Here is a 60,948-nt window from a genome sequence, read left to right on the forward strand (position 1 = left end):
ATCTCCGTGCAGAAAGGGGGCAACATGAAGGCGGTGTTCACTCGGTTCTGCAACAGCCTCACCCAGATTGAAACACTCTTCAAGTCAAATAATTACGAATTCATGTGGAACCCTCACCTGGGCTACTTCCTCACCTGTCCATCCAACCTGGGCACAGGCCTGCGGGCAGGTGTGCACATCAAGCTGCCCCACCTGGGCAAGCATGAGAAGTTCCCAGAGGTGCTCAAGCAGCTGCGGCTCCAGAAACAAGGCACTGGTGGTGTGGACACAGCTGCTGTGGGTGGCATCTTTGATTTCTCCAAGGCAGACCACCTGGGCTTCTCAGAGGTGGAGCTGGTACAGATGGTGGTGGATGGTATGAAGCTGCTCATTGAGATGGAGCAGCGGCTGGAGCAGGGCCAGGCCTTTGATAACCTTGTGCCTGCCCAGAAGTGAGGCCCCAGCCTGCATCTGCCACCACCACCAACCCCGCTGCTTCCTAACTTATTGCCCGGGCAGTGCCCGCCATGCACCCCTCTGATGTTCGCCACATGGCAGCTGAGCCCTTAGCCTCGCTGTAGAGACTTCTGTTGCCCTTGGTAGAGTTTATTTTTGTGATGGCTAAGATGTTGCTGATGCTGAAATAAACTAGGGTTTCGACCTGAAATAAATTAAATAAAAAATAAAATAATAAAATAATAAATAAATAAAATAAAATAAAATAAAATAAAATAAAGGCAGATTGATAGGAATGTAGAGTGAGAAAGACCTTGGGGATCTTCTTCAATTTCCAGATGTGGAAAAAAGCCCAGAGAGAAGCAAAGACTTACCCAAGGTTACACAGCCTGTCAGTATAAGAAAGCACTACAGTGCAGGTCCCTGCTCCTGACAAAACCCTTGGGTGTCAACCTCTCTAGCCCCACAAACACTGAATTTTAGAGGAGATGGTCTTCCAGGTGATGTCCAGGTGACAGACCGGGAGGAACCTGTCTCGAGGCATAACTGATAGCCAGTCAATTGGCTCTTGGACCTTGTAATCATAGTCATGGCAACAGTGTCCTTGGTCACTATCTCCACAGCGATAGTTGTCACAGCAACCACCACCTGGGGCCCCAACTTCCTGACACCAAGAGCCTTAAGATAAACCAGAAGTAAGTCTGTTCCACAGCACTGACCCAGATCAGAGCTCTGAGTAGGAAAGAGACTTAGCCAACATCACACAGCAAGTCGATGAGGAAGCCAAGCATCCTGAGTCCCCAGGCCAAGGCTCTCACAGACGCCCCGCCCTTTGACTGACACCCCCACCCCTGACCCATTTTTCTGCCTGCCTCGGTGCTTCCCACATTCCTGCAGCCCTCGAGGACTCAGGATCTCCTTCCCACGGCATCTCACCCTTGGCTGCCTGTCAGCCAGATCATCCTCCTGGGAACAGGCTGACGTGAGCTTAGTGTAGGACTCATCGCAGGGGTTTTCATCATTAGTTGGGGCTCCCTAGAGACCAAAACGCCTTCAACACCCTTTGCCCACCCCCTCAAAAGAAGTGATCTCCAATGACAGAATTTCAGGCACGATTAAAATTGAGGGGCTCTTTTTGGGCATTCAGGCCCTGTTCCCTGTATAACGCCAGAGTTGCTGCCCCACTGTGGAAAGGGCTCTGGCCTGGGAGGCCCAGCTGGGATTCTAGCACAGCTCTGAATCTGATTCCCCGCTGTGCTTTTACCAAGTCCCTTCCTCTCTCTGGGACTCTATATTCCCCCCCAGAGAGATGGGCACAAGGATACTATTCTTCTGGCCTCCTTCAGCACACCACCATCATAACGCAGCTGGAGACCAGGTGCAATCCAGTGTTTTAGTATTACCAGAGAATGATGTGGCTTAAAAACCTGGCCTTCCTTCCTCATTTCTCCCTTTCTGAAGAATGTAATCTTAGGATTGGAAAGATGGTTTCAGTACAGGGAAGAGTTTGAGCCAAAGCATGAAGGCTGAGAGAATCTAGGGACCTAAGAGTCACTAGTATGTTGAAGTGTAGGTATAATGCTGGGGGCGAAGAGAGAATAGGCTAGAAGAAAAGCCAAATGTGGTTAAACACCACCAATGACCAGTTCTAGGATGAGGACATTGCCTCAAGGACTTCCTAAGACAGTCTCCAGCCTGGGTCCAACCCATGCACTTCTGCTATTGTGGGACATAGCTGTGTTGGATGAGGGACAGCCTGGAGGCCAATGAGAACACACCAGGAATCAGTCCCTCATCTATTAATTCATGAGTACTTATTAGGTGCACCAGGCTGTGTGACCCTGGGCAAATCATTTAGCCTTTCTGTACCTCAGATTCCTCACATGTAAATGAGGACAATGAAGATGCTGACCCATAGGGTGGCATGAGGATCAAATGGGTTAGTTACTAAATATAAAGGTCAAGCACACTGCATGGGAAGTAAGTACCCCATGAATGCAGATTATAATTACCAAGACAATGATTGAGCATCTACCACATGCCTGGTCCTCTCTAGACAGTAGATGTGCAGGGTAAAAAGTTGTGAACACTGTAGACAATTCTGCCATCCAGGGGCTCACAGTCTAACACAAGGGATAAACCAAAAAAGAAAACTGCATAAAAGCAAAAATAATTTTTTTTAAATTACAGATGTTGCATCAGATCTCAATCTTAACCCCCAAATTTAGGCATGCAAGAAGTACTCATTTTTTTTATTTTCTCAGAAAGCAAATTAATTTCAGGAAGTCTGGCTGGCTCAGTCGAAGAGTATGTGACTCTTGATCTTGAGGTCTTGAGTTTGAGCCCCACATCTCGGGTAGAGATTACCTTTAAAAAAAAAAGGAAAAAGGGGCAGATGGATGACTCAGTGGTTGAGCATCTCCCTTGAGCTCAGGTGGTGATCCCGGGATCCTGGGATCGAGTTCTGCATCAGGCTCCCTACAGGAAGCCTGCTTCTCCCTCTGCCTATGTCTCTGCCTCTCTCTGTGTGTGTCTCTCATGAATAAATAATTAAAACCTTAAAAAATAAATAAATAAATAAATAAATAAACAAAAAAACAAATTAATTCCTATCTTTATTGCCCTTGTCCTTCTATACTAGAGAGAAATTCAGTCTCTGCCCTTACTGAAAACTATTCCCTACCAAGAGAAAAGAAGGGAAGCCCGGGGCCTCTCCCTGGCACTGGACCACTCTGGCTGCTGTGCCCAAGCCCTGTACAAGCCCCAAAGTCCAGCAGCCCCTGCTTCTAAGCCTGGGGCCTCGAAGTCTTGCTGGAGGCTGGGATCACCAGGCCTGGATCCATCCCCCATAGAGTCTGACTGCCTCTTTTGGGGGCAGTGTCAAGAAGGGGACAAGAGGATCCCCTGATCCCAGACTCCATTGGCCTTCCTTCCCTCCTAGTGTTCCTAGGGTTCCTTTGCATCTCCCATTGCTCTTTCCCTCAGAAGAACTGAGCTCTCTCTACAACAAGAATTTGCAAACTCAACAACAAAATAAGTGTGAAGCTTGCTAACCAGAGAACTCATGCCCTACCTAGAGGGGGCAACATAGCTTAGCCCACAAACTGCCATCAGGCAGTGTGATCTAATGGTTAGGAGCCCACATTCTAGAGCTTTGCTGCCTAGGTTCAATACTGGTGCTGCTGCTCACTATCTGTGAGCTCCTAGGCAAGCTACTTAGCCACTCTATGCCAGCTCCTTTAGCCACAGAAAGAAATACCACTTGTACCTACCTGTACAACAGCCTCACGGGAGGAAGCACTTGGAACCATGCCTGACATCAGTAGGTAGTCAATAAATATTAGTGCCCATGACATGAAAACACAAACCTGAGATTGCTGGAGCCTCTAACGGTTCAAGAGAGTCCAAATATCCAAAGTTTTGTTTTGAAATCACTCTGCTTTTTAGCTTTGGCAACAGAGTGAAAACAGTTGTTGAATGTGTGAACGTAAAGGGTATACAAAACACATCTGTGAGCAGGACTGGACCTAGGAAGCTGGCACCTTCCACATCTGTTCTGCCAAGTTTAAATGTATAGAAAATGGGGGACGCCTGGGTGGCTCGGTGGCTGAGTGCCTTTGGCTCAAGTGGTGATCTCGGGGTCCTGGGATCAAGTCCTACATCAGGCTCCCCACAGGGAGCCTGCTTCTCCCTCTGCCTATGTCTCTGACTTTCTCTCTGTGTCTCTCATGAATAAATAAATAAAACCTTTAAAAAAAAAAAAAAAAAGTAGAGAAAATGGAAGCCAAAAAGGAAAGAGTCTTGGAGACAGCTTCAGCTTTGAACTCTATGACCAAACCTTCCCTAGGCAAGAAATACAAAAAGGAGAGGAGAAAATAGAGACAAAAACCACAAATTGATTTCTCAAATTATCCTAGTACATAGCACATTGCCCACTGAGAGTTATGTGCTATGAGGATTATTTTTTCTTTTAAGACGCTGAGATAAAAAATTTAAGGTAATATTAAAGCTAAGACTCATGCAAAAGAGCTAAAAAATCCAGGCGAGACGTGTGCCTGGGTGGCTCAGTCAGTTGAGCCTCTGCCTTGGGCTGAGGTCATGATTCCAGAGTCCTGAGATTGAGCCCCGCATTGGGCTCCCTGCTCGTCAGGGAGCCTGCTTCTCCCTCTCCCTCTGCCTGCAGCTCTGCCTGTTTGTGCTCTCTCTGTCAAATAAATAAATATTTTTTTTAATTTAAAAAAGAAGAAAAAAGGTATTGAAATATCCTGGAAGAGATGATGTGGCCTGGATTGTCCAGCAGCCTTGGATATGGACAGCCCCCAGATTTCTGTGTCTGGTTTGGCCTCAAAGTCAAAGGCTGTATTTAAGCCTCAGAGCAGACCTACTGCTTTTCTAGAAGCCAGGTAACAGCTTTTCCATAGCCAGTGTCCTGAGGACCATCTTGGATATACTGGTGCCACCCAAGCTTTGTCTGTTAATTGGCCTAGGCTGCCCTCTGCTGACAGAAGGGGACATTAGCACAAGGGAGTAGCTGCCTCCCAAAGAAACACCACCAGATTGAAAGAGAAAGATAGAGGACATCTGTCCCCCCAAAATCTTCTCTGTCTTGGTTAATGTCATCTTTGTCATCCAGTAGCTCAGTTCAGAGATGCAGGACTCAGTTTCTCCTCCTTCTTTACACCCCATCACGGAGTGTTGTTGATTCTATTTTTTTTTAATATTTTATTTATTCATGAGAGACACAGAGAGAGGCAGAGACACAGGCAGAGGGAGAAGCAGGCTCCATGCAGGGAGCCCGATGTGGGACTCGATCCTGGGACTCCGGGACCATGCCCTGGGCCGAAGGCAGCCACTCAACCGCAGAGCCACCGAGGGATCCCTGATTCTATTTTCTAAATAAAATCCCAATTCAGAAATTTCCTGAGTATATCTTTTATTTTAAGATTTTATTTATTTGAGAGAGAGAGAGTGAGTGAGCGAGAGAGAGAAGAGGCAGAGGGAGAAGCAGACTCTCCGCTGAGACCCAGGGCTTGATCCTAGGACCCTGAGATCATGACCTGAGCCAAAAGCAGATGCTTAACCCACTGAGCCACCTAGGAGCCCTTCCTGAGTATGTCTTAATCATACCCACTTGTTTCTATCTCCACCAGCCCAGCCTAGCCAAAGCCACTAGCATCTCTTCTTTTACCATCACTACTTTTAATTTGTTCTGGCCAATCCCTTTCCCACTCAGCAGCCAGAGCTCTCATGATATCCTCGATTCTAAATTTACTTCTCCTCAATTTGTAGTCCCTCACTCCATGCAGTGTTGAGCCAAACAGGGTAATCCCTGAAAGACATAATGCGCCACCTCTGGGAACAGTCCCCTCTTTCCACATGGTGTCTCAGACTCTTGCCATTCTGCTGGTTCCTCTCCTTCCTCCATCCTCCCCTTCATTTTTGCTTATCTCTTTCTCTCCCTCCTGTTCATTTCTAACGCAAAGCAGATTTGCCATTTCTGTTTCTTCAGCACTTGCCAGCCAGAGCTCTTAAGGTCTCACATTCAGCTCATGCAGATTGTCAAATTATCTTCCCATATTAAACATATACACCTTTCTCTCCCTAGGAAAAACACCCATGCCAAGACAATGACACTTCCACCATGAGTGCATTGTGCATCCTGTGGCTCTTAACATTTCATCATTCCAACACCCTCTGGCTTGGTCTGTGATTACAGAAATCCTCACTGACCCCTGACTCAGACCGTGTAATGGAACTCTCACCCACCCCAGAGGCCTTTTGGACATCATGACCACACTGAACCAAGAGGGTTTTTGAACCCAGGAGCCTCCGGGTTTCAGAGGCAAATCATTACATGTTAAGTCAGTTCATGGGGTACCATTTGTAGCACAGAGGTTTGCTGTGAAAGAGAATAAATACAGCATGCAGAGATAAGCAGAGAGAGAATCTGGCAGCATAGATGACCCAGTTGCTGGGGGTAACTGAGGCCCAGCTCTGTCCCTGCCTATCCTGTCCAGTTGTCCAGTGGTTCAGTTATTTACACCTTCCTTGGAATTCAAGAGCCAAACATTCCCACCTTTCCCTAAAAGTGCTTCCGGCTGAGTTTCAGTCCTCGCAAACCAAAGAATCCGAATCTGACTCACTGTCAGAAGGGCACTTGTCACTCCTTTTGCAGATCCAGCCTCCATCCGCAGCCCCACAAAGAACAAACGGAACTCTGAAAGGACCGTTTTTTCTTCAAGTCTTCAAAGATCTTGTATTTTTTTTTCTTTTGTAAGTAGGCTCCATGCCTAACGTGGGGCTTGAACTCATGATCCAGAGACCAAGAGTCATAGACTCCAGTGACTGAGGCAGCCAGGTGCCCAATGTATTTTCTTTTTTTTTTTTTTTAAGATTTTATTTATTTATTCATGAGAGACAGAGAGAGAGAGAGAGAGAGAGAGAGAGAGAGAGGCAGAGACACAAGCAGGCTCCATGCAGGGAGTCCAATGTAGGACTCGATCCTGGGACTCCAGGATCACGCCCTGGGCCGAAGGCAGCGCTAAACTGCTGAGCCACTCAGGCATCCCATATTTTCTGAATCTCAGAAGCAGAGGGATGAGTTCATCATATTCATTCCTTCATGGCAGACTATCTTCACCATTTTCTGGCAAAGCTCCTGTTTTGTTTTATTTATGTAAATTTTGTTGTTGTTGTTGTTGTTGTAGTTTAAAGTTTATGAATTTTTAGTAATCTCTGCACCCCATGTGGGGCTCCAGCTCATGCCCCCCTGAGATCAAGGGTCGCATTCTCTTCCAACTGAGCCAGCCAGGTGCCCCTGTTGTTATTGTTTTATTTTTATGTTTTAAAATTTTATTTATTTATTCATGAGAGAGACAGAGAGGCAGAGACATAGGCAGAGGGGGGAGCAGGCTCCATGCAGGGAGCCCAATGTGGGACTTGATCCCAGGATTCCAGGATCACTCTCTGGGCCGAAGGCTTATCGCTTAACCGCTGAACCACCCAGGAGTCCCTTGTTGTTATTGTTTTAATCCCCAATTCCCACTCTCATTGGAATCCCTCTATTGGGAACCATTCAAATGTGCTTGATGTATACTCTTTAATAATAATATTCTAAAATATTCTTGTTAGATTTTCAATGTTCTTATGTGATATGTACTTTTAATTTATGCAAATCATATCATACATTTCTTAATGCTCATCTCCACATTTTTAAAAAAGATTTTATTTACTTATTTGAGAGAGAGGGAGAGGGAGAGAGCACAAGTAGTGGGAGGGGCAGAGGGAGAAGCAGACTCCCCCTTGAGCAGGAAATGGAAGTGGGGCTCGATCCCAGACCCTGAGATCATGACCTGAGCCAAAGTAACTTAACCACTGAGCCATCCAGGTGCTCCTCAGCTCCACATTTTAAAGATCTATACATGAAAAAAAAAAAAAAAAAAAAAAAAGATCTATACATGTTGTTAAAGATTAGGGAGATTATAAGGAAGGCATTTGGTACCCTACCCAGATCCCCTTCAGGAGACATAGTGGCCGAACCCCTAGCTGTTGGGGGTGTTGACTGAGAGCCATTCACCATGACCACCTTCTCTGGAGAATTGCCCTTGGTCAAACAGGAGCCAACTAGCCAGGGTATCTCTCCCCTGACTCCTAGCTGTGGCCAATGACTAACAGGTACACGGTACAAGAGGCCTGGGCTCAAAGCAAGAACAATACTGTGGTGAAGTCTGTGCCCCAGAGCTCTCTTTTCAGGTCACAGTGAAAGGAGTCTCTGGCCAAGACCTCCTTTTCACTTAGCCTTTTATCTCCTGCATTCCCTCATACCCTTCCTCCTCCTAAGAACATTCCTCCTTGGAATCACTTAAACAAGAATCCTCACCTCAGGCTCTGCTTCTACTTGACCCATGAAAGTGACCATACATTATCCTCCCAACTGGTACCCTTTTGAGAGTGCAAGGGATTCTATCACTAATGAGGCCAGTGCAGGGCACTTGGGTGGCTCAGTCGATTAAGCATCTGCCTTCATGATCCCAGGGTCGTAGGATTGAGCCCCACATAGAGCCCCACAACAGGCTCCCTGCTCAGTGGGGAGCCTGCTTCTCCTTCTCCCTCTGCTGCTCCCCCTGCTTGTGCTCTCTCACTCTCTCTCTCTCTGTCAAATAAATAAATAAAATCCTTTAAATAATAATAATAATAAAAGGGCATATAGCATGATTGTTCTCCCCAAACCAGGAGGCAACATCACCCTTGCTTAGTGTGCTCTCAGATTGTGCTTCTTGTTGCTGCCCAGCATCTCATGTATATACATCCAGCATATTTTGTCAATCCTTTCCCCAGTGACACATGCCTAGGTTTGCTTTAACCTCCTGCTACCAAGAAAAATAACAAACACTGCTGGAAATCCTTCGATCTGTCCCCTAATAGACCTGAGCAAGAATTACTCTAGGATTGTGGAGCTGAAAATAATTCACATGAGCACTTTGGGCCTCCAGAAAGATTTTTCCAAATGAGGATTTCAGCCTTAAGGCAAGAAGGTGCAGAGGCACCAAAGTGTTTCTCTCTGTTTCTTTTATCTTAGTAAGCCCCCTGGGATACTTATGCCAGCTCCATCCTGCTAGAAATACAGGGGTTCCTTGGGATTCCCTGACTTTGGAACCCAACACAGAGCTGATGTTCAACTCAAGCTCTGAGGGATTATAGGGTGAGAAAGTAAAGGCTAGGTTGAGAGAACAATATATTCACTCATCCATATATAAACATTTATTGAGCACATATATGTGAAGACCCTGTGGTCTTGGCAGATAATAGGAATGACAAACATTTATACAGTTTTACTGCTTTCTGGCCCATTCTCTCAGAAGATCAAGAATATGGGACTACCTGGGCCCTGGGTTGGGCCCACGAATAAAGAGCTTCTCCTACACCAGCGTTTCTCAGACTACCTGTGCATGTGGATCGGCTGGAGATCCAGTAAGATCTGGGGTGGAGCTGAGATTCTGCATTTCTTCTAGGTTCCCAGGTGACGCTGATGGGGCTAACCTGGGCACCACACCTTCATTAGGAAGGTCCTACAACCACAATACAATCACACCCAAACAATCTATATTCAAATTTCCTCATTCATCTGAAAATTTTCTTTACAGCCTACTTAAAAATGTTGTGACCCAGGATCCAATCACGGATGGTATTTTATACTTCTCTCCTTTCATCTGCAACAATCCCCATGGAGTTTTTTTTACATGGTACTGACATTTTCAAAGAGGCCAGGCTAGTTCACTTGTAGAATATTCCACAGTCTGTATTTTTCTGACTTTTTCTGATGTTCCTTCATGAGTAGATGTGGGTCAAGCATGTTTGACAAGAAGGCCACACAGATGATGTATCATGTGCATCATAGCACATCTGGTCATTTTATCCCATCGCATCCCATTTTGTCACTCCATCATAAAGGAAACTTTTTCCTTTTGTAATTAATAGGTAAGCTGTAGGGTAATGCTCTAAGACTGTATGGATAGCCTGTTCCTCAAACCTTACAATAGTTTCGGCATCCATTCATGATCTTTGCTTGTTATTTTTAGAAATAATTAAACATTTAATATTATGCGTAAATGCATAATATTATGCTAGTATGTGTGTAAGTATATATGAGAAAAAGTTGGAAAATCTAAATCCGGGGGCACCTGGGTGACTCAGTGGTTGGGTGTCTGCCTTCAGCTCAGGTCGTGATCCTGAGGTCCTGGGATTGAGTCCCACATCGGGCTCCCCACAGGGAGCCTGCTTCTCCCTCTGCCAATGTCTCTGTCTCTTTCTGTGTCTCTCATAAATAAATAAATAATCTGAAAAAAATCTAAAATCCATCCACAGTGACTGAGTATGAGTGAACAGGAGAGTGGGGCTACATCCTTCTCTAAAACAAATATTTGGTAATTTATCCCAGACACTAAACAAGCTACATTCTTGACCTCAGTTCAGATATCCTCTGGGAAAGTAACCCCGTAAAGGAGGCTTCGGCAGATAAAGCCTCAGGGCACCCACCTACAGACTGCTTCATCCCTGTTTTCAGACAAAATCCAGACAGGTCTGCTCCAAACCAGAAATCCAACCCTCCAGAAGCCTTGACAGGATCTTTCTGAGCTTGGTCACCCCCTTAGTTCCCTGGGTCATATTCACAATCTCCGACTCTGGAGTGTAAAGAGAGATGGCCAGATCTGCCCTAGACAAACTAAATCAAATGCTCAGCCCAGGGCAGCCCCGGTGGCGCAGCGGCTTGGCGCCGCCTGCAGCCCGGGGTGTGATCCTGGAGACCCGGGATCGAGTCCCGCGTCAGGCTCCCTGCGTACAGCCTGCTTCTCTCTCTGCCTGTGTCTCTGCCTCTCTTTCGCTCTCTCTGAATAAATAAATAAATAAATCTTTAAAAAAAAAAAAAATGCTCAGCCCAGTGGGAAGCAGGAGTGTCTCCAATTTCCAATCACGAACTCTCAGATGAGGAGGCACAGAGCTGTGAGGCCTGGTTGCTGGGCAAATCCGGTGACCTGAATTATTGATGGATGAATTCATCAGGCACACTGCCTTCCATCCATTCAAGTCATGTCCAGCTTATTGAAAAACACAGCCTGAAACTGTACTCCATCTGCCCAGAACTAAGTTATTCTGGTCCAAACTCCTTAGCTTCCTTGTAGCTGAAATGTTGCAAAGAGCAAAGGCTTTGGAGTCCTACAGACCTGAGTTCAAGAGTCTCCTCTTCTATTCTGGCTGTGTAACCTTGGTCTGGCTAGTTTAGCTTACCTCTGTGAGGCTCAGTTTCCTCATCTGTAAAATGGGAGTAATCATCTCTTACTAATGTTATGGAGATAAAACACACACAGACACACAGACACCTACACATACATGAAGTTACTAGTTCAGTGCCTGGCACACACTAGACTAACAACTCTTTTTTTTTTTTTTTTTTTAATGTAGGCTCCATGCCCACTGTGGAGCCCAACTTGAGGCTTGAACTTACATCCTGAGATCAAGACCTGAGCTGAGATCAAGAGTCAGACACTTAACGAACTAAGCCACCCAGGTGCCCCAAAACAACTCTATTATTCAAACTGTTATAGTCTGGGATATCTGGGTGACTCAGTCAGTTAAGCATCTCAACTCTTGATTTCAGCTCAGATCGTGATCTCAGGGTTATGAATTGAGCCCTGCAAGGAGCCCCACCTTGGGCTCTGTGCTGGGTATGGAGCCTGCTTAAGATTCTCTCTTTCCTTCTCCCTCTGTCCCTGCCCTCTAAAAAACACCCAAAACAAAACAAAAAACTTCTTGTAGTCTGACTTCTTACCTCTGTCTGCCCTCCCCGTGAAACCCATGTTCCAACCCCACCTCACCACCTGTTAAGCTTGGACCAGGCCATGTGATTTTATATTGTGTCATTTATCAACTTATACCTTCTCAGCTTTAAATCTACTTGTTTTGTCCGCTCTGTACTAATGGAGCTGGGCCTCGTTCTCTCCTTTCCCAGCTGACATGGTTAAGCTTTTTCAGTACAGTGTACCAAAGGGACATCGGAGAGGAATGGATCTTCTCTTCCTCGCTTCAGGTTGGCTTACCTTCTGGGTTCCTGGAGAGCATGCTTTTTTTCTCCACTACTTACTGGCCCAAAGTTTCTCTAGTGGTAGGTGTCTGCATGGTGCAAACTTCTCAGTTTGCCTGCCACATACTTTCTCCAGCTTTTAACCAGGACAGCAATTGCATAGGCAAGAGCCCCAGACAGCACGGGGCTGCACCCAAGTTCAGGTTACTCCTACCCATACCTCCTCAGCCCTAGACACACATACTTTGAAAGCTCCACAGGACTGTCCACCTGCAGAGCCAGCCACCTGGTATCTGTCCTCTGAAACTGACGGGAACCACCCTGGCCCAAGCCACGTGCAGAAGTGAACTAGATTCCTAGAGAGGGAAGTCCCTTTGAATTATTTAAGTCCATTAGCATACTATGTAAAACATAAGTACACACGGACATCCTCCAGATATCAATTTTTATTTATTTTATTCATTTTATGGTCTATCCAACATCTTCCCCAACCACCGCACTAAAAATGCAAGCTTTCAGTCTCAGAGTATTGAGACGGACTCTTGCCTGTATTGTTCTTCTCTGTGTCCCCAGAGCCCAGGACAGCGTCTGGGCATCAAATATTTAAGGGGTTAAGGAACAGCTGAATATTGCATGAATCAGTCATGAATGAACAAATTCTTAGTTATTAGGATGAGGACTTGAGGGGAGCGGAACAGCCTGGGTGGAGGAAGTCGGCGAGGCCCGGGGCACAGGACCCTCAGCTCTCGCTAGGGACGGCCGATGCCCACCGCGGTGGTTGCGAGTTCCCTCCCCCACCGCTCGGGAGTTGCTTAGCAACGGGTCGCCCAGCCCTCCGCCACCGGTAGAGGGCGCGCGGGCGGGGAGACGTGAACGCGCACGCGTGCGCGGCGCGGACCGGCGAGGGCTGCACGTCACTTCCTGTTTCTTTAAGGGAACGTGGCTTTTCCCCGCAGCGCCCGTCTTCCCGTCTGTGTCTCTGCTGCGGCGGCCGGAGCGGACCCCGAGCGCAGCGTCGCCATGGACTCGGCCCTCAGCGACCCGCACAACGGCAGCGCCGAGGCAGGCGGCACAGCCAACGGCACGACGCGGCCGCCTTCCACGCCCGAGGGCATCGCGCTGGCCTACGGCAGCCTCCTGCTCATGGCGCTGCTGCCCATCTTCTTCGGCGCCCTGCGCTCCGTGCGCTGCGCCCGCGGCAAGGTAGGGTCCGAGGCAAAACCGCGCGCGCTTTCCATCTCCTACCCGGGACATGACTGACACAGACCTTCCGCACGCCCGCCCTAGCAGGACAGACACCTCCTCTCCCCGGACGCTGACGCTTGCCGGCACGGATCACCACCGCTTCCCCACCCCGAGCCCACATCCGGGAGCTGGCCTTAGCTGCCCCGGGATCTGACACCTTTTCAGATAGGGACCGGCTTCTACCCCCACTCGGACCCTGACACATCCCTTCCTCTGTGCATCATGCTGCAAACACTGTCAGCCTCACATTGAGATTCGGGCATGTATTCTGAGCCTGCTGGACCCAGCCAGCCTGGCCCCACTCTCTGCTCCGGCTGCTCATCCCATATGGGACACACCTCATCCTGCGCTCTGAGTCAACCCCCATCTGTACCTGATGCGCTCTGGTCCTGACAACTGAATGGTATAATCCCCTGTCATTCCTCCGTTGGAAACCTTGCCACATCCACCCTAGGGCAAATTCTAGAATCCAGACCCATCCTGAAACGGTGACACCTGTCTAACTGGAATCTGTGGCCTGTAGTGTGCTCTTCTAGAACCACCAGATCAGGCCCTTGCACCGCCTCAGAAAATTAACTCAAGGATATAGGCACAGCTCAGGCCCCAGTTTTTGCATTACTTCTCAGACCAGTTCCACTCAGCCAGCCTCTCAGAACCTAGCATCCTAGCACCTCTTTTTTTTTTTTTTTTTTTTTAAAGCAAGCATAGACACCTTCTTTTGCTGATTTGCTCTTCCTAACTGGTAGACACTCAGTCTTGGACCTGTTCTAGACCGAGCCCAGACCCTGTTCCCAAATCCTCACCCTGTTCTCACCCCAGAACCTGACCCTCCCTCAAAGTAGCTTTTCTCCCGGTGCGCCCTGAGACAGTCCCTCCACCACACTGGGCTCACCTGCTGAGCAACTTGAACTGCTGTTGGCCTCTCTTACCAGACCAGGCCAGACCCATTCCTGACCTTCCTCAACAAATGTCCCATTGGGTACCTAGGAGGATTCCATCATCTCTCCCCACCCTCCATCTTCTTCTCTATATTAAGTCCTCTCCAGCCCCTAGCACCAGTGGCTTCCATTTCCTGTCATCCTTTCCCTTCCTGATCTGTAGCTCCTCCCCTACCTAAACCTGAAGTTGAACCTAAACGGAAGCTGTCTTACCCAAAGAGGGCAGGTCCACAAAGCAGTTGCCACTTTGGAAACTGCTCAAGTGCAGGTTCTCAAAACATTACCCAACTTGAGGTCTGCCACCTTCCTTCCCCAAGATCAGAGAACTCTCTGTTGGCTCCTTCTGTGGGCAGACACAAAGGGGAGTAGTCAGCAGGGCAGACACAAAGGGGAGTAGTCAGCAGGGCTCTTCTAAGCAGAGTTCAGGTGGCCTTCAGCTTCCCTGCTGCCATGCCTTTTTGCAAACCCTTGGTGCAGGAGGAGGTTTTGAAATAGACCAGGACAAAGGAGGTAAAGGCAGCATGGCATGAACTGGGCAGCTTGATCTAAGGGGCTCCCAAAACTGAGTAATTCTCCTTGGTGTCTTCTACACAAGGATCATTAATCTCTTGAAGTATTTTACCAACAACAGAATTTCCTGAACTTTCACTGTTGTCGTAGGGGGTGGAGGGTCAAAAATGAGTAAGTCAGCCCTGTTACCAAGGACTTTAGGTGCCTGGATAGAGGAAGAATAATTAGCAATGTGATTGCAGTACAGTAGCACTGTGGGGTTTAAGTAGAAATTTTGAGCATACTTGAGGCAGAGCAGAGAGGCTTTACGCTGGAGGTGGGCTTAAGTCTTGGTGCAGAGGCAGAATTTCAGCCAGAAGGCATTCCAAGCAGTAAATCAAGTAAGCAGCAGTACAAGACAGTTTAGGAGAGGGGCGCCTGGGTAGTGCAGTCAGTTAAGTGTCCAACTCTTGGTTTCATCTTGGGTCATGATCTCAGGGTGGTGAGATGGAGCCCTGTATCCAGCCGAGTTGAGCATAGAGTCCACTTGAGATTCCCTCTCCCTCTCAGCCCCTCCCACTCATGCTCATGCTCTCTTTCCTCTCTCAAATAAATAAATCTAAAAAAAAAAAAAAGTTAGTTTAGGAGTTGGTGGAAGGTCTGATGTGGGAACAGAGGGCATGCATAGAAAAGAGCTTTCGATCCACCATAGCCTCTAAATACCTCCCCCACCATCCCCTGAAGGCTGCATGAAATCGCAGACAGCCAGACCCACCACTAGTAACCAGGATATTCTGAAGGTTTGCAAAGCCTTCACCTTCTTTGATTCTCCCACCAACTAAATGTTACAGATGAAACCAGTTTTATTTTCCCTGTCGTATGGAGAAAAAAACTGAGGGTCAAAGAAATGACTACTCGTGATCCCGCTGCCAGTTAGGGGCAGAACTGGGTGTTGCTAGACCTAGTCCAGGGCTGCTCTTGGTACAGGTGCTTCTAAAGACCCACACAAGTGGCATTTGGGCCCAGGGGAAAAAACAAGCCAAACACTTCCCTTTTCCTGCCCTGAGTCATGTTTCCCTGGTCATGTGGAAAGGAGAGAGAAAAGTTAGTGTGGGGGCCCAGGAGTTTTGACTTCCCACCAGTGTTAGACCTTAAAGCCAGCTGAGAGAGGGCATGTGAGGACAGAATTCTCCATGGAGCCAAGTTGTCCATAACAGGCAAGGCAAATTGTGAAATCATGGAGAGAAGAAGGTGGAGCATCCAGGAGTATGTTGGGAAGAAGCAGCTGTGGGAGGAGCGGTCTTAGAGGGGTGCCCATCCCTGTCAGAGACTTATGTTCCCAGAAGGGAGCAAATCCCAGCCCAAGCAATAGCTGGAGATCAGATTACTTCAAAGGCCCTTCTTGGCCTGTAACTCAGAGGAGCCCCTCAGCCAACTGGATTGGGCTTCTGCTCTGTGCCAGCACCCCTGGTACCCTGCCCAGGGGCTGGGTATCAGGGGTGCTGGAACAACGAAGGCCAGGCCCTTCTCAGTCCCCACAGAGAAGCAGATGTGTGAGCAGCTGACTAAACTGAATCCTGATATGCCTTCCAGAGGAGGCCACAGCTGCCTTTGCATGGATGGGCGAAAGTTCAGCAAGCAGAACAGGAGAGAGGGAGGCATGGCATTGCAGGGCACATTCAGGGAGGCAATGAGGAGTGTGATGTGAGCCAGGGGCAGGGCCTTGGAGGACTTAACAGGAAGATGCTCAGGCAGCCTGCAGCCATTCTGTACAACAGAATCCTGAAGGCAACACAACAATTGATTTTCATAGTTACAAAATGACCACATACTTGCACTTGTGTAAAAAAAAAAAAAAAAAAAAAAAAAAATTCCAAGCCATGGAAAAGTATAAAGGAAAAGCCTCCTTAGTACCACTCCTTGAAGGAACCTGGTTAGCTCTTTGGTGTGTAACCTTCTGGAACTTTTTCCATGTAAATACAAATGTGTGTGCCTATGTGTGTATACAAATGTAAATTTATTTTTACAACAATGGGATTTTACAGCACAGACCGCTCTGCAGTTTAATTTTTTTTGTTTTTAATACTATGTCTTGGTCGTTTTTCTATGTCAGTACCTGCAAATCTGCATCATTATTTTATGCAGGGAGGGTAAGTAATGCATGCCCATGGTACAGAATTCCAAAGGTGCAGAGGGTATCATGAAAACCTCTGTCCTACCCAGCTACCTAATCTCCCTCCCTAGAGGCAGCCCCTGTTACCTGTTTCTTAGATATCCATCCAATAAATTTGTGCCTTTACAAATAAGCATATGCTTTCCCCTCATTTTTGCATTATAACTTAAATTTTGTTATAAATACACTTTTTTGCACCTTGCTTTTTTCACCAAATAGATGTTGGAGGTCAAATATATCAGTACATATGGAGTGGTCATGTTCTTTACAAGATTTTATTTGAGATTAAAAAAAGAAGAAGATTTTATTTGAGAGATAGCATGCTCCAGAGAGAGCACTAGCAAGGGAGAGGGGCAGAGGGAGAAGCAGACTCCCTGCTGAGCTGGGAGCCCCATGCAGGGCTCGATTTCCAGGACCCTGGGATCATGACCTGAGCCGAAGACAGGCACTTAACCGACTGAGCCACTCAGGCATCCCTCTGTTCTTTAATAGCTATATGATGTCCTACTTGTATCCCACAATCTGTTTAGAGCACTGGTTCTCAAAATGTGATCACTGGACCACCAGCAGCAGCAACATCACCTGGGAACTTATTAAAAATGCAGATTCTGAATCAGAAATTCAAGGTGGGCCTGATAGTCTTTTTTTCTCCAGCCCTCCTGACAATTCTGATATGTGCTCGTGTGAGAACCTCCAACTTAGAGTCCTCTGCTAGTTGTTTATACAAGTGTCCGTCTTTTCCTATTACAATCCATGCTGAAATTAATCTCCTTATATGTTTGTTATGTCACACTCGTCTATATTCGTAGAACGATTTTTTTTCTTTTGAAATTGATTTGCTGGGTCAAAGGCTACGTGCATGTTTGATTCAGATTATGCATCATAGAGATGTGTAAATTTATACCCCCACCAGCAGTGACCTCAATTCCTGTGTAATGGCTGCGCAGTAGTCCAGTCTCCAGGGCTTTGTGAGCCAGGTATGTGATACAATCAGGTCTAGGCTTCAGAAAGAACTCAGTGATGGGAGGGAGGAAGAACAGGAAGGAGGCTGGTGAGGTGGTTGCAGTGAAGACTGTAGTGGGGCACAGGATTGGAGTTTGGGGGTTAGTTCTAGAAATGCTTAGGAAGCAGTCATGGTGAGGTGAGTGAGTGAGTGAATATGGGAAGAAGAGGAGACCCTGGGGTCTCCAGCTGGGGTTACAGAGTAACAGAATGGTCCATAAATTCCAGATCATTTCTAGGGCATGGCCTGGAAGCAGTACTCCCAGAGGTCAGGCCGAGCCAATGACTTGAGGCCGGGTATCTGTCTTCCCTTGCTGCTTTTGCTTCTGTCCTGATAACATCCAGAATGTTACTGGAAGCTAAATTTATTTCTGCTATTTGTGTCAGCTTCACACACACACACACACACACAAATTATGTTTTATGTTTGGGGAGCTATTGCATTTGCCTAAGAGCATCTGGCTTGACAATCTACATGGAATTAGAAAATCCTAACAACTTTTTTTAACTTTTTGTATTTTTGTAACAACAAAAGTTAACTCTTGGGGGAGGGTTGTTTTGTTTTGGGGTGGGGAACTGAGGGAGAAAGAATCTTGGCAGGCTCTGCACCCAGTGCCAAGCCCGATCCAGGGCTCCATCACAACCTTGATATCATGACCTAAGCTTGAAATTAAGCGAGTCAGATGCCTAACTGACTGAGCTACCCAAGTTCCTCAAAGGATAACTGTTCCATTGTCACAGGCTCCCTGAGCATCATATCACATCTTGCCAGCAGAAATTTCCTGGTAGGAAAGAGAGGTTATCTAGGAAGTAGTGGCTAAGAGTTTGGACACTGGAATCCTGTGTTTGAATCCTGGCTCCACCACTCACAAGTGTAACTTTAAGCAAGGTACCTCACCTCCCTGAGCCTTAGTTTTCTTATCTGTAAAGTGGAGCTCTTTTTTTTTTTTTTTTTTTTTTTTTTTAAGGATTTTATTTTTTTTTATGATAGTCACAGAGAGAGAGAGAGAGAGGCAGAGACACAGGCAGAGGGAGAAGCAGGCTCCATGCACCTGGATACCGATGTGGGATTCGATCCTGGGTCTCCAGGATCGCGCCCTGGGCCAAAGGCAGGCGCCAAACCGCTGTGCCACCCAGGGATCCCCCTCAAGTTCTGTTTACATTTTTTTGTTTGTTTGTTTGTTTGTTTTTTTTAAGATTTTATTTATTTATTCTTGAGAGAGAGAAGGAGAGACAGAGCCAGAGACACAGGCAGAGGGAGAAGCAGGCTCCATGCACCGGGAGCCAGACGTGGGATTCGATCCCGGGTCTCCAGGATCGCGCCCTGGGCCAAAGGCAGGCGCCAAACCGCTGCGCCACCCAGGGATCCCTAAAGTGGAGCTCTTAAAAATACCTGCTTCAAAGAGTTTTTGTGAGGATGAAATCATGTAAAGCACCTAGAACAGGGCTTGGCACATGGAATGTGCTCCATAAGTGTTATCCTTAGTACCTTTACTGTCAGATTTCCAGTCTTCCGTCTGACTCAACATTGCAGCTTGGATATTTATACAGTCACCTTCAGAGGCGCCCAGAGTCCTCTGTATAGTGAAACATGTACTTGGCTTGTTCACAAGTAATTTTAAGCCTCTTCCCACCCAGGATGCAGGGAATATGTGGACATGAGCCATGGCCCTGATTTATAAGTGAGGCCAGAGTCCCACCTTCTCTGCACCTGCAGGTCTGTCTGCCTTGTGTTTCCTTTCTTTGTACACAGAGCAAATTCCTCAACTCAGTCAGTGTGTATATGGCTCCTACCCCCTACCAGAACCTGTGCTTGACCTTCAGGGCTTTACCAAAGTGCCGACTGCTTTCTTGTGATTGCCTTATACATACTAGTAATAATACAGATAATCTAGACAGCTCGTGTGACAGCTCAAGGCACAACACTAAGTATTTCCAGTGCAAAGGTCATAGAATCCTGGGGCACCTGAATGGTTCAGTTGGTTAAGCATCTGCCTTTAGTTCAGGTCATGATCTCAACATCCTGAGATCGAGCCCTGTGTCGTCCTGGGATCCAGCCCTGAGTAGGGCTCCCTGTTCAGCAGTGAGTCTGCTTTTCTCTCTGCCCCCACCCCGATTTGTGCTTGCACATACATGCTCTCTTAAATAAATAAATAATAAATCTTAAAAAAAAAAAAAAAAAAAAAGGGTTGTAGAATCCTAAAACTCATCATATAGCTGAGGAGACCAAGGCTCTGAGAGAGTAACATTCCCAGGCCTCAGAGCTGGGAGGAGGCAGAGCTGGAAGTTGGGCTGGGCTTTCTAACATCAGAGCCCTCTCCCAACCATTTGGCACTTGTACCAGGTATCACAGCAGCATACATCTTATTTTGTCATGTGTCACACCGTATTGTGATATTCTGTTTAAGTGTCAGTGTTTAAGTGACCTGCCTGCCTGCCTGTGGACTCTTTGAGATTAACAGCTGTCTAATATACATTTGTACCTACGCCCCTGCTACACAGGACATATATGTGGAAGCGCATGGAGAGGTGGGGGAACTTTCCCAAGCCCCATGGCACACTGCTGCCAAAAGCAGAAAGAAACCTAAGGCTGGGGGCAGCCTGGGTGGCTCAGTGGTTTGGCACCTGCCTTCAACCCAGGATGTGATCCTGGAGACCCGGGTTCGAGTCCCACATCGGGCTCCCTGCATGGAGCCCGCTTCTCTCTCTGCTTGTGTCTCTGCCTCTGTCTCTCATCAATAAATAAAATCTTAAAAAAAAAAAAAAAAAAAAAAGGAAAGAAAGAAACCCAGGGCTGGGGAAGTAGGAAGAGGGAGAGAACCCTGCCTCTTTGTGTCAGTACTGCTTACCTGTCCCACCCCCTCCTTCCAGCAGAGCTGCCCCTGGGTGCTCCAGAAAGGAGGGTCTCCCAGGCACCTCAGTCATACATATGTTGGGTTTTGATGAAGTGCCTCCCCACTCACCTCTCCCTGACAATATCAGCTCCTCATACAGTCACGGTATTTTATAGTTTGCCAGGCTATTTCACATCCCATATCTCATTTGGTGGAAGTCCCTTGGCCCTTTTAGAGGTAAATAAAGCTAGAGATTGTGATCCTGTTTGACAGAGGAGTTTAAACTGAGACTCAGTGAAGGATTTGCCTCAGTCACCCAGCAAGCCATTAATAGAGCACTGAATACCTTGATTTTACTTTACATGTATTATTTGCATATGTGTCAATTTTATCTGTAGGAAAAATTCCCTGAAGTGGAATTGCTTGGTCAAGGGTATATGCACTTGTGATTTTGACAAATATGTAAGTGTGCTCTTTGCAGGGAGACCAGTTTACCCTCCTGAAGGCACCAAGGGTGTACCTGTTTCCCCATAACCTTACCAGCTCAGTCTGTTATCTAGCATGGGGATGTTTGCTATTCTGATAGATGAAAAATGGAATCTTAGTGAACTTCAACTAGAGTTTCTCTTATTAAAAATGAGAATGAAAAAAAAGGTGAGGATGAACATTTTTTCCTGTGATTAAGAGCCTTGTGTGCTTCTTGCTCTCTGACCCTTCTCTGTATCCTTGGGCCCATGCAAACTACAACTTGAAGCACCTGCTGAGTTATACTCCCCAAAAGACTGGACCAGAACCAATAGTGTATGCACATCCTAGCTCCCCGCCTCCCGGTTCTATTTCATGACCATTTCATGGGTTTACTGCTCTCTGACTTCATCTCCTTCCCCTTCTGCATTTTTCCTTCCATCCTTGAGCAGAAGGTCTACCTGACCCAAAAACTGCCAGGCAGCTTCTCCTTTAGCATGTTTTGTTGGTTTTTTTAAGAGGCAGCCATGAGCCAAAAAATTAATGAGATACTGAGGCTGAACATGATCCCTTGTCCCAGGGATGCTTTTGCCTTATTCACAGGATGGACACTGTGGCAGTGGAATCTCAGGCATTGTGATGAGCCTGTGGAGAGAACCTCTCTTTGACTTGAACAGAAGTCTCATCTGGCATTGCTAGGACTTTTGGTAGCTAGGATATAAAATAGAATAGACATAGAAAAGTGGGAATTGCAGTGGGGGAGTCAGCTTAGCCTAGTGGGAAGTCTGGGAAAGCTTCACCGCAGTAACATTGGGCAGGATCTTGACGACTGAGGATTCTGCGTAGCCGAGAGAGCATGGAGAGCATGATCTTGAAAGCTTTCAACTCTGTTTTTTCAATATAAATTTAAACCAGAATTATACTACCATTGATACAGATTTTCATTAGAAAGGTTTCTAGGGGCAGCCCGGGTGGCTCAGCAGTTTAGCGCTGCCTTCAGCTCAGGCCCTGATCCTGGAGACCGGGGATCGAGTCCCGCATCAGGCTCCCTGTGTGGAGCCTGCTTCTCCCTCTGCCTGTGTCTCTGCCTCTCTCTGTAGCTGTGTGTCTCTCATGAATAAATAAATAAAATCTTAAAAAAAAAAAGAAAAAGAAAGAAAGGTTTCTGGTAGGAATTCTGTGAAGTTGATAAAATCTCTATGCTGTGCTATTGCTCTACTCCCAGTTTTTTCCTTTTTTTAAAGTGCTGAAATTATTTTGACCACATTGAGGTTTTTTCATGTACGTATTTATCCTCTGTCATGTCTTTACCCAAATCACATTGTTGCCAACTATAGCATCTGCCATTATGGATTTAATCATGGCTTTTACTCTTACCAGATTCAATTTTCCCAAATTCCTCAAGTTTAAGTTTGATCAAGATTTGCTCCTCCTCACGTTTGGCATCTGCCCAATTGCAGCTTCCGTTGCTGTCAGTTTTATTTGTTGTTGATTTGTTTCTACTCCGAACTATTGGATAACAAATTCATCACATCTACCTGGTAGCTAATCCATAAGGAAACTGGGAGTAGTTCTCAGGAGGTGTAGAACTGCTCTACTGTCCTGAGCGTTCAGAATTCTCTTGCAGGTATTGCATACCATACCTGCCTCTGCCATCACTCTTCTCCCTAGATCTGCCACACATGCAGTGCCAGAGTCCAGATTGCCCCAATGGCAGAATGGCAGGGTGGAGCATCTTGCCCCTGGGTGAGCAGAGGGAACCACATTGCCACGGCCTAGGGTCAGGAAGATGGGGTGAGCTCTAGCCCTCAGAAGCCAGAACCACACCCTTTGCTAACAGGCACCTTTCTTGTCTGCTCTAGAACGCCTCAGACATGCCGGAGACCATCACCAGCCGGGACGCTGCCCGGTTTCCCATCATCGCCAGCTGCACGCTCTTGGGGCTCTATCTCTTTTTCAAAGTAAGTCTTCTGTCACTTGTTGCGTCATTTGGTTAAATAACTTCACTTTGTCTTGTTTTATTTTTCCCATCACAGGAGACATGCATGTTCATTTGTAGAAAATAATGAGCAAGAGGGGGGAAAAGTCATCATAATTCACCTCAAGACCAACTACACAGAGATAACCACCGATGGTGTTTGGGACTCCTCCCTATAGTCTTTTATTTCTTTTCTCCGCGTGGCTTTTTTTGTTTTGTTTTCATGATACCGTTTTTTGGTTGCATTGTACTGTTTATGCTGGGACGGGATATAGCTTGTGTCTCTGATGCACCTCTACCATACTAATTGCCTTTTTTTTTAATTTACCGAGGTTTATTTTCCCAATAAAAGTTACACAGGCTCAGTGTTGAAAACGTGGAAAACACAGAAAAGTAAAAAGGGGAAAACAGCAGTCATCCAAAACCCCACTACCAGAGACAATCACAGATTCCCTTTGGAGGTGTGTCCTTGCGCTGTTTTCCTGGTGCATGGTTTCTCCGTAGCTGTGGCCACGTGGCGTACTCAGTTTTGTAGCTGCTGCTTTCACTCCCCATTAATAACATCATAAGCATTCTCTCATGTTACTGCAAACTCTTCTTAAGCTTTTTTTTTTTAATAAAACATGCACTATGATGAAAATAAGATGCAGAAAACATAAAGGGAGGGAAAAATACACAGAGGTAACAATTGCTATTAACATTTGGGCATGTTTCCTTTCAGGCTTTTAATAAGCATGCTTTTAACATAATTAGAATCCTACCCTAGCTGTAGTATTGTGTCTTTTGTTTTTGTAGGAGTGCCTCACAAGTGCTTTTTTTCTGGTCACTGAAAAGCTCTCAAGAACAACTTTTAATTCACATGTAAAAAATACATGTAGATGGTGAAAGAAATGTTTTCAATCTAAGGGACAATGTAAATGAACCATATCTTCCTAATTTGGTTTCTTGTGACTCTTACACATAGATCTACATTTATATTAAAATTTTAAAACAAATGTATCAGATGTAGGACTTTTACCATGGAGATATTTTTGTATCAACACAGTCAAATCTACCTCACTCTCTTGCACACCAGTTTGTGGCTCTGTTTTATGGCTGTGCCCTTGAGGGATGTCTAGTGCTGGGATATCACAGCAGTGCTGCCGCAAGCACCAGGCACAGTATCTTGGCCTGGGCACATATTTTCAAGTATGTCTGCAGTAGGAGGACCAAGTCATATAACATCTCAATTTGCAGTTTGAACAAATAGTACCAACTCCCCCCAAAAGATTGCATCCATTTACATTTCCTCTAACAGTTAGGAGTGTGCTGGCTCCCCTATACTCTCACCAGCATTGAGTAGCATCAAAATTCCTTATCTTTCCCAGTTTGTGAGTGAGTCAGCAACATAATTTTTAACTCCTGTTTCCTGTCCCATTGCTCCCTCATTGTTGGATCAGAGTTACACTTCTTAACTGGTTTCAGAATACCCCCACAGGCAGATTCACCACAGTTCACCTCCAGCATCTCCCTCACTTTTTATTCTTACAAATAAGAGTCCATCAAATAACAGGAGGGATTCACAGGTTTTTTTCCCCTTGGACCTTGGGTGAAGAGTTGAATTTATTCCATGCTTTGGTTCATAGCACACCATCATCAGTCCATGCCAGGCCCCTTCTTCACCCCTAGTGCCCACCTGCATCTCCCACCTTCATTTCCCTCTCCACAAGAAGTATCTGCTCTAATGCGTTTGCTTTGTCTTCAGATGTGTGTCTCCTTATAAAACGTACAGTGTCAGTGTATCTGTGTGTATTGAGAGTCCAGCTTCCATAAATAGAGCTGTGCGGTACATCTCTCTCTCTGCTTTTTCTCTCCTCTATACTTTTGAAATCTCTCTGTGGCCATCTGTATATCTAGCCCATTGCCCCCAACTTGGCTTTTGGCAGATATTTCTCAGGTCTCTGCCATGCTGAGTGCCAGGAATACGTACCCAGCCCCTTGCCTCAAGACCTTCTAACATTTTTAGAACTTAGATTCTTTCCTTCAGCTATGTTCCCTCGGAAAAGAATTTCTGGCAGTGGAAGGTATGAGCATTTTTCTTTAAGGCATTGGATGCTCAGCCTGTCCCCCAATCCAGGTGGGTAAGTTCCAGCCTGCTGGTGCCAGAGCACACAGCATACCTCTTGCCCATGTCTCTAGAGGGTCCACACTAAGATTTCTGAAAAGTGGCTGCCTGGACAACACAGCCAACAGATTCCTCCCAAACTCCAGGCTGGTGGCTGGTTTCCTCCTCTCCCCTGAGTGGGACATTTCTCAACATCGTAAAATTTACCTTGTCCCACCTCCTTTAAAACTGATTGTTTTAAGTTAACTTATAAAAATTATACCCCCCCAAAAAAAATTATGCCCAGCAACATAAGTAAAGGAAGAAATTGGGGTGAAGGAGAAAATTAAAATATGATAAAACAAAGCCTAGGGTGAAGACCATACCCTGAACCCAGGCTCTAAACTTGAAAGACAGGTACTCTTGTCAGAGTGACTGATACTGGTGTGGCTCTGAGTTTCTAGCAGCTAAAGCACAAAGAAAGCCAGACTTGGTGCAACCTGGTGCACAATTTATAGGCCACACAGTCAAGCCAACTGGTAGCTATAAGTTGCAGCCAGAGAGATTTCCCCAAGGCCCCCGTGGAAGGAACACTACTGAAAGGCATACCACATCTTCATAAAACATGGCCCACATGCCTAGGAAACATGTTCATAGGGCTTTTTCTTATAGTAGTTGTATTATCGGCCACTGCGTTGCTTATCCATTGATTCTGCAAATATTTATTGAGTGCCTGCTGTGTACAAGGCCCAGAGTGAGAAGAACAGCTGATGATCCCTGCCCTCAAGGAGTTTCCTATTAATTGGTGGAGATGGACACCAGTCAGTCACACTGATAAATATGAAGTTACAGTCTGGGAAGTGCTATGGAGGCAAGGTATAGCACCAGGAAAGGATGAAAGAGCCAGCCAAGCTAGCATGAACCTCTACTCCTGCCCATCTCTAAAAGCAGCACCTCCATCTACCTCACTGTTCTACTCGACCCTCCAGGCACAAGCCCCTGGAGTTGTCCTCCCTGCTCTTTCTCCCAGACAGCCCCTCAGCACCTCCCACATCTGCCATTCCAGAGCAGATCTGGAATCTCACTGCTGCTCTTCACTTCCCTCCATCTCCCAGCCGAGAGCACCATCCTCTATCCACCAGACTGTGCAGTGCCCTCCTCACCAAACTGTTTGCTTCCACCCTCGCCTTGTCTTCCACGCAGCAGCACAGGGATCCTCTCAGACCATCTGATCATGTCACAGCCCTGCCCTCAGCCTCCAGTACTAGCCTGTCTCACCCAGAGGAATCTAGTTTTTCTAATGGCACTGCAGAGTCTCTTTCCCTCTTACCTTCCCAGCCTCCTCTCCTGACATTGCCCCTTTACTCCCTCAGCTCCAGACTCACAGGCTCTGACTGTTCCCCACACACATGAGCAACATTCCTACCTCAGGAGCTTTGCACCCACCCTTCCCTCTGCCCCAAATGCTCTTCCCCCCTCGAGTACCCTCACAGTAGCTCCCTTACTTCGTTAAGGTTCTACTCCTGAATGAGGTATCTTCCCATTGAGAGGCTGTCACCAGCCACCTCTCTAAAAGAGCAGCTCTCCTCTCTTCTGTCTCCTGGCCCTACTTTGCTTTTCTTCTAAGTACCCATCACCACTTGACAACATATTGCATTTTTGTTTCTTTTGAGATTCTTTCTCCCTTACTGGAACATGAACTCCATGAGGGCAGGGACTTTAGGCCTTTTTCCTTGACATATGTATGCCCAGCTGTTTATACAATGCCATGCACATAGTAAGCAGTCAGTAAATGTGAGCTGAATTACTGAGATGTGGTTGTATCAAGGAAAGCTGCTCTGAACTGAGAGCTGAAGAAAGAAGGGTGGCCTAGATGAGGAGGGGAGAATGTTCTGGGTGGCAGGAGAGTATGTGCAAGGCCTGCTGCCAGTGGTGGGGCTGTGGCACAGACAGGGCCCTGCAGGAAGGCCAGTGTGGCCACAGCATGGAGAAGGACAGCCAGCGTGTTGTGAGCTGCAACTGAGAAGGTCCACAGTGGCCATTGCAGGTGCTGAGGGCCGAAGTGAGGGTAAAGGCCTTGAGCCTCTTGAGTGTGGCTTTAAGCAGGGGAGCAATGTGGGCAGACAGGCATCTAGACAGATTCTGTAACCATCTCCTTGAGAGTGCCTGGTGCCTCTGTGCCCCATACCACAGCACATGATTCCCTCCCAGCTGGTAACGCTCAGGAAAACAAATTCAGGAAAGGACGAATGTGAAGGGATATGGCAAAGCATTCCCAGAGTCCAGAATTCACAGTAGTGACAGGTGGCTTTGGAGCATAAGAGAGAACGTTTCTTAGTTTCACTTGACAGACCAAGAAGCAGAAGGCAGGTCCTGCTGTCACCGCTTCCAGCCATCACCACAGGAATACTTATCCAGAAGAGCATCATGTAAAGGATGGAGCTGGGCACAAGCAATTTGTAACTAGTGTGCTTGGAGCCTTGGTGGCTGCTGTGAAAAAAATCCCTAGATTTTTGATAATATTTCCAAACTTGGAAGAGTGCATTCTGAGATTCAGGTGGCTCCCTTGGGACATTGCACTCCAGACTGTCCTCCCCCATGATTCTCTGCCAGGGCCCTGAGCACAAACATCCTGCTTGTCTCCAGATAATGGAGCCACCAGACACCAACATACAGACTCTTTTGGGAGTGCATCTGGGGGGCCTGAGGTTCCTCCCTTTTTCTCTATAGCCACAGAAGGTAGAAGGCCCCTAGCATTGTCTAAGATTCCTGACACTGTTCCCTAGCTCCAAAGGGGTGAGACCAACCTCCAGAAGGGAAGCAGGGACTCTGGTTTCCTCATAGCCACTGGCAACCCTGACTTCCTGTTTCTTTTTTTATTTCTGCCTCAGATATTCTCCCAGGAGTACATCAACCTCTTGCTGTCCATGTATTTCTTCGTGCTGGGGATCCTGGCCCTGTCCCACACCATCAGGTCAGAAGGCATCTCTGCAACATTTGAAGCAGCTTTCTCAGGAGCCAGTACAGGGTCCTGGATGAGAACATGACCTTTGGCGTCATTCAGAGCCAGGTTTGAATCCTGGCTGTAAAACCCAAGAGCATCTTTCCCCTGTGTTACACCGTGGATGACCTAGAACAGGAACTGTAACCCCTGCAGGACCCAGTTTCCTTACAAGGAGTAAGAGTATCCAGTGGGTGTTTCCCCAACCACGGTTGTTAGGAAAGTTACTTGTGAACAGTAACCTGACATCACTTGTCACCGTGCTGAGATGGGTAATACCAGTGCCACCTGCCAGATGTTGTAGGCTGTTGTGCACCAAGCACTAAGCCTATCTTCTCATATGTGATCTTATTTCATAATGAGAGAGAGGCAGTGTAGTGAGAAGTTAGCAGTACAAGCTCTGGAATTTGATTACCTGAATTTGAATCCAGACTCTGCTACTTAATAGCCCTGTGACTTTGGGCAAGTTACTTAATCTCTCTGGCCTCAATTTCCTCACCTGAATGTGGAGGAAGATAATAGAACCTTCCTCATGAGTCATGGGAAATCTTTCAGCGCAGTATCTGGCACCTAATATGTCCAGTAACTGTTAACTGTCATTGTTACTATTATTTCCTGTGCTAACCTGTCAGGTAATTTATTGAGGTTAGCTTTTGCTTTTAATTCTGTGTTATCTTCTGAAACTGAAGCTCGAAGAGATTAAGAAATTTGCTAGGATCACACAATGGATAAGCAGCAGAGCGAAGATTCAAACTCAGATCTGAGTGGCCCTAGGGCCATGTTTCTTCCCACTGCCACCCTGCTCAGACTGCCACATGCTTGTGTGTATTCAGTGGGGATGAAGGACCTAGGTGAAGGACCCTCAAGGAACTCTGCTATGAGCATGATGAACAGGCCAGGTCTCCATGCGTTGTAAACATTTGGCATCCCTAGCCCTGCTTTTCTAAATAGGAGTTGTGTCCCCAGTCCACCCCCAAGTTTGTGACTATGAGAGCTCCCCACCTGTTTCCATTTGGCTCCTGAGGTGGTATAGCGTCAGGTTGAGAACCACTGACTGAGAGATGGCCGACAGACCAGGGAAGTTCCAGAAGGAATGTAGGAATGTAGCTTGAAGTCAGCTTTGAGGCGTGGGAAACCTGAAAGAGACATGAAGGAGAGGAGAAAGCCAGGAACTAGAAGGTCTGTGTGCAGTGAGGGCACAGTTGGGATGGGATCTTTCTGCTGTCGTCAGAAAGCTGGAGAGGAAGCACCAGGCCTGCTCACAGAAGGCACTGAAAGCCAGTTGAGTTTGGCCTCTTCTTCGAGGCACACTGGCAGGACAGTGTGGTTAATCAAGAGCATGGGTTCAAGAGACGTTGACTTTATGACCAAGTCCTGGCCCTGCCAGCTGTATAGTTTGTGTAAGCTTCTCAAGCTCTCTGAGCATCAGCTTCTTCATCTATAAAATGGACACACTCTGAGCACCTCCTCTCTATGGTGTGGGAAGGATCAGGGGAGCCACGGCTATAACACAGCTGGAGCACAGTGTCAGGCACACTGTGAGTTGTGCTTCTGGCCCAAGGTCACACAGCTGGGACTTGAATTCTGGTCCTTTGACTGAGTTCAGTGTTGTCTTCAACTCTACCTGCCCTTTACCCACAGAATCTTGTTCTGGCCATCTTAAAAGAATTTTAGTCCAGCCCCCAATCCTAAAAAGTGAAGGCTCAGAGAACCTACCTGAGTGACAGACCTGCAAAATGGTTAGCAGACCCAGCCTCAAAGGATCTCAAATGCTGATTAGGATTCCCCTCGACCATCCTGCCCCTGCATCTGCACAAGGCTTGAGATTCCCAGGCCTCCTCATGGCCCAATCCCCACCTCAAAGAACCTGGTATATTTTATCTGTCTTTTAACTGATTCATAAATTTGACTGGTAAAAATTGTTGACAGAAATAGAACCAAGAGCAACTGAAACTACACATAGTAAAATATATTAGTGACTAAAACTTAACAGATGAATCATTTTCTTGATAAAATTAGAGCACAGTGTTTGTCCTGGGAAAACCAGACCTCATGAACACAATGGATGACCATGAGCAGGAGAGACGCTCCCCACTGTCCTATGAAAAATTTCATATGAACCAAAAATGGTAGGATGACAGAAGTTGGTTTGAAAAATTTACATGGAATCAGATGTGCGTAATTTTAGCAAAATGGGAAGAGGGCATAATTTGATCATGTTATTTAGAAAGTTGAGCCAAAAATTAAATTTATTTTTCTCCTTCAGTCAAATCCAGTTTTCTTAAATACTTTCTCAAAGAAAGTCTACAGTGTAGTTAGAATTTCCATGAGCTGTTTATATGCACAGACTTGGAGTCAGACCTCCATCAGGATCCAAAGGGTCTGAAGGTGGGATTCAGGGAAGGTGAGGCTCTGAGGGCTTGTGTGACCACCGGGATGCCCAGCTGGTAGGGGCAGCGGATATTTTGAGTCCAGGTCTGTCTGACTTCGCAGCCCATGCTCTTCCTGGTTTGGCGAGAGAGAAAAGGAAACAGTTTGTAGAGGGTGGGCTGGCCGCCCCCTCCCAGCAGTCCTCTGGTCCCCAGAGGACTGGGTGGGGACAGACCCGCTGATGGGCTGGAAGAGCCCAGCCCCAAGCCGAGTCAGCCCCACATGGGGATTCTTGTGGATCCTTCCACCCCCGCCAACCCCCAGCCTGCCGCCTACTTTCCCCTCATGCAGCCACCAAAACTGGAGCCCATGCCAGAACCCTTCCTGCCAAGGGAGCCTCAGCTTATTTTTATCATCTCTGAGCTCACACCCCATTCAGCTGACCTTTAGAGGGAAAAGGGCCTGTGAGGCCAAAATCTGCCACCCCAGGAAGAAAAGGTCAGTTTCACTGACCCTTGCTTTCCACTCCCAGGGGAGAAGGGCACCAGGATGTGGTTTCCCAGCAGGAAGCGGTGACCTTTAGGTTTGATGTGAGCCATTGAGGGCTAGAAAGAATCTCTGCCTGCTACAGAGCCACCATTTACCAACTGCCTCCTAGACACCAGGCCTGCCCTGGGTGGGGTGAAGGTGAAAAGACCAGATCCCTACCCAAGTTCAGGGTCACCAGCCAGGTTGCTTGACTCTTGCTCTGTGTTTTCCAGCAACCCTTCCTTTCTCGGGATAACCAAGTCATCAGTCTGGAGACTTCTTGCTTGAAGTAGAAGCTGCAGTTAAGTTTACAGGCTGCCAAGCATTCATTTAATCCTCTTAATAACTAAGAGAAAGATATTATTGCAGTGTTCCAAATGAGGAAACAGTTGCACAGAATAGTTAAGTAACTTTCCCACCGTCACACAGCTAAATCAGTGGCAGAGTCAGGATTTGAATCCAGGAAGTCTGGCTCCAGAACCCATGCTCTTAGCCACGGCACTGGTTCAGAAGCTAGGCGTCAAGCTCCTGAGGGAGAAGCCAACCTGCAGTGAAGTGTTTATCTCTCAGGCCTTTTCTCTGCCTCTGCCCACACACTCTAGCTTTAGGCTTGTCCAAAAGTGATTCAGCAGACTGAGCAGAAGTAGCTTCCAGCCTCCTCTGTTCCAGCTTCTGCCCCCCACCTCTTCAGAGCCCTCCTGTGGAAGCCCACTCCCGGCTCTATCCTTGTGCCCAGCACACTTGTGTTCACAGAGCTCTCTCGTTCATGCCACAGCCCTGCAGACGGGGAGGCTGTTTGACAAGTGGAGAGACAGGCCCTGAAATAGTTCTGAACTCCACATCTTTCGCCAGCCCCCAGGGTCTTAGCAAGGAAGCTCCCTTCCTCTCCCTCTACTGCTATGCCTGGGAACCTCTTGGCCTTCTATGTTTACCTGCCAGTTGGGAACACCATTCTGGATGTGCCCACATCCTCAGTCATTGTCAGTCTGATTCGGTGTTGCCAGCTGCTTTTGAGCTGAGGCTCTGGACAGGCACCAACACTGATGGACACTTAGAATTTTTATGTCCCTGCTGTGGGTCCAGAGTTGGGCTCAGCCTCTCCCCTGCCTTCTCTCATACCTTCACATCAAGCATTTGAGACAGGTGGTACCATTATCCCCACATACAGCTGAGGAGATGGGCCACTGAAGTGACTTGCCCAAGGCCACACAGCTGGCATACAGCAGAATAGTCTCCAGGGCTGAGCCTCCTGCAGAGCCAGGCTGGGCCAGTAGGTCCTGATTTGATCATCTTTTTCAAAGGTGATCCAGAAAAGAAAGTTTCTCTTCCCTCCCTGGCCAGGGCATAGAGTATACTGGGTAATCGGAGACTGTTTTTCTAGAGATGAGGCTAAGCCCATCCTGAGCAGCAGAGGCCTCATGGAGGGAGTGAATGTCCATGATTCATCATCTAGCTGATTGAATCCAGCTGAGCTTATCAAAAACCCAGGCCTGACAAATCATGGAGTGGAGGGCAGGCAGTAACCATCAGGTCATCTGACTTGATAGGTCTGGAAGAGAGTCCAGGAATATGCATTCTTGACAAGGGACTCTCATAGATCATAGAGACAGTGCACGGACCAGGCTTTGGCACCCATTACTGTTTTAAAACTGCATTTTACATGAAGTCTGGCCCTGCCTTTTTTTTTTTTTTTTTTAAGATTTTATTTATTTATTCACGAGAGAGAGAGAGAGAGAGAGGCAGAGACACAGGCAGAGGGAGAAGCAGGCTCCATGCGGGGAGCCGACGCAGGACTCGATCCTGGGTCTCCAGGATCAGGTCCTCGGCCAAAGGCGGCGCTAAACCACTGAGCCACCCGGGCTGCCCCCTGCTTTGTGTTTCTTGAACAATAACCAGGAGGCAGTGCAGAAGCACTGAGATTCCAGAGACCTGTGTTTGAGCCTCAGCTCAGATGGGGAGTCAACTCTGGGCAGTCACTTACTCTCTGAGGGCCTCTGTTTCCAATTGCAAAATCGGGATGATACCTCCTCCCCATCAGGGCAGCTGTGAGGGTGCCGGGAAGTAAGAGATGTGAGTGGGTGCCTCCAGGGTGGTGTTGGGCCTGTGGGTGCTCGCGGGGACCCTGTTTGCCAACTTGCTTTGTCTTTTCCTTCCAGCCCCTTCATGAATAAGTTTTTTCCAGCCAACTTCCCAAATCGACAGTACCAGCTCCTCTTCACACAGGGCTCTGGGGAGAACAAGGAAGGTCAGTGCTCCCTGCATTCCCTGGTCTTGGGGACTTCCCACCTCTATTCCCCTTTGTCTCCAATATCGGGGCTCTCCAATAGAGCAAGTGATGGAAAAGGTGGGCTCTGGAATTACATTCCCTGGGTTCCCATCCCCGCTCTGCCACTGCCTACACTTGGGACTCTGGGTGAATGCCTTTACCTCTCCAAGTCTTGGGTGTTTTTGTTTTTGTTTCATCTGTAAAATGAAAATGATAAATCTAGTACCTCTGTCACAGGCCTGTTGTTAAGACTGGGAATAAGTGATGGGGGGAGCACTCAGCACACTGCCTGGCTCGCAGTAGCACCCAGTAAAGCTGACTGTCATAGCTCCTTATTTCATACCTGTTTTTAATGTGATCACTCTCCCACTTAAGATGTGGAAAGAGAGGGTGTGGTTCTTTGGCTTTTAAAAAAAAATAAAAACTATGGGAACTTGGGGAAAGCCTGGGCTTTGGGGATTTGTCCACATATGTGTTCGAGGACTATAACAGGATTGGCAACGGCTTGAGCAAATGGAAGGTATTTCTTGCATAAAAGTCTAATAAGCTTGTGAGTGTCACTCTGTTATGGGTGCCTGCCACATTCTGCCTTATTCCTAGGGAACAGTGACTTTATGTCTTTCCTTTTTGCATCTTGAGTGCATCTGTGCCTAAGAGATGATCGTTGAATTTAAAAAAGAAAAAAAAAGGCTAAGCTTGTACCACAGAGTGGTTGGGGTCTGAGATTCCATCTGCCTTCTGCTCTGCCACCTTCAGGTGGCCCTTAGACCCAGGAGAGTGCATTACCACTAGATCTGGGCCCATTTAGCTACAGGGCAAGCCATGAGATGTGGCCAGGAGCTAATTGCCCTCATGTCCAGTCAGAAACCACCAGGGTACTTCCTGAAACCAATGCTACACTATATGTTCACTAACTTGAATTTAAAAAAAAAAAAAAAAAAATCACCATGGTGCTGTTACCACAGAGAACAAAAACTGGGGCCCACCAGCAATCTGTTGGACTCTGGAATCTGAAAGAAGTGGCTGTGCTCTGTAACTGTGGGCAAACCCTACCAACTTCTGGGCTGCCTCACTAGGAAGTTTGGAAGTGATGGAGAATGGCTATAAGAGGAATGTCCACCACAGAGCTCCCCATGGGAACACTCAGCGACCCCCTCCTGCTTTTTCTCCAGGCCTCCAGATCTTACCTTCTTCCTCTTCCTCTTCCTCCTTTGCTGGTGATGTAGGTCTGCCAGCAACCTTCTTGGTTTTCTTTGGTGGCAAAGTAGAAAGATTTCTGAATGGACTGGGACCTAACTAAAGACCTGGCTCAGTAGCAGCTGGCATTGATTGAGCACCCCCTGTGTTCCAGGCACTGTGCTGAGTGCTTTGTAAGGACCATCTCACTTGCTCCCCAAAGTAGCCCTATCGGGGAGGTGCTGCAGTCCCCTTTTTATAGAGGAGGAGACAAGCTCAGAGCATCCCCCACGGTCATGCAGAGTCTGTGCTTCCAATACCATGGACCATCTCCCGCTGACCCTGCACCAGGCCTCTGTTCTCTCTGGGCCTCTAGTCCCTCCTCTAGGAAATTGGTGTGGGAGGGAGGGGGATGCTGGGAAGGCTCTGGCAGTGCCCACAGCCATGCCCTCCTCCGTCCAGGGGCTGACAGGTGGGAGGGGCAGCCCCGCCCCGGGGAGTGGACTTACCCGGCCTCTCTGCCCAGAGATCATCAATTATGAGTTTGACGCCAAGGACCTTGTATGCCTGGGCCTGAGCAGCATCGTTGGTGTCTGGTACCTGCTGAGGAAGGTAAGGAGCCAGGGCCTGGGGAGGATGGGGATTCAGGGGCATGGTAAGCAGACAGCCGATCTCACTCCCACCTTCCCCCAGCACTGGATTGCCAACAATCTCTTTGGCCTGGCCTTCTCCCTTAATGGGGTGGAGCTCCTGCATCTGAACAATGTCAGCACTGGCTGCATCCTGCTGGGCGGACTCTTCATCTACGATGTCTTCTGGGTGAGTCGGGCTGGGACACAAGGGATCCCTTGCTGCCTCCGTCCCTGTCTCTCTGGTCCCAGTGGCGGTCATCTGATGGAAGGCAGCTACCTCAGCCTAGAAGTTGAGGCCCCAGAGCAGCTCCTCTATGGGCCTACTTGCCCTCATCTGTGAAACCACTGAAAGCAGATTTCCCCTTGGCTGAGAGCCCTCCCTGTACCCCATGCCTTCTAGCCACCCTTGCCTCTTTCTCCCAGTGGCCCTGGCAGAGCTATTCCTTTCCTGTGTCTTCCCAGCAAGTGAGTTGAAACTCAGAGAAGTTCAGGCACGAGTGGTTAATGCTAATGGATGAGCCCAGCCAGGGCACCAATCTGAGGACAGAGACTGCTGTTGGCAGCACACTCTGGCACACACTAGCCCTAGGCTGAGGGGCATGCTACACTCACTCCCGACAGGCACCACTGAGGGCCCGAGGTCAGGCACCTTTCCCTGGCCTCAGACAGCCTCTTTCCCCCTTATATGGGGGTGGTGCTGGAGGACTTTATCTCCAAGGAGGAGCAGAGCCCTGAAGGAACAGGAGGCCTGGCCCAGGCCATCAGAGGCTCTTTCCAGCTCCTTCCATTTGCCCCGCTTATTGCCCAGATCCAGGAGCCCCATGAGGTATCCATGTGACCAGCGTCAGTGGCCACCTGATCTCAACTTCCCATCTGCTCTGGAGCACCTCCTTACCCCCCGTCCCACCATGAATCTCAGGCAGCATTGCATCTGGCGTCCCAAGGACAGGGTGGCTCAGTCAGATAAGTGTCTGACTCTTGGTTTCAGAACAGGTCATGATTCTCAGGGCCTTGAGATCGAGCCCTGCATCAGGCTCCAGGCTCAGCCAGGAGTGTGCTTGAGTTCCTCTCTCCCTCTGCCCATCCCACATGCTCACTCTCTTTCTCTCTCTCTCTAAAATAATTAAGTGTTTAAAAAAGAAAGAAAGAAAAAAGGAGTTCCTAGGACAGCGTTACTTTGCCACCTCGTCCTCACCTCCCTCCAGACTCCTGTCTTCTCCTCCTAGGTATTTGGCACCAACGTGATGGTGACAGTGGCCAAGTCCTTTGAGGCACCAATAAAATGTAAGTGACCACATCCACTATGAGGAGCCCCTCTGCTTCCACCTCGTGGTCCTGCCCCCCTCCTGGTTTCTGTTTTGGTCAGTACCTCTCCCTTGTCTCTTCCCCATGCATCTCTTCCTCCTCCAGGCTGTCCTGTGTCTCCAGCCTGGTTTCCTTCCCCTCTTTGAGTCATCTGGCTGTGTTCCCACACAGCCACCCTCTGCCCAGACCCTGGCATCCTTCCACCTAGTCCCACTATGATATGATGCAGGATGAGCTGGATGGGGTGGAGCAAGCACAGAATGGGCTTCTAACACAGCCTGCAGTGGGGCACACAGGGGCTCTCCAGGAAAGGAGTTTCTACACTGAGGCCCAAAGCCTCTCACTAGGTGTCTTTAGCACCTAGCCACTGGTGCAGTCTGTCCCACACCCCTCACGCTGCTCAGGTTTTCTTCTTCCTATAGCTACCCATTGTTTATAAAGATGAGCAAATCCAGGGACAGGCATCTAGGCATCAATAAGCAGTGCAGAAATGTCATCTCACACTGAGGCAGAGAACCTCAGCAGTATGTTACCAGCCCTCACCAAGACCTGGCTTGCTTCAGTGTCCACCCCACCATCTTCAGCACGTCTGCCTATCCCTTCTGCTCATCACCTCATGGTCCCAAGCTGGCTGCCACAGCTCCTAGCACTGACTCCTCATGCAGCTATGTCCAGAGCAAGAGAGAGGGAACTTTGTGTTTCTCTCATCAGAGAGGGAGGTTTTTTTCTCATAGGCCCAAATCCAAACTGGTCGTCAGCAAGAAGGTGGGAAAAGCATGATTAGCTTTGAGTTTAAGGCTCAGACCACTCAAGAATCCCCTCCTGGGATCACGAGACCCAAAGAAGAGGATGGAATGAGTCAGGCTGATAGCAAGAAAGGAGAGAGTCCTGTTGGGAAGGCTTTGGTCCTAAGAACCAAACTCCGTGGGCACTGGGCAGCCAGGGTAAAGCTGGCCTCAGCAAGGAACAACTGTTCTCAAACTCTGGCTCTCCACTGCTTTAGAGAGGCCTCGATGAGCCAGACAGAGGCTCCTGGCTACACCCTGCTCCCAGATGCTGTGGTCCCAGCTCAGTGACCCCAAGGGAAACAAGTTTCTGCCAGCTTTGTCTTGAATAAACAAGTGGGCCCATGAGCCAGGCTCTCCTGCTGGGGAGACAGAGGATCACGATGGACAGGCCTGGGTCGCTGCCCCCCTCAGTGTCTGGAAGCAGAATATTTGAATTGGCAGCCCCCCAGAACCAAGGATGTAAAGCAAGGCAGTTCTCCAGCAGGAGAACAGATGCTGGGCCAGCCAGAGCAGCAGCTATTCCCCATGTGCTATGATAGATGAAGCCAGCCAAGGTGCCAGGAAAGCTTTCATGAAGGATGAACACATGTTTACCAAGGAAGCAGGGGCAATGTGGGCCTTTGAAAGAGAAAGCAGAGCTTCGGCAGAGGGCAAAGGCAGGGAAATGCACAGAGGGCCCTGGGAACAGAGAATCAGGGAGGGAACGTGGCTGAGTTTAGGGGAGCAGCAGAAAAGAGGCCAGATTTGGGAAGCCCAGAGTGTCAAGCCAAGAAGCCTAGACTGCCCAATGGGCAGTGAATGAGCCATTGGAAGGCTCTGGAGAGGGCAGTGACACTATTATACTTGGGTTGTAGCGTGGGTAGAAGGCCCATTGCTCTCCACTGCTAGGCGTGGAGCTCAGGCAGGATAGCAGTGGTTAAGTCAGGCTGGCTGGACTGGTATCCCAGATCTGACACTTGCTGGCTGGATGGCCTCAGGCAAGAGACTTCTCCTCTCTGGGCCCTGGTTTTCACATCTGCCCCTCGGAATTTAATGGTACCAGGATCAGGAAGATAGAATGAGAAGATCTGTAAATCACTGACTGTGCATTCATGGCGGGGAGTAGTAGTTGAGGAGGGGTATCTGTGTGTTCATTAGGGAGGCACAAGCTTACCTAGAAACCCCAGTGTACCTCTGTTTGCATATCACTGGCCAGAGCTGGGTCATGTGACCACCCCTAGCTGGAAGGGAAGTCAGGAATTCAGGGACTGGGGTTGTCCAGATGCCCTAGCCTTATGCTACTTGATCCATCACCCAGGAAGGCTGTCCTGCCCAAAGTCAAACTGGATTAGTAAAGAAGGCATGGAGTGACAGTTAACAATGCGTGCAAATCATCTGATTCTCACAACTCTGTGGGGTCAGTTCTGTTGTTACCCATTCACAGGTGAGAAAACTAAAGCACAGATCCCCTAAGTAACCTGTACAAAGTCACACAGCAGAGCCAAGATTCAAACCCATGCATCTCACCGTGAGGCCCACACCTAATGCTCTTCTGCTTACAAGTTGCCATGGAGGGGTGCCTGGGTGGCTCAATCAGTTCAGCATTTGCCTTTGGCCCAGGTTGTGATTGGGATCCTGGGATCAGCCCCTGCATCGTACTCCCTGCTGAGCGGGAAGCCTGCTTCTCCTTCTCCCTCTGCCCCTCTACCCGCTTGTGCTCTCTGCTTCTCTTGTGCTATCTCTCTCAAGTAAATATTTTTTTTTAAAAAGTACTATGGATGAGATCCAGTTACAGCTACCTCTTGCCATAACTGGACACAGAAGAGGCATTTTTCTCCATCTACATTTATCTAAACAAGTGGGTCAGCATGATATTTGAGTGAGGGCCTTTAGGTAAGGAGTTTGTAGGAGTGTGACCTTTTTTCCTTCAACACATCCAGGAAGTGCCTCTAGCCCGGGATCTCCCTGTTGCAGATCAAGGACCACCCCCTGCCCCCACCCCTGCTGTATTGAGAGGGAAAGCCTATTAGATGTCAGCACTGCGTGGGCTCTTTGATCTCTTTCATACATATGGCTTTAAGGTAGATCCCCCTTCACCAGAGGGTTCCATAGCTAGCAGAGAGCACTAAAATGGTGTGCTATGTGAGTTCTAGCTCAGTAAAGGCAGTCAACCTTTGATCTAGTTGATCCTAGATTCTTCCCCCTCTAACTAGCTGTGGTTCCAGATAGAGACTTTGCCCTTCAACCTGTCACCATCCTCATGCCTCCCATCCCACCCCCTTAAATGCAAGTGTGTGAGTTTCATGCAACAGGTGTGGGGCTGGGAGGCACTCTGAACCCGGCTCTTAACAATTCCTCGTATCCCTGCTTCCCCCCACAGTGGTGTTTCCCCAAGACCTGCTGGAGAAGGGCCTCGAAGCAGACAACTTTGCCATGCTGGGACTCGGAGATATTGTCATTCCAGGTGAGCCAGCCAGGGTTGGGGCCCACAGTGCAGGTGGTGGAAGGACCTGAAGGGAGGAGAAGGACGAAGACTACTCTGACACAGCCTCGCCACAGTGAACAGGGAAGGGAGGGGCCAGGCGATTCCGGACACCCAGCCCCAGGTCAGCCCCGGGTTTCAGCCCACATAGAACAGCAGTCATGCCAGGCCCTGAGTCGGGCAGCAGGGGGACAGCAGTGAGCAAGACCATCCTCGGAGCTTCTGGTCTCACTGAACAGACATGACCCAAGAACAGCAGAAATAGGTGTCTGCGACAGAAATACATTCTGTGAAAAACACATCTCATGAGCCTTCTCACACATTCCCTCCCTTTGCCAGTGTTTACAAGTAGTCCCAATATGCTGGCACTGCCAGTCCCTGTGGTCCTCCTGCCCCTGTTACAGGCAGAACATGCCTGTGTATGTGGACACGGGGCACCATGAGCATGGGCTTCTGTACTCCTGGCAAAGGGACATGGGACACATACTTGCTTGTCCACATGAGTTGACCTCTGAACTGCTAGTCGGTGCATCTGTGGCTGTGGGCACAAGGTCCCGGGGGCCCACAGCCTCAACTGGCCTTGGGGCACCAGCAGCGTAAACTACTAGTCAGAAGACTCGGTAAAGCCGAGTTGCTGCTGTAGGTCACTGTGGTAGCTGAACCTCAGATGTGTGTATTTGCGGATCCAGGCCTGGTGACAGGTATCCAAAGGACACGCTTGTTCTTGTTACAGTCCAGAGGCTCAGAGTCCAAGGATTAGAAGCACCCTGGTGCTTGCTTAAAAGAAGAAAATATGGAACAAATGAAAAGCCAACCTATTTTTCACTCTAAGAGGCAATAACAGTTCTAATATCCTGGGATGATACCGACACTTCCATTGTGACACTTGGATTTTGTGTGGCAGCGAAAGAGGTTTTTTCCTCAGCCGAGGAAACTGAGGCTCAGAAGTAAAAGGACTTTCACAACTTCACACACTGTTAAGGGCCAACACCAGGCCCAGCCCAGGTTATCTGTGTGCAGAGAATGCCTTCACTGTCAGAAATATCCTGTAACAGTAATGCCAGTAATAGGATGATGATCACCACAGCGGCCATGTGTCAGGCACCTGCCACATGCCTGCCCCTGTGCTGAGTGCTTCTTGTATGTTTGTCTCTTTGCTGCTCTTAACAGCCCAGTGAGGTATAGGGTGTTTCCATTTTACAGATGAGTTCACTGAGGCTCAGATGCCAGACTTGCTCAAGTTCCTGGGCACATGGGAGTGTGGTCTTGAACCCAGGACTTTGCATGACTTGTAGTGCTGTGTGGCTGGGAGAAACAGCTCCATCAGACAGAAGAAATTGAGTCCCAGAAAGCACTCAGCTCACTCACTATGCCAGGCATGGGCTGCTCCAGGCACCCGCACAGACTTCCCCAGTATCCTCGTTGCTCGTGGTTCTGCACTTGTGGCATGCACAGGACACCCACCACTGCACATACCTACGTATCTAAGTCTTCAAGTAATTTCTGTAGCTGAAAGTTGATGACACCCTCACGGTGCCCCAGAGATATTCTTCAAAGAATAGATTCCTGCAGACTATTGTTTTGAGGACCAGATGCGTTATTAAAGGTGAAAGCCCTTAGCAGAGCTCTGACCTCTGCATTAGTTAGAGAACAGTGTAGATAGAATTCAACTGCTAGGGGAACGCTGCATTCCCAGCTTTGTTTCCAGAAAGGCAGCATTTGTCTTCTCTCTCCACCTACCATCTCCCTACTCATACACAGTCTCAAGGTCTCAGGGAGGACTAAATCCCTTCTAATTTAAAATCAGTCGTATGTTGAGGCGCCTGGTTGGCTCAGTCAGTGGAGTGTGGGACTCTTGATCTCAGGGTTGTAGGTTAGAGCTCCACATTGGGTGTAGAGATTGCTTAAGGATGGAATCTCTTTTTTTTGTTTGTTTTTTTTTGTTTTGTTTTAATTTTTTTATTTATTTATGATAGAGAGAGAAAGGCGCAGAGACACAGGCAGAGGGAGAAGCAAGCTCCATGCACCGGGAACCCGATGTGGGATTCGATCCCGGGTCTAACCAGGATCGCGCCCTGGGCCAAAGGCAGGAGCCAAACCGCTGCGCCACCCAGGGATCCCAGGATGGAATCTTTTAAAATAAATAAATAAATAATGAAATAAAATGAAATTAGTCATGTGCTGCCAGACAGACACAGATAGACCCAGATGGTGTGGCATGTGAGCAACATACAGAGGCTGGCCTGGTTGGCTGGGTCTCAAGGACTCTTGGGCTTTTGGGGTGTCTGGGCTGGGATTTGAAATGCCAGTAGGAGCGACACCTGGGTGCCTCAGCGGTTGAGCACGTCTGCCTTCGGCTCAGGGTGTGATCCTGGAGTCCCAGGATCGAGTCCCACATCGGGCTCCCTGCATGGAGCCTGCTTCTCCCTCTGCCTGTGTCTCTGCCTCTCTCTCTCTGTCTCTCTCATGAATAGATAAATAAATCTTTAAAAAAAAAAGAAAAGGCAAGAAAGAAAAGAAATGTCAGTAGGAGTGCAGTGGGTGGACAGAGTTAATCATCTTCTATATTGCCGGAGAGCCTTCCGATGCTCTTCTTGCTCCTACTCCTCCCTCCAACCAAGCAGTTGCCACATGGGTTGTTTTCATAATCTGGCTAGGTTGTTCCCCTGCTTGGAATTCTTCCTTGTGTTCCCTTACTCGGAAAAGAGACTCAGTTCCTCCTCGCGCCCCATGGCCCTGTGTGGCTGGTCCACCACCTGCATCTCCTGCTCTGTCCTACAACCTTACTGGCTCCTTGACCTATGCCACATCTCAACCTGCTCTTTCCTTGGGTCCTTTGCATGTGCTGTTCCCTCTCCCTGGCAAGTCTCGCTTCCTCAAAGAAGCCCTTCTTTCTCTTCCCTGCACTCCTCTGAGCCTGGCATATCTCCAGATACACCTTCCCATAACACAAAGCACCCTTTCATGGTTAGGGTCTTATGTGGAATTTTGTTCCCATTTGATCAGCATGTCTACCTCCTGCTGCCTTGGCTGAGCTCTGCGGGTGCAGTGATTTTGCTTCCTGTTGTCTACAGTGCCTAGTACTTAGAAGGCCTCAATAAACATTTGGGTGGATGGACTCAGGGTGACACATTATGGCGCTGTGAGGTGCCAGATCAATGTGGTCCCAGACCAAAGCAAACCCCTGGGATCTTCTCACTCTTCTAAGGAAGCCTAATGGTAGAGAAACGGGATTTCTGCCGGCAGCTGGTGGTGTTGGGCCCCAGTGATTGCTCCATGACTGGGAACATCAGGTTGGGGACCCGGTTGTATCTTAGTCCACCACCCTACTTCTCCCCGTCACAGGCAGGGGAGCTCCATCCCCCAGCCTTCCTGAGGTGCTGGCTTCCCTGCCACCATCTAACCCTGGCTCTCTGCCCACAGGGATCTTCATTGCCTTGCTGCTACGGTTTGACATCAGGTAAGCTACTTGGAAACTCTAGCCCTCAAGCTCCACAAGTGAGGGGCCTTCCGTGGGCAGGGTACTCCGGGGGTTCCTTGGGGGCTTTCAGGAACCCAGAGGAGGTGACCTGCGATCAGACCCTCCACCTCTGCAGCAGCCAGTGCAATTCTGACTCTTATCTGCACTTTGAAATTCTGAGTATTCCACGACCCTGTGGCCAAAAAGAAAAAAGGATCACACTCCAAGAGATTTAAACCCAGAAGGTCCTAGTGGTACTCATAGCGCTTTCTCACTGCGTGACCTTGGCAAGTGATCTGACCTTTCTGGGCTAAAGTGTCTCCTTCTTAACTTGGTGGTAAACAAGAGCTTTGACCTCGGCATTACAGAGAAAACCTGGGGGGAGCACTGAGCACAGGGCTGCAGGGAGACCCAGCTGCAGTCCATTCGTCATCACGCATTATCAGCCCCGGCTCAGGTCACTGTGGCCCAGCTACTCTGGCTGCTCCCCGCAATCCCTCACTCCGATTTGTTTTGTTCTGTCCATCGTGCATAGTGAGCACAGGGAGAGGGAAGGGTCTGACTTGAGTCACCCCTTCCAGCAGAAAACGTGGCACTGTTAATGCAGCTGGGCATGCCGCCAGCAGGTGGCGCTCAGCCTTCCCAGTGGAAGGTTTGCTTTATGTGCACTAAACTTCAACGTGGTTTGTGCTCAATCTCCTCTTGCCTGGTAATTGCCAAAGCAGTAACACTTGTAACAAGAAACTGTACCAGTGTCATTGAAGTTGAGTTTGCCTGTGAAACTTGCCCCTGCTCACGTACATCTGGGTTTTTTGTGTAGTGCGACTCAAACCTTACGACCATGGGTGTACAGACAGCCTTTGGGAGGGACCTGGCCAGTCTGCAAGTAGTGGCACGTCTGTGCCAGCCAGCTGCTCTCCTGGCTGTTCAGGGGGGATACATAAAGAACCCCATGAGAGTCTCTGGGCCACTTGCTAGAGACACAGATTCACATTCGGCTGCCAGCACCCTCAAGGGCAGAGTCTCATTCCTAGCCTGGATTTGCAGGACTGGACAGTCTTTCAGAGCTGGTTTCAGAATCTCTACAGCATGCCCAAAGTGGCTTCACCCCAGGCTCCACAGCAGCATAACTCCTAGTGCGTTCACAGCTCCAGGCTCTCCGGCAGCCAGGGCAAGGAGAAAGGGGGCCGCAAGTACTCCTTCAGTCCACAGATGGTGCTGGGCACTGTGCTGAGTGCCGGAGACACACAGAGGTCATGGAGCTGAGGTTGTAAAGGGAAATCCTGGAACGGCAGTGTGATTCAGTCCCGGGGCTGCTCTTTGGATGACTCGCCTCCAGGAAGCCACTGGCACTTTATCCACGTTGTCAGCAGCTATTTAGCATGCACGACAGGTCACTGAACTGTTAAGTCCGCTGCACTAAAAAGGAGTAAGTCAGCTTTGCAGCTGCTGTAGTATCACTCGAAGCATAATTCCCCCATAGCACATTCACCTGAGCGGTTTCTCAACATGTGGATTTCTGGACCTTGTCCCAGACTTATTCAATCAGATTCCCAGGGAATTGGCCCTGGAAGTTTGGGGGTTTTTTTGTTTGTTTTGGGGGGTTTTGCAAGCTTTCTAGGTGATTTCTATCCTGGCTAAAATCTTAAAGCCACTTATGGCACTTGATATTCACAACCACTGAATAGATGGGTTGTGGTTTTCCCATTTTGAAATAAACAGGCCTGAATAAACAGGCCTAAAGAAGGAAAGTGTCTTGTCCAAAGACCTATAGCTGGGACAGTACCAGGATGCACGCCCAGTGCCAACTTCTCAGCCATCCCATATAGCCTCCAGGGTCTTCCCCAGCTCCCCCTCTTAGAAGAGATGGTGCTGCTCCCACACCTGCAACTAACCCTCCTCTTTCTCCCCACATCTTCCTAAAGCTTAAAGAAGAACACCCACACCTACTTCTACACCAGTTTTGCAGCCTACATCTTCGGCCTGGGCCTTACCATCTTCATCATGCACATCTTCAAACATGCCCAGGTGAGTGGCACTGTACTTCATGGATCAGGAATGCTCTGTCAGTAGCAGGGACTCACATATGTAGGGCTTATTTGTCACATGCACAAGCAATCCAGAGGTAGGTGCTCCCCAGCAGAGTGAGAGTGGGCATATCTGACCCCTGGCCTTTTACCTATGGCCATTGCAGAATGTCGCCAGGTGCTCCAAGTAGCACAAGCATGTCAGTGGCAAGGGGAAGGAGCACAGATACAACCGTGCTTGTTCCCTTCATCAGGAAAGCAAATCCTTTCCCAGAACCCTTTTGGCAGATTTTTGCTCACATTTCATGGACCAGATCAGTGTCACATGGCCCCCGCTGCCCAGAGTCTAGGTAAGAGGGGCTGTGGCTTCTGAGCCTCAGTAGTGGGGCAGATGGAACAGTATTGAGATGGGTGTTGGATGTTTCAGCCCAGTGCCCATCTTACCAGGTGAGTGATAAGGTGTCAGGGGCCCTCTCTGATTCCACAAGCAGGCTGACCTCTGCCTCCTCCTCCCACCAAGTTGGGTACTGAGCTACCACAGAGTAAATCATGGTGGAGTGAAGACTAAGAGCTGTCATTGTGGCCTGAAGAGGGTAAGGCCGGGAGGGGACAGCCAGCAGACAAGATTACTCTCTACTAGAAATCAAAGCACTTCCCATATGCCAGGCTCTGCTCAGTTCTTCATGAGAGTCCTCATGAGCAGACGCGGGGACTGGAGGTCAGGTACTACATGGCAAGCATGTAGTAGAGCCAGGATCTAAACATGGGTCATGGATCCCTGGGTGGCTCAGGGGTTTAGCGCCTGCCTTGCGCCCAGGGCATGATCCTGGAGACCCGGGATTGAGTCCCACATCGGGCTCCCTGCATGGAACCTGCTTCTCCCTCTGCCTGTGTCTCTGTCTCTGTCTCTCTCTCTCTGTCTCTTGAATAAATAAATAAAACATTTTAAAAATAAATAAATAAAAATAAATAAACATGGGTCATGTGGCAACCAAGCCTGGCAGTGGGAAAGGCTGGGTGGAATTAAGGCTAAGGGGACTCAGGTGGGAGGAAGTCCAGACTTCTCCATCTGTTCGCAACAGGGCTCTGGGCAGATTGCTGAAGTTACGCTTGATTTCCCTCAGTGTTTTTAAAAAAAAGTGGGGGGGGATAAGTATTAGTAGCCAGCTTGGAGCTTTTTGAGGATGAAATGAGTTAGTAGAAGGAAATAGCTCAGAATTTTGCCTGGCCCAGGTACTAGTACTAGCTGTCATCGTTGTCACTGTTCCCTCCATCCTGCCCTCCCCCTGGTCTCCCCCTTCCCCCACTCCAGGGCACCAGCTACAGAGAAGCCATCTTTGAGTTAATCACAATAGCTGTTGAGCTGTTACTGTGTGCCAGGCACTATGCTAAAGAAACCCTTTTACTGGATGCCTGAGTGGCTCAGCGGTTACAAGTTTGCCTTCAGCTCAGGGCATGATCCGGGAGTCCCCGGGGTCAAGTCCCACATTGGGCTCCCTGCATGGAGTCTGCTTCTCCATCTGCCTATGTCTCTGCCTCTCTCTATGTCTTTCATGAATAAATAAATAAAATCTTAAAAAAAAAAAAACCTTTTACTCATTAACTTATTTAGTCCCTACAGTGTGTCTACAATATTTAGGAAGTAGATAGTATTTTCATTCTATAGAAGCTCAAGGGTCCAGGGTCCTCTAGCTTATAGGTGGAGAAACCAAGAACCAGTGAGGAACCACCTCTCATTCACTTCTCCAAATGGCCTCAGGAGCTATATAAGCCAAGAGTGACACACACTTAACAAGGAGGTCACTGAGAATGATTAGACCTGGCTTGGGGGACTAGCTTAGAGGCCTCTGGGAAGTCTCTGCTTCCACCCCATTAGGTTCCAATCTGAGAGCCATTCTCCCAGAGGCCACCAGGTGGCAGCCTTGCTTCTGCCTAGGCTAGACTCTGAGGATCCCATTGGGAGCTCCCACACTGGCTGGAGAGCTGATCCTCCGAGTAGTGACACTGTAACCTAGAGAGAAAAGGAAACTTCCTGGGTCACAAAGTAAATCAAACTGGGCCCTAGCTGGAGCCCTGGACTCCTGACCCCTGGCCCCAGGCCTGTGCCACTCCCCAACAGCAACCCAACAACCGTTTTCCCATCATCCACGTGGGCATCTCCCTGGAAATCTTGGAAAGAGGATCCAGGACATAAGGGGAACCTGTTTCTTGAGGACTCTCTCCTTTTCCAAGACACAGGCAGTCCCAGTGCCTGCAATTCCCTAGGAGGGAGTCACCATTGCTTATGTGGTTTTCAGCCCGTGTAGCTTCTATCAAAAACCCACTCCAGGGGCGCCTGAGTGGCTCAGTTCAGCGTCCTACCTTTGGTTTCGTCTCAGGTCATGATCTCAGGGTCATGAGATTAAGCCTTGCGTCAAGCTCCACACTCAATGTGGAGTCTGCTTAAGACTGTCTCTTGCACTCCCATGCACGCTCTCACTCTCTCTCTCAAATATTTAAAAAAAAAAAAAAAAAAATTCCAAGCCAGGGGTCTGGCAGCCTCCTAGAAAGACCATTCAAGATGATCAGGTATCCTCATAATACAGAGAAAGGGAAGCAGTTTAGCTGGGATCACACAGCGGAGCTAAGGCTGGATAGAAAGCCAGGAGCCCTGATGTCCAGCTTGCTATCCCAAGCTATACATCCCAGCCTCTCCTCAGCACTGACTTTGGAGAGGTTCCCTGGTGCCTTGGAAAGAAAAGCATAGGCTTGTATTCCTCTAATAATAGCAAACTCGCCACTTCCCACAGCAGCCCATCAGTGGCTCCTGGCTCTCAAGTGAGGCAGGCCTTGGGGGAGCTAAACTTGTACCACCCTCCCACCCCACCCCCCAACCTCTGGGAAGCCCTCTACTTTGCCTGGCCCGGCCTTGGTAAAGACTTAGAGATGGAGGTGCCATCCTGGCCAACCACATGAGGAGGGCAGTTCCTTGCATCTTCTGATCCTCAGTCTCTTTGTCTGTAAAGTGAGTACAAAAGGCCTTCTGAGAAATTAAATTCTAATAGTTTATATTTGTTTAATTTTCTATTTCATCAATTTCTGCTTTTGTCTTTGTTATTTTCTTTCTACTTTTTGGTGTTTTGTTCTTTTTCTGGCTTCTTGACTTGACAGCTAAGATTATTTTAAGTCTTGTTTTCTAATAAATGTACCTAGAGTTAATGTTACAAATTTTCCTCTGAGTACTGCTTTGACTGCCTCTCATGTTATGGTGTAGACTTTTGTCATTGTCATTTCTGTCAACTTCCAAAAGGCCTAAAGCCTAATTTACCCAAAGCCTAACTCAGCAAATGAGTTACTCTGACAAGAATAGGAGAAGCTCAGCCACTTGCACACCTCCTATGACCTTGGGCAAGTCCTTTCTCCCTATCTAAGTGTCAGTAGCATCATCTGTAGAACTCAGATTATGTCATTAGCTTCAAGGATAGTACATATGAAGTGATGTGGTTCACAGGCCACATGGTTTGAAAGTCAGGCTTAGCAAGCTGTGGAGCCCTGTTCTCTGACCACGCTTGCCATAGGAGTGAGGTCTCCTCACCCTAGTCACCTCCAAGACACCTTCTTCACTTTGTGAGCACCCATGAAGAAGCCAAGAAGACATGTGCTTTGTATTTACTGGGCCCTCTTCTGAGTGCCAGGAATAGAGCAGTGACAAGGACAACCGTGGACGCTGCCCTCCTGAAGTTGACAGCCTGGCAGTGAAACCAAAGTCTAATAATACAATGATGGTCTGCTGCAGAGAGTGGCAGGGGGCCCTGAGAATAGGTGATAGGAGGGCCTGGCTCCCTGCCGCTGGAGGCTTCCCCACAGAGGTAACCACCAAACAGAGGTCCAGAGGAGGAGGAGTCTAGGCAGAAGTGTAAAGAGCATCACAGGCAGCAGAAACTGCCCATGCAGAGGTCCTGTGGCTAGAGGTGATGGAGAGGACCAAAGCAAGGCCCCTGTGGCCAGAGTGGGGCAGTCAGGTCATGTTGAAGAAGAAAGCGGGGTCATATCTTCTGAGGCCTTCGGGCGACCAGGGAGCATTGGGGGTCATGGAGGGTTGAGCGGTAATGTCCAACTTTCAGATGCTCTGGGGAAAAGAACAGCTTTAGAATCTAATGTGCCTGAGCCACAGTCCCCAGTTTACCATTTAGATATCCGAGGCCTGCACTGTGCCCTGTCCTCCCAGAGCATGAGCCTTCCTCGTGTAGACAAGGAGGAGGGTTATAGGGGATGTAGAGATGGACTGAAAAGCTCCTCGGGAGGCTGAGCTCAGGGTGTATGCAGTTTGTGCTCCATCCAGACCAAGCTTCACCAGGAGTCCACGCATAGGCTCTGGAGCCAGACCACCTGGGTCGTATTTTTGGAACAGCATTGAACAGTGTCTCCTGGAGCATTTTTTTTTTTTTTTTTTAAGATTTTATTTACTCGTGAGAGACAGAGAGAGGCAGAGACATAGAGGGAGAAGCAGGCTCCATGCAGGGAACCCGATGTGGGACTTGATCCCAGGATCATGCCCTGGGTCCAAGGCAGTCGCTAAACTGCTGAGCCACCCAGGGCTCCCCTCCTGGAGCATTTAAAGATGCAAACCTTGGGGCAGCCCTGGTGGCGCAGTGGTTTAGCGCCGCCTGCAGCCCGGGGTGTGATCCTGGAGACCCGGGATCGAGTCCCACATCGGGCTTCCTGCATGGAGCCTGCTTCTCCCTCTGCCTGTGTCTCTGCCTCTCTCTCGCTCTCTCTGAATGAATAAATAAATAAATCTTTAAAAAAAATAAAATAAAAATAAAGATGCAAACCTCCACCCCCAGACTAGGGAAGCAGAGTCTCTGGAAATAGGACTGACCCAGGAGGCTGCTTGTTTGAACCCGATGTCCCAGGTGATTAGGATACTGCCAGCCAGACTCCTGGGTACCCTTAAAGCCCTGTATGCTTGATTTCCTTTGGGTTCCTTGCATTCCCTCCCAGAGAGGAGCAGCCCTGCTCTGGGAGTCAGGAGCCCTGGGTTTAGGCCCAGCCACTGACTTCCTCTGGGCCCCTAGACCATCACTGTCCCAGTCATGCCCTGGAGAGGGTTGGGGTGATGGGAATGGCCCTGAGCAGGTGTAGTGACCAGCAGTTCACCACCAGCTCTGTTCTCTCACAGCCTGCCCTTCTATACCTGGTCCCTGCCTGCATCGGCTTTCCTGTTCTGGTGGCACTGGCCAAGGGAGAAGTGACAGAGATGTTCAGGTAAGACGGGACGGGGGCAGATATCCGCATGGCACAGGTGCACCCGCAGGCAACCAGTGGAGCCTGCCTGGGCTGCTTGTACACGTCTCCAGGGGAACATCGTTCCCGCCACCAGCCCCACCTCTCATCCTTTGTGCCAGCACGTGGGTGCCTGGCCTGTAGCACCAGCGGGAACCTGTCTGCGGGGCCAGGAGCCAGGGGAGGGCAGCCCCCACATCCAGATGCCTGCTGAGTCTTCAGAAGGGACTGGCTAGTATAATTCTCTCCTGCCCCAGGCTGCCCCACTGTCAGGAGCCCTGGGTTCCCAGCCTGATTTTGCCACCATGTGACTTCAGGCAAATCTTTCTCTTTCCCAGTCAGCTTTCCCATGTGAGTAATAGGGAGGATCCTAGTGGGGTGGGAGGTGCCCCAGATTGGAAATTAAGTGTCGGTCCCTGTTGAGCTGCCTCAGTGGCTCTCACCCCCTAGTTCTGTCTTAGTAAGTGTCTCACTTGCACTCATACCCCTTCCCATGGCCATATGCACACCTGCCACACCTTGTGCACAGCTCCACCCATACCCTGAGGCCTGCGTGACTCTGACAGGTGTCTGCTCCCCAGCACCACTGACTCTGCCTGCCAGAGACCCAGAAATAGCTGCCAGCTGCTATTGAAGCTGCCCACTCGGGGGCCTTCCACCCAGCTCCACCTGCCTGGCCTCCAGGTTGTCCCTCGAGTGCCTGCCAGGGCCATCTGTGCACCTGGCTGCCTGCAGGGGAACCTGTGACTCACCCCTCCCCCGTACCTGCCTCTGCCCTCCCTGTCTTGCCTAGAAGCCCCAGGCTCCCAAGCTGCCTGCCCATATATCCCAGGCTGGCAAAGCCCTGTGGACTCTGAGGCCAGGCTGGGGGATGAAGTTGGGGGCACATCTGGGGGCAGGGATGGGATCTGATCTCTGAGCTCAGCATCTACCCTCACCCTCAGGCTCATCTATCCTCAGCCACCTCCGTCTTGAGTAACCATCCCAGTCCTGCTATGTCCACATCGGGTCAAGCTCTGCACATCCAGAGCCAGGGCACCTACTTGGTGCTTGCTTTCCCTAAATGTCCCACCGCTCAGGCTCTCTGCACCCCTTTCTGCCCCTGCCCCCAGGAAGTTCTCAGATTGAGATGAAAAAGCAGGTTGGTCTCTCTCTTTCTCCATCTCTCTCCCTAATTCTCCACCTTCCCTTCTGTTTTACTTTTCCCTTGAGAGGTGCTCTCCTTTTCTTTATCCACTTGGCTCACACACTCACATGGCTGAAAATTTTGTAGCCGGGAAAGGGAAAACTGCCTCACACCCCAGCCATCCCAGAGCTCTATCACACATTCAGAGACAGCTTTGCTCCTAACAGTAAATGTGCACGTGTAAGTTCCTGCACAGATGGTGGCACTCTCAGAATATCCTGCATCTGGATTTGTCACACAACAGTAGGTCTTAGAAATGTTTCTGCAGCAGCACCTGTACATCTAGAACGTCCATGTTCCTTTGCACAGCTGCATAGTGTCCCTTTGTATAGATACTTTTTTTTTTTTTTTTTTTTTTTTAGATTTTATTTATTTATTCATAGAGACAGAGAAGCAGAGACACAGGCAGAGGGAGAAGCAGGCATCATACAGAGAGCCTGACATGGGACTCGATCCAGGGTCCCCAGGATCACACCCTGGGCTGCAGGCGGCGCTAAACCGCTGCGCCACTGGGGCTGCCCTGCATAGATACATCTTTTTTATTCACCTAGTAAGTCCCGCTTCCTTCCACTGAGTCTGAAAATGTAGAAGATAAAAATAAGACACAGTTCTGCTCCCTGCTCCTCACAAGAGAAATTTCTGTGTCCCTTATCACCCCCCCCCCCCCCCCGGTCTTTTCCTCTCCATCTTTTTTCTGTCTCTCTGTCTCTCACACAGCTACGAGTCCTCAGCGGAAATCCTGCCTCACACCCCGAGGCTCACCCACTTCCCCACAGTCTCGGGCTCCCCAGCCAGCCTGGCCGACTCCATGCAGCAGAAGCTAGCTGGCCCTCGCCGCCGGCGCCCGCAGAATCCCAGCGCCATGTAATGCCCGGCGGGTGCCTACCTGCCCGCTTCCCCCCACTGCCCCGGGGCCCAAGGTAGGGCAGACACCCCAGCTCCAGTGTACCGGGCAGGGAGCATTGTCAGGGGTAGGCAGCAGGTGGTACCTCCTGCACAACCACCCAGAGGTCACTGCACCCAGCCTCAGGGCCGGGAGCAGGGCTCTAGAACCTCTTGTCCTCACCAGTGGTTTGGGATTCGTTTGAGAGAGGAGATCGCAACAGCCCTTGTCATCCAGGATTAGATAATCTTACTGCTGGCCTATGTATAAGACCCTGGGCAGACCACTTTCCTCTTCCGAAGCCCCTCTCTCTTTCATTCCTGCCTCATGAGGTTCTGGGGAAAGATCTGGGTACTGTCCTTGGCGTGAATGCAGTTGCTCAATAAATGGGGCCCACAGGAAGAGCTAAGCCAGGGTGGCGACCTTCAAGAGTGGCACCTTGCCACTTGCCAGTATGGCAAACCCCTGTCTGCCTGTACCCCTGGGGCTGAGTTGTTTGACTCCTACCGTGCACCCTGGAAAGCGGCCCATCTCCCATAGCTTCGTCCTGGCTGCCCCATTTTTTCCCACTCTCTCCAAGTGGAAGGTACAAGAAGCTTAAGGTTAGCCCACCCAACCTCTCCTCCATCTGCCACTGCCTTTTGCCACCTCTTGGCACCACCAGGCACAAAGAAAGGAGAGCCACCTGTCTGAGAAGGGCATACAGTGGGGCCAGGGCCAAGTCCTGGAAGGTGCTGGGCCATGAATGCCAGACTGGTGTTCTTCATGTGCCTGGGGACTTTCCTGGGATGGTGGGGAGGCGGGGCCTGGAAGTTCTGCTCTCCCCTCCTCTAAAGGTGGTGTTCTTATTGTTTTGTTTTTTGGTCAGTTATGAGGAGTCAAATCCTAAGGATGCAGCAGCAGTGACAGAGGGATCCAAAGAGGGAACAGAGGCCTCGGCATCGAAGGGGCTGGAGAAGAAGGAGAAGTGAAACGGCTGGGGCCTGACCCACTGAGGGCCGGGCCAGGCAGGCGGGGGCAGGCTGGCACAGGCCTGCAAGGGCAGAGGGCATGGGAGGCTAAGGGCGCTGGAGGCTGGGCAGCCCCAGGAGAGGGGCAGGGGCAACAGGATCCCTCCAGCGGGGCCCCCCATGGCCTGGTTCCTTCATCCCCCTTCTCTGGCCTTCCTCTACCCCTTCCCGTCCCCTGCAGGCAAAGGAAGCCCTACCTCCCCCACCCTCCTAGATGCCAGGCAGGAAAAGTGGGTTTGATTTTTAGATTTTTGTATTGTGGACTGACTTTGCCTTACATTAAAAATTCATCCCAGGGGCACCTGGGTGGCTCAGTCGGTTAAGTGTCCGACTCTTGATCTCAGGGTTGTGAGTTCAAGCCCCAAGGTTGAGGCTTAAACTCCTTGCCCAGTGCAGAGCCCACTTAAAAAAATAGTGTCATCCCATTGCCCAGGCAGGCCACTGTACCCTTGGAGGGATTCTCTGTACCCAACATCTTGCATTGCCTTCACCATCTCTCACCCTCCCACCCAGAAGCTTCCCTGGAGGCCCCTTCTTGGGGACTGTGAACTCACGACCTCTGGGAGAGGCCCTGACCTCTGAGTCCTTCCATCTCCCTGGATGCCCACCCGGTGCCTGACTAGCTCAGCACTCCAGGGATGCCCTCTAGCCAGCAGAGGGGGCCCATGAGCGCTCCTTCATCCCTACCCCCACACTCCCATTCCCACTCCCACCCCGTCCCATTCAGTTTTCTTCACCACATTCCTCCCAACACTTGGGGGCACTGAAACTGTTGGACAGGTGCCCAGATGTATCACCCACCTACCCCAGAGATGACAAGGAGAATACCAAAAAGTTGACCTGACTCACAAGGGGGACCAATGACTGCAAACCTAGAGAAATGGGCAGGACCTCATGGATCCCAGGGAAGAGTTTAAGTTTTATTCCCTGGCTGGCAGGAGCCAGGTTCGCTGGTGCTCCTATCTGTATGGCTTCAGCTGGAGAGCTCTTGGACTCTGGGGTCTCCCTGGAGATCAAGGCCACATATTCCTATTCTCATTCCCAGGGTTCTTCCCAAAATGACTGTGCAAGGCCAGAAGACTGATGCTAGAAGCCACCTCCTCCCCGACATTGATGCCAGTCACAGCACAAGGGCCAGGGCCTCTGAGAAGCTGGGTTAGGAAGGGCTGGGACCCAGTGCAAGTTGGCTGAAGACAGCAAGCAGCCCAGGTCTGCAGGAGAATCCCCAGTGGATAAGGGGCATAGCCCTTACTCACCCGCCTGGAGTCAGGTCACTGGGTGGAGAAACAGGAGAGGGTCACCACCTGTTTCTGAGTCTGAGACTCAAGCCTCCAACTCCCAGCCCAGGGCTCTCTCCTGCCCAAGCCTCAGGTTCAAAGGCTGAAAATAATAGTGGTTTTCAGACAGTTTGAAAGTGGCCAAAAGATAGGTATGAGCAGAGAATGAGAAGTATCCATATAATAATCTCACTAGGTAGTAAATTGTTGCCAAGCACCTCAATACAGGATTTCACCTCATTTCAGTCTTAGGCTCCAGGTGCTAGTATTAGTCCCACTGTGCAAATGAGACAGTTGAGGCAAGTTGCCCACAGATATGGATTTGACCTCAAGCAGTCCACCTTGAATTCCCAAGTTCCTAAGGACTGTGCAACTCCCTTCTAGACCCCTGGGCTCAAGTCACCCTTTGAGACAGTCACCCACCCTCTCTGGGCCTAAAGAGAAGGAAAGGAAGGGTAGGACATCTGAAAGGTTTCTCCCAACCAGGGGGTCCCTTTCAGAGGCTTCTCAGATCTCTGCTGACTCCTGCCGCCTCCAGAGGGGAGGCCGTGTGGTCCTGTAACAAGGCCTCTCTGAGGGCAGCAGATGGGGCAGGCAGCCCAGGCATACAGCATGGTTGGCTCTGCGGCCCAAGGCCCACAAAGGCCTCATTGAGTCACCGCCGGCCCCCGGCGGAGGCTGAGGTGGCAGTGGCGCCGGGCGCCTGCCACCTAATGACCGTCCTGGCCCGGCCAGATGTTCCACAGACCTCGGCAGCGGCCATCCAGGGCCCGCCCGGCCAGCCGGCACCGCAGAGGCCACTCTAATTCCAATTAACCAGCTTCAGCTGAGCAAACAGCGGGCAGCGGTGGCCCAGCCCGGGCGGTAGGCCCGGCCCGCAGAGCCTCCGAGTCTAGACTCCAGATGTGAACCGCCACCGCCAGAGTCCCATGGAAAAATGGCACCAGGCCGGGCACGGATTGGGCCTGCACGCTGGAGAGGTGGGGGGAAGGGGGGCTGGGCAGGGCTCTGCGTGGGCCTAGTGCCAGCCTCACCCCGGGGTGGAGTGGATTCTTAGGAAACTGCTCCAAAACCCCCAAGTTCTGCCTCTGATTTGTTAGGTGTTCCTCTCTGGCCTCAATCTCCCCTGACTAAAGGAGGTGGAAGGGGGCTCCAAGGGGGAAGACCAGCCCTGCCCAGAGCTCTAATATTTCATTTGTATCTAACATGTTTCTAGCAATATATTATGTATCTTAGAAATATTTAGTCGTTTTAACAACCCTGTAAGGTAATACCATCGTTTTTGCAGATAAAGGAAACTGCAGCAGAGAATTCAGGGCCGGGGCGGGGGAGGGGATTTGAACCCGGGATACCTGGCTTCGAAGACCATGATGTTCTCCACAGGTGCTGCTTGACATAAAACAGGCTACTGGGTTCCAGGCCCCCGTTCGTGGGAGCAGCGCTGGAGAAGAGGGTCAGCGCCTGGCCGGCAGGGCTGGCTTGCCACGCTGTGACCGGAGGGGCCTGCCCACTGTCCTGAGTGAAATGACTGAGACCCTCCCAGGGCGGCTCCAACTTCTGAAGCCTCAAGATACCCTTTCAGGCCTCAGCACCAGGAAGGATTGGGCTCCGGTCAAGTTGCTGGGCACAGCAGGGAGCACAGGCCAGCGCCCTCTCACGGCTGAAACAGCGAGGGGGGGACACACGTGAACCGGCTGAATAAGTGAATAGGTCAACACTGGGGTCAGGAGGGTGCCTCCCTCCATAGTCCTGTCTGGGGGCCCTGAGAGGCATGGCGAAAGCTTGCGAGACCCAGGGCGAGCCCTGCCCGGGTCCCACGAGGAGTACGCGGGGGCCGCTCCGACGCATCAGGCTTTCCCACCACCGGGATTCCCTCCGCGATTCCAGGCCGGGTCTTGGGAGGTGGAGGCTGCATCCTGCCCGGGTGCGTCAGGAAGGGCCGAGCGGGAAGGAAGGCCCCACCCCCACCCCCACCCCCGCCGCGGCCACACCTGGGCTCTCCGGGCGGGCGGGGGGCGCGGGCCGGCGCCTGGCTCCAGCGAGTCTGGGCCGCCTCCCCGCGCCGCCCCGTGGGGGCCGCCAGATGGGCCGCCCGCCCGCCCAGCGACGCAGGCAGGAAACGGCCGCTGGGGCTGCCAGGGCCGCGGCCGCGAGCGCAGGGGGCGGGGCCGGGCTGGGACCGCCCCCCGCCCGGCCACCCCCAGCTGGGGTCCCGGGGGCGAGGCCCTCCCCTGCTCCCTGCCCGTTTCCCACCAGTGAAAGGCGTCTGCTTATCCTAGCTCATTTCTTCTAAGATTTTATTCATGAGAGAGAGGCAGAGACACAGGCGGAGGGAGAGGCAGGCTCCACGCGGGGAGCCCGACGTGGGACTCGATCCGGGTCTCCGGGATCACGCCCCGGGCTGAAGGCGACGCTAAGCCGCTGAGCCTCCCGGGCTGCCCTCGTTTCTTAAAGACATTTATTTTAGAGAGAGTGAGCAGCGGGAGACTAGGGGACTCCCAGTGAGCAGGGAGCCATATGGGGCTCCATCCCAGGACCCTGGGATCCCGACCTGAGCCGCAACCACGTCCGAGCTTGAGGAACTGAGCCACCCACGGTCCCTCCTCCCTCTCTTCTTTCCACCCTGTGACTCCGGGGCAGTTTCTTGCCCTTCTGTTCCTTGGTTTCCTTACTGGGAAAGTGGGGTGTCAGCTCCGGGCCATCTCCCCTGGAATACCAACTCTGGGAGGGCTGAGCCGTCCTGCCCGCAGTTGTAACCCCAGAAGATGACCGTACTCGGTATTTGTCGAATGTCCCAAGTCTGGGACAATCCTAGGGGCCTGCAGGCGCTTCGTACATGGACGCACGTTATCTTGGGTCTACTGCTCACCAGAGGGATGGCTTCCAGCAAGTGTCTTCTGGTTGCCCGTCCACCTCGGTGGCTGTGAGGATTAAGTGAAATAATCATGGGAAGCACATACAGCCGGTCCTCAACAGATGATAATTACAGAAGCATCTACCAGATATGTAAAAAGAGATATTATTTGGATGAATTTGAGGGCAAGAAAGATAAAAAGGAATCCGCTTGGGAGAAAATTTCTGTTGTATATGTATTCTTTTGTGTATTTTGTACATTTAAAACTTTGAGCCAGGTGAACATAGTTTTCAAAAACAAATACAATACCATCGAAACCATACAGAAACAACTGAGAATAAAAAGAAATCTAGCCCTAGCAGAAAGAAATACTGACTATTGTCTCCATGCCTCCAAGGGAGGCATCTAAAACTCAGTCTGAAACAGCCCGGGGTCACAAAGAGCTAGGAAATGGCAAAGATGCGATTTGAATGCCAATTTGTTGGACTCCAAATTAAATACACAGAGGAGGGATCACTGCTTCCAGGAGGGACCCCAGGGTGAGAAAGAGTGAGAGAAGAAGAAAGGCGAGCAAGTCCCATAGGTCAGGCCAAGGAGTGTAGGCTTTATCTTGGAGCCAGTGAGGAGCCAAGGAAGGATTTGAGGCAGGGTGACCTAGTTCTTTCCAAACATTAGAAATGGAGGTCAGGAAGCCAGGAGTGGGGATACAGGCCCCAGATGTTGCTGTTCTGAGTGATAAAAGGGCAAGAGCCATGGATATGAAGAGACACAAGAGCCTGGGGACTCAGAGCTGGCCAGAGATGGACCCAGGGCCATCTAGGTGTCCATCTGCAACATGGCAGGCCCACAAGCCGAGGTATCCCAACTCTCCTTCCTGATGTCCTTTTCCCTGGAGATTATTCAGCGCACACCACTCTCCCCCTTAAAAATGTCCTAAGACCCCTGACATAGCCCTGGGCCTGGTGAGATGCCAGAAAAAAGCCTAGATTTCCAGAGGCCGTGAGCTGCAGAGACCCAGGACCAGAGGGCTGGGCAGGGATGGAAAGCTGAGATGGTGTCAGCACCTCTCACCAAGAGGCTCTGGGCAAAGGCCTGGCTGCTGTTTACATGTGCTCATGCATGTACCTGACGCTGCACTTTGGGTGTGCACAAGATGCACATGTGAGCAGACTTTTTTTTTTTTTAAGATCTTATTTATTTATTCATGAGAGACACAGAGAGAGAGAGGCAGAGACACAGGCAGAGGGAGAAGAATCCGCAGGGAGCCCGATGCGGGACTTGATCCTGGGATGGCAGGATCACGACCCTGAACCGAAGGCAGATGTTCAACCGCTGAGCCACCCCAGCGTCCCCAAGCAGACCTTTATATATGTGAACTGGTACATGCGGTCAGCCTGGGGGACTCAGGCACACCCTTCCCTGCAGGCACCCGGGACGTGTCCAGTCCACACCGGGCAAGGTAAACAGAAACCCTCACTAGAAGAGCAGCTACCTTTATTGAGCACTTTCTGTGTGCCAAGCACCACTCCAAGTGTTTATGTGCATTACATCCTTAAAGCTCATGTCACCTTCCGCGTGGCAAGTGCCATTATACAGATGAGGAAATAAAGGACCAGAGAAGGAACTTGCTCACACAGCAATCAAGAGCCTGCCCAAGCTCTGGACTCACATGTAGCCACCACCCTCTTGTCATTTTTTTGTCATTAAATAATCATTCACAAAAACCTTTTCTTATCCAGATGCTGCATTCATGCCTTGGAAAAAATAAGAATCTGTAAAAAGAAAAAAAAGGGCGGAGGGGATAAAGCAGCATATTCCTGCCACCCAGAGATTATTGCTGTTGACACTTTAACATAGATTTCAGATTTTTTTAAAATGCTTATTTCTTTTTTGTAACGCAAATTATATCTACTGCGCATCTATTCTGACATCGGTTTTGTTTGCACAGTTAACCACCTTCCCCTTCCCAGTTCGGTCAGTGGTCCTCCCATCTAATACCCTGACTGCAGCCAACCTTTTTGTCATTTAAAGGCAGACCGGGTGAGACAAACAGGCTATCTGCATGTGAAGGCAGACCCCTGCGCGGCGGATGAGGCCTGCTGGGCTCTGGGCTCTGTGGCGAGCCCTTCCTCCCCTCTGCGCCCTGCCCTCCCCAGAGCTGCTGAGTGGAATGAGTGCCCGGCCCTGTGCCCGCCTGGGAGCGGCCCTGCAGGGAGGCGGGAGGGGGATCCGGAGAAGGAGCTCCTGGGCTCTGCATTCAAGGCCTCCACGTGCCTGTGCCTGGCAGGCAGGTGCCCACCCTTGCTGCTAAGAACTGGATGCTCACCACTTCTCCCGCAACCCCACGGTCCAGCAGGGGCCCTGGAGCAGTGGAGGGGAGGTGGAGGCACACCAGACACTCGAGTCCCAGATGGTGGGGGAAGTAAAGAAAACCCAAGGGCCGGGATCCCTGGGTGGCGCAGCGGTTTGGCGCCTGCCTTTGGCCCAGGGCGCGATCCTGGAGACCCGGGATCGAATCCCACATCGGGCTCCCGGTGCATGGAGCCTGCTTCTCCCTCTGCCTGTCTCTCTTTCTCTCCCTCTCTCTGTGACTATCATAAATAAAAAAAAAAAAAAAAAAAAAAAAAAAGAAAACCCAAGGGCCAAGGCCGGGAAGCCAGCTGCCAATGTGCGGAATTTGGGGAGGGGCCGAGCCCCTGTCTGCTTGACTCTGGTCCTTTCTGCTGGAGTGTTTCTCTTGGTTTCTCTGGAGTGTGTGTGTGTGTGTGTGTGTGTGTGTGTGCGCGCGCATGTGCATGCAGGAGGGACATAGAATGTGTTCTTGTGAGAATCCCTGTGTGCCTGGGTTTGTGCAAATGTGCAGAGAGTGTGGGAGTGCTGATGTCTTACGTGAGATAGTGTTTGTGGATGTGTGGCTACCTGGTTGTGCGGACATGGACGTGTGTGCTTAAGAGTGTGTGTCTGTGGGCAGCCCCCTGGTGGCTCAGCAGTTTAGCGCCACCTTTGGCCCAGGGCCCAGGGCGTAATCCTGGAGACCCCGATCCAGTCCCTCATCGGGCTCCCTGCATGGAGCCTGCTTCTCCCTCTGCCTGTGTCTCTGCCTCTCTCTCTCTCTCTCTCTCTCTCTCTCTCTCTCTCTCTCTCTGTGTGTGTCTCTAATAAATAAACAAAATCTTTAAAAAAAAAAAGTGTGTGTGAGGATATTAGTGAGCAAATGACTGCATTGGTGTGCGTGTGAG

At 49.8% G+C, this 60,948-nt stretch overlaps 1 protein-coding gene, 1 long non-coding RNA gene and 1 pseudogene across 10 annotated transcripts; 2 read left to right on the forward strand and 1 right to left on the reverse strand.

Annotated features, from left to right (window-relative positions):
* The window catches only part of LOC140618848 (creatine kinase B-type-like), a 7,380-nt pseudogene extending 6,665 nt beyond the window's left edge, over positions 1-715 (forward strand).
* A 12,216-nt stretch (positions 716-12,931) lies between these two features.
* On the forward strand, positions 12,932-53,892 carry HM13 (histocompatibility minor 13). 9 transcript variants are annotated; one of them, XR_012018465.1, is made up of 14 exons: positions 12,932-13,216; positions 23,022-23,120; positions 23,470-23,598; positions 28,112-28,194; positions 33,276-33,364; positions 35,034-35,173; positions 35,255-35,380; positions 36,420-36,477; positions 39,646-39,729; positions 43,171-43,207; positions 45,133-45,235; positions 50,396-50,481; positions 52,403-52,605; positions 53,437-53,892. XR_012018465.1 is itself a non-coding variant. In XM_072800462.1 (14 exons), exons 1-14 carry the CDS (start codon positions 13,034-13,036, stop codon positions 53,537-53,539), a joined length of 1,467 nt encoding a protein of 488 aa, XP_072656563.1. In that variant the 5' UTR covers positions 12,932-13,033; the 3' UTR covers positions 53,540-53,892. The 9 variants fall into 9 exon arrangements, 6 of the variants coding, with proteins under 6 accessions (XP_072656563.1, XP_072656564.1, XP_072656566.1 ...); XR_012018466.1 differs by having other exon boundaries at positions 35,088-35,173; XM_072800462.1 differs by having other exon boundaries at positions 52,403-52,549.
* On the reverse strand, positions 48,270-56,385 carry LOC140618274 (uncharacterized). Its single transcript, XR_012018468.1, has 3 exons — positions 56,208-56,385; positions 54,835-54,958; positions 48,270-49,340 (listed from the first exon to the last, which is right to left on the reverse strand). It is a non-coding gene; the product is annotated as an uncharacterized lncRNA (long non-coding RNA).
* Positions 56,386-60,948: the final 4,563 nt, after the last annotated feature.

The sequence above is a fragment of the Canis lupus genome, chromosome 26 (genome assembly GCF_048164855.1).
Source record: "Canis lupus baileyi chromosome 26, mCanLup2.hap1, whole genome shotgun sequence".
Classification (NCBI taxonomy): domain Eukaryota; kingdom Metazoa; phylum Chordata; class Mammalia; order Carnivora; family Canidae; genus Canis; species Canis lupus.

Coding starts and splice junctions, on each gene's coding strand:
- HM13 (XM_072800462.1), top strand. CDS start 13,034: ATGGACTCGGCCCTCAGCGACCCGCACAACGGCAGCGCCGAGGCAGGC. Junction 45,236..50,395: donor ACATCTTCAAACATGCCCAG/GTGAGTGGCACT, acceptor GTTCTCTCACAG/CCTGCCCTTCTATACCTGGT. Junction 52,550..53,436: donor CCGCAGAATCCCAGCGCCAT/GTAATGCCCGGC, acceptor TTTTTTGGTCAG/TTATGAGGAGTCAAATCCTA.